Source organism: Trichosurus vulpecula, chromosome 4 (assembly GCF_011100635.1).
Source record: "Trichosurus vulpecula isolate mTriVul1 chromosome 4, mTriVul1.pri, whole genome shotgun sequence".
Classification (NCBI taxonomy): domain Eukaryota; kingdom Metazoa; phylum Chordata; class Mammalia; order Diprotodontia; family Phalangeridae; genus Trichosurus; species Trichosurus vulpecula.
In genome coordinates this window covers 109207249-109279337 of record NC_050576.1, presented here as the reverse complement: position 1 = coordinate 109279337, position 72089 = coordinate 109207249, and the positions used below count along the sequence as shown (strand labels likewise).

General features: G+C 38.2%; 1 protein-coding gene across 2 annotated transcripts; it reads right to left on the bottom strand.

Annotated features, from left to right (window-relative positions):
- Window positions 1-24016: 24016 nt before the first annotated feature.
- Window positions 24017-70186, bottom strand: C4BPA (complement component 4 binding protein alpha). 2 transcript variants are annotated; one of them, XM_036753859.1, is made up of 13 exons: window positions 69961-70186; window positions 69537-69619; window positions 63651-63790; window positions 61053-61244; window positions 57043-57142; window positions 54769-54854; window positions 50117-50311; window positions 44990-45172; window positions 43235-43426; window positions 32715-32894; window positions 27638-27811; window positions 26680-26855; window positions 24017-24415 (listed from the first exon to the last, which is right to left on the bottom strand). In XM_036753859.1, the coding sequence occupies exons 3-13, from the start codon at window positions 63736-63738 to the stop codon at window positions 24191-24193; spliced, it is 1791 nt and encodes a 596-aa protein (XP_036609754.1). In that variant the 5' UTR covers window positions 63739-63790; window positions 69537-69619; window positions 69961-70186; the 3' UTR covers window positions 24017-24190. The 2 variants fall into 2 exon arrangements, with proteins under 2 accessions (XP_036609754.1, XP_036609753.1); XM_036753858.1 differs by lacking the exon at window positions 69537-69619.
- Window positions 70187-72089: the final 1903 nt, after the last annotated feature.

The following is a 72089-nucleotide window of genomic DNA, read 5'->3' as shown; positions in this document are numbered from 1 at the left end:
AGTATTTCTCTAGGATCAAATATAAATTCTTCTATTTGGTACTTAAAGACCTTAATAATCTGGATCCAACCTAATTTTCCAGGATTATTATACATTTCTCTCCTTCAGGTACTCTAAATATCTAGTTAAACTGACCCACTTTCTGTTCCTGAGATAACATTTTAATTTTTGTATCTGTAACTTTAAACAGGCCCTTCCTCTCTTTTCCCTTATGCCTGGGATGTACCATTCCATCCTTAAAGTCCTTAGATGCCTTCAAAGCTTAATTCAAATGCCACCTCCTTTCTGTGGATTTCCTTGATCCCCTCAGTGACTGATGCCCCTTACACTCAAATTATTGTATTTATTTTGTATATAATTATATATGTACCTGTTGCCTCCTCTTTTAGAATGTAAGCCCAATGAAGGCAGGGACAATTTCATTTTCACCTTTGTATCCCCAGAACCTAGCACAGGGCCTGGTGCGTAATTCATATTTGTTGAATGATTAATTGATTCATTTATTCATTGTTCTCTAGATCTAGTATAAACTCTAAAGTAGTTACTTAAATCTGAAAAGACAAAATGTTGACCTTATCGTATAAGTCATGATCAAGCAACTATGTGAACATTCTTTTAAACATTTCAAAATATTTTTACTTGCCCTAAGAGAAAAAACAAGATATAATTCAAATACACCATGACATACTGATTAAGAAGGTCATTTTGAACATTATTTATCAAATGGTTGAGAGTCACAATTGTATTAGCTAATCCAAAGAGCTTAACCAGATAGTCAGTGTCCAAACACTGACTAAAAGGCAATCTTCCATTCAACCTCACTTAATTCTAAGGTTATTTGTTCTTTTCAGTTTCAACTTTCTATACAGCAGGGAGTTTTAACTTTTTTGTGTCATAGACTCCTTTGGCAGTCTGGTGAAGAGTATAGACCCCTTCTTATAAAAAGGTTTTTAAGTGCATAAAACAAAATGCAAAGGATCAGAAAGGAAACCATATTAAAACAAATATGTGATTTTCCCCCATTCAGTTTCACAGACCTCTTGAGATCTTTCCCCAACTGAGGATCTATAGATTCAAGGTTAAGAAGTTCTACTATCAAGCAATCTAGGTTCCATGAACTGTCTCTAAATCATGTAAGATCTATAGGAATAAGTAGCATTCTTGAAAAAAAAATAGAGATTTAACAAACACCAAATAAAGTGAACGCATTTCCACATTCAAAGTAGAACAGAAAAAACAGTATACATAAAATCACACATCTCTCTTATGTACAGCTTTCTTTTCCTTTTAAGTATATAATAAATTCAGCATATGCAATTTTCAAAGCTGCCTATCTGTTTTTCCTTTTGTTCTCCTCCCCCGCTTTGGTTCTTTTCTGTGCACAAAAAAAAGCTTTAATGATCTTTTTTCTCTCTTTCTTTCTTTCTTTCTTTCTTTCTTTCTTCCTTTTTGGCAAATTTATTGCTAGTTTTCCTCTCTTGAATTTTCCCCACACTCCACTTTTTTTTATGTGAAAAAAGTCTTGTAACAAATATGCATGGTAAAGAAACAAATTCAGAGTTTGGCTCTGTCCAGAAATGTATGTTTCATTCTGTACCTTGAGTACCTCATCTCTTTGTCAGGTGGGTAGCATGATTCATGACTGGTTGTCAGGATTTCTGGTCAAGTGTTTTCAAAATTGTTTTGCTTTACAATGTTGTTTTCACTGTATGAATTGTTCTTTGGGTTCTGCTAACTTCATTCTACATCAGTTCATATTGGTCTTCCCAGGTTTTTTTCAGAAACCAGCCCCATTGTAATATTACATTATACTGTATATACCAGAGTATTTTCAGCCATTCCTCAACTGATAATTTCCAGTTCTTTTTTACAACAAGAAGAGGTCATACGAACATTCCTTACTGGGTTCCTTTCTTCTCTCTGATCTTTTTTGGGGTATAGGCCTAGTTGTAGTATTACTGGGTCAAAGGGTATGCAGTTTAATGACTTTGGGGTCATAGTTCCAAATTGCTTTCTAGCATAGTTGGACCAGTTCAGAACTATATCAACAATGCTTCAGTGTGCCTGTTTTCCCAAAGCCCCTCCAACAATTGTAATTCTCCTTTTTTTTGCCAGCTTTGCTAATCTGTTGGGTATGATGTGGAATCTCAGAGTTATTTCAATTTGCATCTTTCTAATTATTAGTGATTTGGAACATTTTTGGATATAGCAATTTATACCTTTTATTACTTTGAGAACGGTCTATTCACATCCTTTTACCATTTATCTGTGGTGGAAGAGATCTTGCTTTCATATATTTCAATAAATTCCCTTTAAGTACTGAATAACAGACTATAGAGAATAGAGAAACTTGCTGCAAACAATTTCTTTCCCAGTTAACCATTCTCCTTTCATTTTAACTGCATTGGTTTCATTTGTGCAAAACCTTTCTAATTTCAGGTAATTGAAATTGTCCATTTTATTATCTATGATCTCCTTGATTACTTGTTTAGTATGAATTCCTTCCATGCCTGTAGTTGTAAGATATATTTCCTTCCTTACTCTCCAATTTGCTTCTTATGAAACATTTTGTATTTAAGTTGTGTAACTATTTGGATCGTTTTGGGGTGTAGTGTATGGTTTGAGATGTTGATTGAAACCTAATTTATGCCAGACAACTTTCCAGTTTTCCCAGTAGTTTTTTTTTGTCAAATAGTAAACACTTTCTAACCCAGTAATTGGTAACATTTGTTTGTAACATGTTACAAAAAATTTTGTAACTTTAAGTTACTATGTTCATAGGCTCCTGTATGTTATATACCTAATCTGTTCCACTGATTGACTTTTGTTTTTTTAACCAGTACCAAATATTTTGATGAACACTACTTTGTAGTATGATTTGAGATCTAGTAGTACTAGCTCCCCTTCCTTCCCATTTTTTCCATTATTCTCTTTGAGATTCTTGACCTTTTGTGCCTCCAGTTGAATTTGGTTATTTAGTAATTTAGTAATTTTAATAATTTAGTAATCTTTTAGTAATTTGAGTGATATCATTACTGAACAAGCAAGTTAATTTAGCTATTATTGTCATAGTTTTATATTGACATGTCCCAACCATGAGCAATTAATATCCTTCTAATTATTTAGATCTGTCTTTGTGGTTGTGGTTTGTCTTTTGTTTTCAAAGAGGACCATGACATTAGGGAGATGATAACATGACTTGCAATTGACTTTGATTTGAGTGAAGGAGGGCTGTGCAAAGTCACCAGCCTCACTTTTTCCTCCAGAGCCATCTGGGCCTAGTGGCCAGATATCCATCAGGATGACTGGAGATGGCCCAGGATGCAATGGAAGACCTTGGCCCTTTTAAGCTAAGGTCTTTTCAGGTTCTCATTTTGAGTGAGGCAATGCCCATTCAGTGAATAGGCCTCTTTAAGAAGTAAGTCAAGGGATGGCCCCTTTAATTTAAAAAAAAAATCAAAATGGGAGGGGGAAGACCCTCAGAGTTGTTGGCCAAAAGAGAAATAGACTATTGATTGACATTCACTCTGAGCCAAGAAAGCCCCAATAGCCGTTAAGTGGGTCTTGGGCAAGGACCTATTGTCCAATCCATGAGATCCAGAGTGAATTGGGTTTAAGGCCTGGTCTTTGAGAAAGAAATGTAGCCAGTAAATCCCAAGTTAACTAGGCAGCTTTGGGCCATCAAAATTTACCTTCCTTTGGGCAGAACACCCTCAGGTAAGGGGAGAGGAGAGGGGAGGGGAGGAGAGGATCTGTCTTTATTTCCATAAAGAGTGCTCATATAGTTCTTATGTGTACCTTGATAGAGAGCCTACCAAATACTTTCTATATTTTGTAGTTATTTTGAATGGGATGTCTTTCTATTTCTTCCTGCTGGGTTTCATAGGTAACACATAGAAAAACTGATGATTTATATGGGTTTATATTATATCCTGTAACTTTGCTTAATTGTTTCAATTAACTTTAATGGACTCTTTAGGATTCTCCAGGTAGATCACCATATCATCAGCAAAGAGTAATAATAGTGTTTCCTCTTTGTCTGTGATTATTTCCTCAATTTATTTTTCTTGTCTTATTTCCATGGCTAGAAGTTCTAGTTCTATATTAAATAGTTATGGTGATAACAGATGGCTTCACTTTAACCCTGATCTTATTGGAAACATCTTTAGTACTTCACCATTACATAAGATATACATATCTTGGTTTTGGGCATTATTTACCATGTTAAATAAAAGTCTACATATGCATTGGCTTTTAGTATTTTTATATAAATGGGGGGCTTTATTTTGTCAAAAGCAGTTTTATTTTTATCATTTATTGATACAATCATATGATTTTGATTGCTGTTATTGCATGTTCTGTTATGTTCACCTTTTTCCTAATATTGAACAAATATTGTATTCCTAGTATAAATCCAATTTGTTCATAATGTACAATCCTTTTGAGATGTTGTTGTAGTTTTTTCCTAATATTTTATTTATAATTTTTCAATATCATTAGGGCTATTGATTCATTACATTCTTCTATGTTTTGTCTTAAACTGGTATAAGTATCAAGAATATATTTGTATCAAGAAATGAATTTAGTAAGCTATCTTCTTTTCCTGTTATTGCAAATAGTTTATACCAGTGGTATAACTTCACTAAGACTTTTGGGACATGTATAAACTTCCTTCTCAGGATTACTTTAGCTACATTCAGAAGTTTTCTTATGTTATCTCATTGTTATCATTTTCTCTTGCAAAATTCTCTATTGTTTCTATGATTTGGTTTTTGGACAATAATTCTTTAAGATTATGTTATTTAGTCAACTATTAATTTTTAGTAATATCTTCAAACTCTCATTGTTGAATATAACTTTTATTTCCTTATGAACATTAAAGGAGGTTATTTAATATTTTTGATTTTTAATCATATGTTTGAAATTATTTTATGTTCTGATGCAAATTTATATAAAGGTGCCATATACAACTTATATACATACATATAGAGACACACACACATATTTTATTTCCATTCAATAATCATTAGGTAACTGTCATATCCAACTTTTAAAATCTCCTTTTTAGGCACTTAAGTTCTCACTTGTTTGTCTTTTTGTTAGATTTGTCTAGGTCTAAGAGAGATACATTGAAGTATACAACTTATTAGAGTTTTACTATTTCTCACTAGAAATCTAATTTTCCTTTAAGTATTTAGATATGATTCTATTAGATGCATATATTAGGTACTAATATTAATTTGTTATATTTGGTGCCCTTAAACATAACATAGTTTCCATATTTATCTCTTTTAATTATGTCTATTTTTAATGTTACCTTGTCTGAGATCATGATTGTTACTCCTGCTTTTAAAAAATTCATTGAAGCATAATATGTTTTGTTTCACCTTGTTTTTTAACTTTTTTCTATTTCAGGGGTGTTTATTATAAACAGCATATTGTTAGATTATGCTTTCTTATCCATTCTGCTGTACTCTTGTGCTTTATGGATGAATCCACCTAATGCATATTTATAGTTATGAGTGTTGTGTATTCCCTCGAATTCTCTTATTGTTTTTCTACTCTTTGCCTCCAGAAGACATTGATTTGAGACATTAGAAGTCAAAATCCAACCCCTTCGTTCTACAGATAAGTAAATGGAGGCACAGAAAAGCCAAGTGGAGGGAAGAATGTGCTCCATAGATCTATGTACATGAAGACCCCAGACTTACTCTGCCAGACCCCCAGTCACACTGAAAGGGCAGGTAGTTAATTGGGTATTTTATTTGTTCTCTCAGGGCATTAGAGGCAGTCCTGAGAGGTTGAGGAATATTTTCCTAATGCTTTGGTTCACTAGCCCTGACTGGTATGCTTCTGTCCATGATTATCAATTGATATCAATTAGTCATCCAGACTTAATTAGCTTTTAGAAAGAGTATTTATTAAGGTGATATAGTAAGAACAATTGATACCAAACACCCCCTTGCCCCAAATCAGTGGCAAACTTTCCCATAAGTACATATAGAAACCAGGGGAAAGTGGGCTCTAGCCTGGATTGCACATATGGCAAAGGGGGGTAATTCAGAGCTTCTAGAAGCCATTTGTTCAATTTGTCAAATATTCATGAATATCTAAGGCATGATATGTGGCTTTTCTGCCAGGCACCTTGTATAGTCCTGAAGCTGTCTTTTTCAGTGTATCTAGTTTGCTCATGGCCTGCCACTGCTGTCTCCAGGATGCTGCTGCGATGATGATGAGACGTCTGAGTCCTCTGATCCCCTGAACTTCATAAAGGACTCCTCTGACCAAAGGAGAGATGCCCTCCCTCCACCCTAAGCTATTTTTTCTCAGGGGTTTGTCTGGAGACTTACATCATTAAGTTGTTAAATGCTCAAATGGTAAATTCCAAACTAGCTTACTGCTTTATACAAGTCCCACAGGTGTGACTGATTCCTTGCATGACCAAACCCAACTTACTTCTTGTGCAGTGTCAGTCAAATAGGCCTTTGTTAAACACTACCTATCTGCTAGGCACTGGAAATACAAAGAAAGGCAAAAATATGGCCCCCTAGCTTCAAGTTGTTCATGACCAAATGGAGGACAACATACAACTATGTCCATATAAGATATAAACAGAGTAGATGGAAAGTAGGCAGCTGTTGGTGCCCTAGTGCATGAAGGCTGGGCCTGGAGTCAAGAAGAGTCATCTGAGTTCAAATTTGGCTTGCTATCTGTGTGACCCTAGGCAAGTCACTAAACCCTGTTTGCCTCAGTTTCTCATCTGTAAAATGATCTAGAGAAGGAAATGGCAGACTACTCCAGTATCTTTGCCAAGAAAACCCCAAATGGGGAAATGAAAAGTAGGATATGACTGAATAAAAGATGGATGGTCTGTGGGATGAAAGACCCTCACCAATTAAATTTATAATAAGGAGCCATCTCAGGGTGGGAACAGAAATAAATTTTATTCAGTTCTCAAGAATAGGTCATCCTCTGCCAGAACAGATCTAGCAAGGGAGGCGCTTTACCTAACACAAGGGAATTCCTGCCTACCTCTGACCCTTCTCACCATTCGCTGGGAGGCGGGCTTACAATCTGAGCATGAAAGCTAGACAAAGAACAGGGAAATCGAGGCACAGAAACTCCAATTCCCATTCCCTTAGTTAATGATTACAACTGAGGTGACATCTATAAATCTAAAGAAGGAGAATAGGATAAGGGGAGGGGGAGACCCTCTCTGTTCTTTTACAGTATTTTTACAGTAAAGGAAAGCAGGTCACGGTGACCCTATTCTTACCGAGCAAATCTTTAAACCAGAACCATAAGAAAGAACAAAAAGTTTCAGCGTAAACTTTCCCAGAGGCTGAGCCATCAGACTCTCACAGCCTCAGAATTTTTCCACTTCCCTATTTCCCTATTTCTTGATTTTTAAACATTTCTTAGTATAGATATAGATATATATTTATACATATCTTCCCTGTGAAGTCTTCACATTTTATTTACTTCACACAGATGGTAATCTCAGAGAGAAGGCACTAGCATGGGGTGAGGGGAAAGTGAGCAGGAGGAAGGGAAGAAAGGCAAAAAGGCTTCTTGCATTTGTAGAAGGTGGTATTTAAACTGAGTCTTGAACGAAGTAGGGAGAGAGGGGAAAGTATTCCAAGCATTAGGGACAGTCAGTGAAGAGGCATAGAGTTGGGAGATGAATTGTCCTGGGGAAGGACCAGCAAGAATGCCAAGAATGCCAGTGTCATTGGATCATAGATATGTGGAGGGGAGAAAAGTATAAGGAGACTGGAAAAAGTAGGAAGGAGCCAAGTCACGAAGGGCTTTAAATGCTGAATGGGAAATATTTTCTATTTGATCTTGTAGATAATAGGGAGTTGCTGCAATTTCTTGAGCAGGGAGTGACATGGTCAGATCCATGGTCAGACTAGTCAGGTGGCTATTGCAATAGTCTAGGTGTGAAGTGATGAGACCTTGCTAGGGTGGTAGCTACTTGAATGGAGAGAAGAGGATATATATACAAGGGATATAGTGAAGATAGAAATGAAAAGACTTGACAATAGATTATATATGGAGTGAGTGTGAGAGAGCCAGTGAGTGGTTTTGAAAGACCTTTAAATTAATCAAGGACTTTTTCCACATTTGGTCTAAAGCCTATAATTGCTTGACTGAATAAAGAAGTATTCTCATCCGGTTAAGGTGTCAGACCATAGCATCTTGATACCTCAAGCGGAATGGGCTGATTTGCTTCATTAACTCAGTCAATCCTTACATATAACTGATGAGTTTTACTTTGGCTCCACTGACCCTTTTATTTCCCCTTCACCCAGTTGCCAATCACAGGTTCTCTTACTCTTTCATCATTCCTTTTATTCCCTGCTGCCCTTTAAAACTGGAGTTTGCTTTTCATATGATTAATCACTCCCTGAAACCACTCTCTTTTTTAATCCTACCTATTTCCTTGTTGAGAGTAACATATTTTTACACCAAACACTATGTGTGTGTTAAACTTTCCTTTGTCCAGTTCGGATGAAAGTGAGGTTCATGCATACCTCATTTCCCCCCTTCTTCCACGACTGTAGTCTTCTCATGAAACCTGATTAGTGAGAGATTCACCCCTTATTGCTTTCTTTTTCATTACCTTTTCTATCAAAGATCACCAAAGTATAAGAAAACTACCCCTATGCTCTCTGTCTTATTTATTTTCTATAACTTGAGGTCATTGGCTTCTGAGGGTTTTGTTTCTTCTTCAACTATTACAATGTAAACACTTCAAAATAGTACAGTTAAATCCAACTGCTTAGTTTTGAATGTTTCTCTTTACTTTTGTGTTTTCATTTCAAAGTATCTACTCAGGTCTGTTCTGTTCATAAGGAATGCTTAGAAATTCTCTAGTTCATTTAAGATCCATTTTGTCCCCTACAGGATTTTTTTTTGCCTTCTGAAATAGTATATTGTAAGCTCCCCTCTCATCTATAGTGACAGCTGCCTTATTTTGTGTGATCTTAACTATGGCTCCTTGGTAGTTGAACCCTTTCTTTCTGGTTCCTTGAAGTACTTTTTTTGTTTTGGCTTGGGAGGTCTGGATTTTGACTATGATGTTCCTGAGAGTTTTCATTTGGGCTTCTCCTTTGTGGATGAATGGTGGATTCTTTGTATTCTTACTTTGTGCTCTAGTTTTAAGAGGTATAGGTGGTTTTCATTCATGATTTCTTGAAATATGATATCTAGTGAATTTTTTTGGTTGTAATTTTCAGGTAGACCAGTAATTCCTGTATTATTTCTCCTTGAACTGTTTTCTAGGCCTATTATATATTCTCACAATTTTCTAATACTTCTTATCTCATTGATTTCTGTTTGACACAGTCTAATTATCACAGAATCTGTTACTTGGGTAAAGATTGTACCTTTTGAGCTTAGCTCTTTATTCTCCTTCTAATACTTCCCTCTACAGCTTTCATTTCTTTTCTTGTTCTTTCTTCAGTTGTTCTCATTTCATTTATAATATCATTTCAAAAGTATTACTTCATTTCTTCCAGGAACTTAGAGCATATAGCAAAGCAACAGTTTCACATTAAGATTTTGCCTTCAGGTGTTGGGGAGTTTTTGCTTATGGGTTGATGTCTTGGATATCTGTGGCTATTCCTTTTTTGATAGTATTTTCTTCTGTTTACTCATTCTTCAAGCCTTATTTCCTGAGTTAGGATTTTGTCTCAGGGTAAAGCCCTGTGTACTTCTAGGAAGAATGGTGTTCCTGATTGTTTTGACTAGAATCAAGCAGTCTTGCCACTGCTTCTCCTTGGTACTGATTGCTGTTTCTTCAAGGTCCTCAAGGAAGGCTCAGGCCATCAAACTGTTCTACTTTTAATATTCTGCAGTCATCATTCAAGCTATTTTTTCTTGATTGCTCAATCATCCTGAAGAGCAGCTAGCATTTACAAATGGTTATTTTGTTTAGGCTTTAGCAATCAATCTAGGGATATAGATCACATTCTTTAATTAGAATTAATTAAAAAAATGACCCTGCTAGTGATTGGGAAGACTAGATTACACACACACACACACACACACACACACACACACACACGGACATATAGTCTATTTCTTATATTATTTGTTATATATAATACTCTGTATATTTTACTATATATATAAAATTTTACTATATATTTACTATGCATGTGTGTATATATGCATACACACATATATCAACAATGACAATAATAGCTAACATCTATATAGGGCTTACTATGAACCAGGCACTATGCTAAGTATTTTACAATTATTATCTCATTTGCTCCTCCCAACAACTCTGGTGTGCTATTATGCTCATTTTACAAATAAGAAAACTGGGGCAAACAGAGGGTTAAGTAACTTTCCCAGGGTCAAACAGCTAGGAAATGTCTGAGGCCATATTTGAATTCAGATCTTCCTGACTCCAGGCCCAGTGCTCTATCCACTGTGCCACCTACCTGCCCATATACTTATAGGGCCTATATCTTTCACAGAATTAATGTGTAAATTCATCTCTATAGAGGGTACACTACATAGGATGTCTATGAAACAATCATCATTACAATATAGTGGCAATTGACCACTGTTCTAAGTTAAAGAAAGTCTTGAAAGTCTAGGTATTCTTGAGGTATACTTTTTACTCACCTGAAGAATGGTGGTGATCATAGATGAGATAGAAGACTTAAAGACATTGTAGGTATGCACAGGAGGTCTACCCTTGGTCAAGCCCCATGATGGCTGGGACTCCATTCAATGATAAAATTATATTGCCTAAGCCATTCAACTACTCCAAGACCTACCTGTCCCATGTGAGCTATACATCATGGCAGGATAATGGGCTCAAAGCATGTCAACCCCTCTCCCAATAGTTCACCTTCTATTATAACTACTCTCTCTTGTACCAGCTTTCATCACTCCCCATTTCTTCACCTGTAGTGGAGACATAGAAATACCCCATATCCCTAGAATGGATCAGCAGTTCATACCAACATCATGGCTAGGGGTACTATGGAATGGGTAATTGCTAACTAAGTTCCACGACTAGGAAAATAGGCTCAACTATATTGTGACATCATTTAAGGAGGAAAAATGACCATTGTCACTGGTATTTATTATACTGTCTGACATCATGGAAACTTTCTGTATATTCAGTTGTTCATGGAAGGTGAGTCATATCCAGGTAATCCTCTGGGGTGTGACAAGGAATGACTGTTTGCTTAGTGTTTTTTTCTATCTCTCCTATGCATATTTTCCTCCCCTCCAATGTATTTGTATACCATGGCTATGCTCAGTACCTCTCTGGTAGCTAGATGATTAGTCTTCCAGTTTCTAGGAATTTGCAACTGTAGCAATTAATTAATATCTGTGATTAGAAAACCTTTCTGAGACTGTTTAGTGAGTATCTTTAAAAATGAGAACTATAAGAAATTCAGACCTCATCAATCTTGGGGCATATTTGAGAGCTCCAGACCTATACCTTGGGTCCTTACTTGGACCCAAGCTATCTTAACCTGAAGTGATTGTGGTAGATAACTTCTTTTAATCCCACTTCTGTTCTGATACTTGGTAGGCTGTATTCCCCTAAATGGAAGTTCCCATCTCAACCTTTGCTTCTCAATATTTTAAAAGGAAATCCCATCTGGGAGGTGTCTTAGCTATATCTTTATGTTAGAGGCCCCCACAACAGAGGCAAAGACTCCAATGATTCTCTAGTCTAGGACACTAGATATATGTCCTAAAGATACATAGAGTCAGGACTCTGATGGTCCCTCAGATACTTCTTCTTTAGGCTTCTGAACCTGAGTTTACCCCTTTCTCTTCTCAGTTACTGACCTATTCAAACTCAGACTCTTACTAGCTGTATGACTCTGAGCAAGTCACTTAACTTCTATCTATCTCAGTTTCCTCATTTGTAAAATGGTGATAATAATAGCACTTACCTCCCAGAGTTTTTTTGAGGAAAAATGAGATAATATTTGTTAAGCATTTTGTACACCTTAAAGCACTATAGAAATATTATTATTATAATTATGCCAGTCAGATCTGCAAGGACCCAAAACTCACTAATAGTTTAATTTCTCACTTAAACTTTTCCTGAACGTTTCAACCAATACTCTCTCTTCCCAATCCCAAATGGCTCTTAATTGTGAAAGTGTATTAAATATATGTTCTTAGTGACCAGCATAGGTTATTCCCAACACTATGGTTATTGCTTCATGCTTCTGATAGAGATACCGGTGCATTGCTAATCAAACAAACAAATGACAAACTTTTATTTGTTAAGCGCAATTAGATGCCATGTACCGTGTTAAGTGCTGAAGACACAAAGGTAAAAATAAAACAATCCCTGCCCTCGAGGAGCTTAAATTCTATCAGGAGAGATTACACACACACACACACACACGTATACATACATACTCACATATACACACATGTATATACATATACACACACATATATGTATACATACACAAGTTATATGCAAACCAAGAATTTCAGCTGTTTATAATCTCCCAGCAATCAGCTCCTTTCTTTTAACTGGGAAACAAACTGCCTAATCAAATAGTTCCTCCTAATCTTTTTACTACAAATATCCTTCCTCCCCCATTCTCTTCCCGAACTATAGTGAAACTGTGAGGAGGCTATGTTTTCAATACAAGCTTTAAGTGATCAAGAAAGAGTAGTGATCAAGAGAGAGCTGTGGGAACCAGCGTGCTGCTTTTAAAATATGGGCAGGGATGCAACAGTAGGAGGCAGGAGTGGAGTGCCTACAGCTCATTGCTGTAACCTAACCTCGCTGCCTGAAACTCATGCAGCTGTTCCCTGAGCTGCAGCAATATTAATCAAACCTTCCAGAGTGACAGAAGGAAGTATTTTTCATCATGCCAGTGAAATGTTTATGGCCAGAACTCTTAAATAAGCCCTTAGGGTGAGTAGTCAGAGGTGAAGAAAGTTAGAAAGTTAGCCATATTAGAAATACAGACTGGACTGCATCTGAAAAGCTTTATCATCACAGATTCATTTTTCAAAATAAATTAACCCCCCACCAAATGTAGTTCTAACAAACAAGATAAATTAAGGGAACAAGATGCAGGCACAACAATCTTGCTGTCCCAGTTGGTGGCTCATGGATTGTGGTAACAAAGATTTTGCACAGAAAAATATCCATGTAAATGCAGCAGGAGTTATATAAAATTCTCTCCCTGGTGTGCAGTCAGTGACAAGAGGAATCCACTCTTTCCATTTTCTAGGTGCTTTTGGAAAAAAGCCCAGGTTATTTGAATACTTCATCCCTTCTCCAGCTGCTGAAGGAGAACCAAGTAGGTTGAGTGGAGAGACAGAGATAGAGAGCATGAGAATATGTGCTCCTCCTGATCCAATAGGAAGTACTAATATGAGCAGGAGTCATATTTCCCAGTGGTGGGTGAAAGATGAAATGACTAAGGGAACAAAGGTTCGAGCTTCCAAGCATATCGATCTATTAAGAAACACGCCTATTGTACAACAAATTTGTTCCAGGCTCCTCAGCTTTGGTTTCTCAGAATTGCAGGGCTGGGTTCAAAGAATATAATAAAGTTTTCCTACAGTTTCCCCCTCTTTGGGGCTCAAAGTCCAATACTTCTAAACTAGTAGAAACACAATTGTAGAAGCAGATAGCTAGGTTAAGGTTTAAAATAAAATGATTCAGTGGAGGTATCTCCTTCTTGACTCATGTTATCAAGAGCTTGATGGAATCCTTTTTTTAGAATTCTTTTTTAAGAAGGGACCTTTTCCAAGCATCTCATAATCAGTGATTTAAAACTAAGTGTCCATTCATGGGGGGCAGAGGCAAGATGGTGGCTGGAAAGCATGGACTTCCATGAGCTCCCCCACCCAGGTCCTCCAAACACCTATAAAATGGCTCTGAGCAAATTCTAGAACTTCAGAACCCACAAAATAGCAGAGGGAAGCAGGGCTCCAGTCCAGGACAGCCTGGATGGTCACTGGGTAAGGTCTATCGCATGGAGCTGGGAGTGGAGCTGTGCCTGGACCAACCAGACTGGGAGCCAGGTGGAACAGGCCCTAGCTCCTTGAATCAGTGAGCTGTGGCAGTTACCAGACTTCTCAACCCACAAACACCAAAGACAACAGAAAAAGTTAGTGGGAAAAACTGCAGGGGACAGAGTGAAAGGAGTTATGGTTCGGCCACTGCCCAGGGGACAGCGGAGAAGGTGCAGCTACAGAACTACTGCTGCAGTTGCTTCTGGCCCCAGGCCCACCAGGTGGGAGGAATTAAGTGGCAGATCTGAGTGGGAGTGCAGAGCCAGCTTAGATCTGAGTCTGGTTTGGGTTGGTGGTTCTTGGGGGAGGAGTAGTGCTGGTGTGGCAGAGCTTGCTGTGTAGAAAAAGCTCTGAAAACAACAGCACAACCCCTCAAGCTTGGGACAAAGTACTCTATACTCTACAAGCAGTCATATCCCAATGAAAAACTCAAGGGTCAAGTAAGTTGGCTGGGAACATGGCCAGGCAGCAAAAACGGACTCAGATTCAGACTCAGACTTTGGAATCTTTCTTTGGTGACAAAGAAGATCAAAACATATAGCCAGAAGTCAACAAAGTCAAAGAGGCTACATCAAAAGCCTCCAAGAAAAACATGAACTGGTCTCAGGCCATAGAAGAGCTCAAAAAGGATTTGGAAAAGCAAGTTAGAGAAGTAGAGGAAAAATTGGGAAGAGAAATGAGAGTGATGCAAGAAAACCATGAAAAACAAGTCAATGACTTCCTAAAGGAGACCCAAAAAATACTGGAGAAAATAACACCTTAAAAAATAGACTAACTCAAATGGCAAAAGAGCTCCAAAAAGCCAATGAAGAGAAGAATTCCTTGAAAGGCAGAATTAGCCAAATGGAAAAGGAGGTCCAAAAGACCACTGAAGAAAATACTACCTTAAAAATTAGATTGGAGCAAGTAGAAGCTAGTGACTTGGTGAGAAATCAAGATATTATAAAACAGAACCAAAGGAATGAAAAAGTGGAAGACGATGTGAAATATCTCATTGGAAAAACCACTGACCTGGAAAATAGATCCAGGAGAGATAATTTAAAACTTATTGGACTACCTGAAAGCCATGATCAAAAAAAGAGCCTAGATATCATCTTTCAATAAATTATCAAGGAGAACTGCCCTGATATTCTAGAGGCAGAGGATCAAATAGAAATTGAAAGAATCCATCGATCGCCTCCTCAAATAGATCCCAAAAAGAAAACTCCTAGGAATATTGTTGCCAAATTCCAGAGCTCCGTGATCAAGGAGAAAATACTGCACACAGCCAGAAAGAAACAATTTGAGTATTGTGGAAACACAATCAGGATAATACAAGATCTATCAGCTTATACATTAAGGGATCAAAGGGCTCAGAATATGATATTCTGAAGGTCAATGGAGCTAGGATTAAAACCAAGAATCACCTACCCAGAAAAACTGAGTATGATGCTCCAAGGCAAAATATGGATTTTCAATAAAATAGAGGACTTTCAACCTTTCTCAGTGAAAAGACCAGAGCTGAATAGAAATCAAGAAAGAGAAATCACAAGTGACTTATTAAAGTTGAACTGTTTCGTTTACATTCCTACATGGAAAGATGATGTCAATAATTCATGAGACCTCAGTATTAGGGTAGCTGAAGGGAATACATATATATATATATGTATATATATATATATATATATATATATACATATATACATATTGACAGAAGGCACAGGGAGAGTTGAATATGAAGGGATGATATCTAAAAAAATAAGATCAATTAAGGAATGTGAGAGGAATATATTGAGAGAGGGAGAAAGGGAGAAATAGAATGCGGTAAATTATCTCACATAAAAGTGGCAAGAAAAAGCAGTTCTGTAGGAAGGGAAGAGGAGGCAGGTGAGGGGGAGTGAGTGAATCTTGCTCTCATCAGATTTGACCTGAGGAGGGAATAATATACACACTCAATTGGATATCTTACCCCACTGGAAAGAAGGAGAAAGGAGATAAAAAGGGGGGAAGATAGAAGGGAGGGCAGAAAAGGGGGAGGAGGTAATCAAAAGCAAACACTTTCAAAAAGAGTCAGGGTCAAGGGAGAAAATTGAATAAAGGGGGATAGGATAGGAAGGAGCAAAATATAGTTAGTCTTTCACAACATGAGTATTGTGGAAGGGTTTTACATAACGATACATACGTGGCCTAGATTGCATTACTTGCCTTTCTTAGGGAGGGTGGGTAGGGAGGGAAGAGGAGAAAGAATTTGGAACTTGAAGTTTTAAAAAACAGGTGTTCAAAAAAAAGTTTTTGCATGCAACTAGGAAATAAGATATACAGGCAATGAGGCATAGAAATCTATCTTGCCCTATAAGAAAGTAAGGGAAAAGGGGATGGGGGGAGTGGGGTGACAGAAGGGAGGGCTGACTGGGGAATGGAGCAACCAGAATATATGCCATCTTGAAGTGGGGGGGAGGGTAAAAATGGGGAGAAAATTCGTAATTCTAACTCTTGTGAAAATCAATGCTGAAAACTAAAAATATTAAATAAATAAATAAATAATCTAAAACTAAGTGTCAGGGACTGTAAGTCAAGAGGCTTACACTTGCACCAGAAAACAAGTGTACTACACAATACAGGGAGATTTCCCAAACATTGAAAGAATATGTCTGGCCACAAATACCACAAAAAGTTAAAAAAAAAAAGATAATCCCATTCCTTCAGTGTCATAAAAGTTGAACAGACTTAGTTAAATGAAGTCATAATCTCCTAAGGAAATGCCCCCTAAAGAAACGAATCTAGATCAACAGACTCTATAGGCAAAAAGTCAGGTTACAGATTAAAACACATTTAATCAATTTATTTTATCTTGGATGTTAGTTGACCCATGTAGTTCTCTAATCCTTGGAAATGTTCCCTTGGAAATTCTGGAATAGGCCTCATTCCCAAGGCAGATGTGGAAAGATATTCCTCTTAAATTTGCTTTTCCAGTAACTAGTTCAGATGGTGCAAACCAATTGAAACCTTACGGAAAAACTTCATACTTGTCCTTTTGTGATTGTTCTTCTTAGAAATATTTGAATTCACACATATATTCAAATATATATGTATTTGTGTAAGTGTGTGTTTTTAGAGAAAGCAATCTAACAAGTTGCTTTCATAGTTATGTATACTCCTCAATTAAAATGAAAAATTTTACATTTTTGCCACAACACATTTTTTGTCCTAATTTTCCTATTCCCCAAGAAAGAATGAGACACTTTAAAACCTAATCTTATACATGAATATGTAACCATTAGTGACCTCAAATTCAGAATAGTAAAATTAAAAACAGTAAGATCTTCCATACTTGCATCCTATTAGAGTAACTCAGAAATGTTGACTACTGCAACAACAGGATTCATCATATTTACAAACTTTTGCATTTCATCTGCCCTTGTTATAGAAATTTGCTATGAAAAGAAAAAGGAAGGACGTGGTTATAACAATATCAAGCCTGTCCCTTAAAGGACATAGACTAACCTAACATAAGCATAACAGGATAAAGCTTCCTTAAGATTGATTCCAGATAAGAGTCACAGTATTTTGGAACAGCCAATCACACAGCATAGTTATACATTATTCGTAGGGTACTACAACTACATCCATAATTAGCCAGATAGGAAAATTTCCTTTTCGGAAGGAATGAAGAAGATACTGTGTGAAGAGGATTCCACCATCACATTTGCAATTTCATCATCCCAACCTTCCCAGGCACCCACATTCACTTATAGCAGTCCTCAGATCATGCTCCCTTTGAGCAGCAGATAGAATTTCCCTTAAATGATGTATTATTGGCTTAAAGATAATTCAGACAATCATACCTGAAATCAAAACTCAGAACAGTACCAAATCAACAGTCCCAAGGGATTTTTTTTCTCAGATCTTAGTGCTAGGTATAGCTATTATTCTTAGGTTGTTTCACTAATAGTTAACAATAAACACATATAAACCTTATCTTATTCATCCTTTTTAATTCAAATTCATCTTGAAGCAGAAATGACTCCCTAGAAATTAAGAAAATAATTCTATTCTGTGATTACCCAAATACAGTGAATACATGATAGTTCACTCAAAACCCAGAAAAACACACTGGCCAATGTAAGCCTTGAGGCTGACACATATCCATATCTGAAGGTACTGAATGTTAATCCCTAAAGCTAAAATAAAATCTTTAAATCTGGGATCTGTCAATACTAAGTTGGCAACAGTACATACTATCCCAGGTGATATTTGATAATTTTCACAAGCAATGGTCAAACAATCCATTAGATAAAAACCACTCTTTATAAAATAAACTTGTAAGTCCTTTTACATCAGCTATGAGAGAGCCTGGTTTTTCATTAAAGCATTTCATTATTCTAGAACTTCACAACATTCTTTCAGCAACTTCTTTCACAGAGTTAATGAGATTTATGACCTTACTAAGGTTGAAGATCCAGGGGACTGAAAATCTCACCTTTCTGAAAGAACTTTATAGATATTTGCAAAGTCTGTAGTACTTTCCCAAACTCTAAGTAATTCCTATGATTCATTTTAAGCAAAAAATGCAATTAAGTACTTGAAAGCTTTTAAAAACCATAATGACAATAGTCTCAATAAAAAGAGAAATTAATTTTCCTATGATACAATTGTAACACCTCTGGATATCAATTTTCAAATTGTAGCATTTCTTATACAATGATTTCCCCAAAATCATAATATAAGAAAAATTAGAAGCCTAGCAATAACGCAAACGATATTACGGATTTTAAAACATATCACAAAACTTTTTGCCAGTCATGTAACATCAATTCAGTTGAACGCTTGGCCAAATCATCTTACACATTAAATCACTTCATCAATCTATCAATTTGTCATTCAAAAGACCAGTATAGGGTAATTACACTTTTAATTTTTATTCATCCTGTTTCTAAGTATATCACTTCAATGCCAAATATTAAGTATATTTTCCATTAAAATCTGATCTCCCTGTACAGGGTCAAACATCACAACTATTAGGAGAATATATCTTTCTTTAAATGGGGCCACATTATAATTTACTTTCAGGACAAAATCAAATCAAATTTGAATTTATAATCACAAATGTTATTAGTAAAAAATCTCAATTTTCTCAAGGGTCATTAGCTTCTAGGACCTCAAATTATAAATCCTACTGCTCTCACTTAGTTCACCTCCAAGGATTCACGATGGCAATCTCATGTCCTCATTTTCTCTTAAAATGTTCTAGTATCTACAAAAATCTTCACACCATAATTTGGAAATTTATAGCAAAGATATTACATTTCAGTTGCAAATTTAAACTCTCGGTTTATAATGCCATAAATTTCTATAAACTAAGAAAAAGTTTGTTTTTCTTTGCTTATCTGTTGTCTATCTCTGCAGCCCCAACCTGACCAGGGTTGAAATAACAGAGAGAAAGTTCTTGTAGTTTTTTTCTTTTTCCTAAAACCTTTCTCTTACTGAAAGTCTGAAGTGGAAGTAAATCCCTCTTATTGGGATGGAGAGTTTATCATCAGATTACATAAAGCTGGGAAAACTGTTTCAAGTATAAAACTTCATTTATCTTCCCAAGCATTCTCACTCCCTTTCTGTAGGTTTTTACATAACAGTCTTTATGGCTGGCTGTGTTTTTCCCCTTAGAAATCTTCCAAGGTGGCAGAAGCTACAAACAACACTAGACATGACACAAGATTTAGGTTTTCCTTAGAAGCTCATAGGAGGGGCGGGGGTTTGGGCTGGGAGGGAGAGAGAGGGAGAGAGAGAGAGAGTTAGAGGGAGGGAGGGGGAGAGAGAGAGAGAGGGAGGGAGGGGGAGAGAGAGAGAAAGGTTCTTTATCGTTGGAGTAAAAGCATTCAGCCTACAAATGCTCAACCCTGAACAATATATTTTTTTGACTGGTACACATAGAAGCTTGAAGGCAGGCATGTTTTTTCATCATTGAACCTGAGCAGCCTAGTACAGTGCCTTAAATATATAATGAGTATATAGTTATATATAGAAGGTGTTCCCATTATATGGCAGGGATGGTCATTGTCATTGGTCCTCCCCTTTTCTTCCTCTTTTTCCTACAGGGGCACTGCAGATTGTGCCCATCATACACACTCTAGGCAGGTCTATGAATGAGCGATTGTTAAGAGTTAGTTGAATTCAAGTCAAGTAGAAGATAGAAAACCCAAGCTCTCAAGGGACTGGTATCCCTAGAACTGAGGGACAAGATTTGTAGACTCTCATATTTCCTTATCACCCCTCCTACCTGTGTTGTGGGCAAAACAACTTTCACTTTATGGGCAGCTGCTCTGACCTATTCTGATCCCTAGCAGTAAATAATGAGGTTCTATGCATATGTAAGTGATTGCTATTAGTAACTTGGGAAATGTAGGCACTTTTTTCTATTACAACTATCGTAGGACTTTTTAAAGATAGGCCCATGAAATAAACTCAGAAAGAAACAGCACCATTATCTTACTCCCTGAACCTAAACCACCCCCCGCCCCTGCCACCAAAAAAAACCGTCTACCTTCTATTAGGTGAGTTCTTTACAATAAAAATACATAGAACATAGGGATTGGACTGATGGGAAACTCCAGAGGGGAAAAACTCTTTATGCCAGAGGTCAGTGACCAAATAAAGCCAGACTTGTGCTTTTGTGTGGCCCTGGGAGCTATCTTTATTGGTTTAATTTTTTTTATTTTTTAAATATTTATTTATTTAAATATAAAATATATATAAAATATAAAACCACTCCTAGCTCAGTGCTGCATTTGGCCCATAGGCTATAGTTTGCTAACACCTACTCTATACCAATTTGAATTGGCACCTTCTCTTCAAATTACTGTCTTAGGGAACACTAAGGGATGGGTTATTTGCTCAAGGACACACAGCAGTATGTGTCAGAAGCAGTGTTTGAACTCAAATCCTCCTGATTTTGAGGATGGTTCCCTATCCTTTATACCACACTGACTCTCTGAAAATAAATAAATGAATAAACGAAAATAAGAATCTTTGCAAAAATTAAATTAATTTCCTGGTCAGGCTTTAAACACAAGTATGTCTGCCTGAATTATCCCAGGAATTTCCTTAATTGTCCAGATTATTCCTTGGTTACCCTGTTTTGATTTCCCTGAGAAGCCCTAGAAAAAAAGCAAAGCGGAAAAACAATACCATGCAGTATTTTTGCATTTAGAAGTGTAAAGAAGTATATGCTTTGCCACAACATGCCCCCTAGTGAGAATAACAGGTATAGAACATATTCCTAGTACAGCTATCCTATGTGGTTGGATGTGTAGGACAACCTACAGAGCTCAGCCATAAGTATATATCTCTTGGGCAGGCATTGTAAATGGACAGTAAGCTGATCCTGGAATGGATCAAGAGAAAGAGAGTGAATTGAATTACCTTTGGAAAGTTACAAAATTCTTTTAATAATACCAAATTTCTCCCTGTAGCAATAGCCTGTTCACCTCTTACTCCCATCATCGTCTGGTGATGCCATGCAGTTTTAAGTCATATAACACTATAGTTGCTGAACAATAGAAAATAAGGATTGCCCGAAGTGTAATGGAGAGGTGCAAAAAGTCTTCAGCACATTCCACACAAGGAATTATGAGCAGGAGAATTATGTAAAGGATGTCATCAAGGAAATGTATGCTTGATAAAGGATGGTCACATAGTAAGAGCAATGAATAACTAATTGACAGTCCATATACTCCATTAATAACTTTGAAATGTCATGAGAGTTTGAGGAAGGCTCTGGCAAAATGCTTTTAAAATATGATTTCATTTTGTCCTCCCAATAACCCTGAGATCTAAGTAGTATTAGTATCCATATTTTATAGCTAAGGGAACTAAGGAAGACATAGGTTAAGTGACTTGTCGAGGATCACAAGGCTACAATTTGAACACAGGTGTTTTTGACTCCAGATCCAGCATTCTATCCACTATATCTAGCATTCCATATTGTCTTGTATATATTTTCTATATTCTTATATCAGTCAAATGCCTTTCTCTAAGACCATCTTCTTAGTCAGCTACTCACTTCCTAAATCTGAAGCCCTTTCTTCTGAAGCCCTTTCCATTGGTCAGCAGGAATAAAAACACCACCTTTCCTTCTCAGGTCTTCAGTTGCTTGTCTAAGACTTCATAATCCTTAGTAATGCTTTCTGGATTTCTTCCAGGAATATCATCTGTTACCATGTGAATAACTAGAAGTAGCTAGTCATCCAATGCAACAAGACCTGGGGAATGTTTGTCATGTTCTAGAAAAATGTTTATGGATGCAGCACGCCTCTTTATTGTTATGGAGGCTGGTGGCACAGTAGGCAGAGTGCTGGGCCTGGAGTTAGGAGGATCTGAGCTCAGATCTGGTCTCAAACAGTCATTATCTGCATGACCCTGGGCAAGCCATTTAACCTCAGTCTGCCTCAGTTTTCTCAACTGTAAAATGGGGATGATGATAATACCTTGAAGGGTTGTTGTGAACATAAAATGAGATATTTGTAAAGATTGCTTAACACAGTTCCTGGAACATAGTAGGCACCATATAAATGCCCTGCCCTTCCATTTCAGTGGTTGCCTCCGTAGTACTCACCTGGGAGTCACTAATCAGTACTACTCATCTCTTCTTCTTTCACCTGAAGGTACGTGTGAAATCACACCATCTAAGCCTTTCACAATAAGCCTATCTTTCCAGGCTTATTATACATATAGTGCCTTATAGTGCCTGTCATCCAAAATTAATCAGTCAATAAGCATTTATTAATTTCCTACTATGTTCTAGACACTGCACTATGTACATATTTACATGTTGTTTTCCCCAATATAATGGAAGCTCCTTGAGGACAGGACTTGTTTCAATGTTGTATTTGTATCATCTAGCACATAGTAGGTACTTAATAAATACTTATTCATTGATTGGAGGGCAGGCAGCTGCTTCCTCCTCCTTAGCTCCAAGTGTTAAGTGGATCTTCTCCCTTTTTTCCTCTACATGACATTCTTCCACCTGCCAGCCTCCTAACATATCAGGATTCCTCTCTAATTCTTGGAATTCTTTCTCTTCTTTATTTTTACATGGAAGTCCTTCTTTGTTAAGGATTGAATTCTAGTGAGTAAAGGGGGGAGAGACACTTCAAGCCCCTTTGTCTTTTTGGCAGAACTGTATTTGGACCAGAAATAAAAATTACATGACCATGGCAGAAAAGACAAACATCAAGCATTCTCTGCAGAATACTGCGAAATCCTACCCACTTTTCATACTTCCTGCAAGTATGGAAGCACGATCATCAGCCTTTTGTTGTTCTCTCTTTAAAAAGTTTAAAAAAGTTTTTTTATTAATTTAAAAAATTAATTAAATTTTTAAATTTATGGAATAAAACAATATAGTACAATAATAACATAGTACAATAAAAAAGATGATTGCACATGAAACTGCAAATCCACTATGAACAACTTGCTATTCCTTTTAAATACACAACAAAGTTATCACGTAAATTTCCTTCCCCCCCCTTTTTTTTCTTCTTGTTCTTCTTACTAGTATTTCTTGTGGCCAACTCCCTTATCCAAGAGTTCTTTCAGAAAACCCTGGATAGGCTCAAATTGCTTACCTACAATTGGAAGCCTAAAGCAGTATTTAGCAGCAGAGTGAAATTCTAAGTGACTTTCTCTAGCCTACCTCTTCCTTAGTATAGGATGAACAAGAGCCAGTTATGTCAGTATATCTTGTCACTTCTAGAGCCACACAGCCCTTGTGATTTTACCAATGTAATGAACCCAAATGAGGAGACTAGCCCAGGGTCACAAAGTCAGTATTCTGAAGCAGGATTTGAATCCAGGTCTTCCTAGTTTCATAGCCAGCATTCTATGTACTATGTTATACTATACCCTCTAAATGACTTTGAAGAACAGGCTCATTTCCCTGGGGTTTGAGGAGGGTCCTTCCATCCTACAATAGAGGAGAGTTTAATGACAGTAAATGCAATCTGATTTTCTAATGGTTTTATTTTTAGTAGCCAGCTATGCTGATCAGTCTACGAGACTGGAGTATTACAGGTCAAATTATCATCAATTTCTCATTTTCAACAGCATAAAATACATTAGCAAACTCTCCTAGTACAGCCATTTATCCCTATGAATGAGTACCTACAGAACACCTTCAATCATCAGTGTGGGTCTGTGGATCTTTTTCTATTTTGTGGAGAACATGATGGTGGTGATGGCTCTGATAAGTATCCCTTTTTTTGCTGATCTCTAGTTCCAACATCTCAATCTCCAGGGATAGTTTATGTATCTCTAGGGCCAGTTTCACATCCTGGGCATTTGGGAGGCACTGCATAAGCTTGTAACCCGCTGAAACTTTCTCACACCCTTCAGGGAATTCCTAAAAAACAGAAACAAATAGATGGTTTCAGAAAGGCTTCCACTTGGGGGAAAGGGTGAGACTCTTTTAAGGTCTGTGCCAAGACTTTGCCTGTCCCGAAGAGCAGGAAAGACCAGGAGTTACTTTGGATCCAAGTAGCATTTCTTTTGAGGACTAAACCAAGACACATCAATAGATAGTCATAACTGAAGAATATATTGGCAAGACTGAAAGCTGGATCTAAGGACAAGAGTGAGGGGAGAGAAGGGGAAAGGGAAAACTGGTGCTAGTAGTCCAACTGACCAAAATTGAGGCAGAGGCCACTCCACCTCTTAGAGAGAAGCACATGAAGCTTGGAGTCAGGACCAGCTAGGTCATTCTTTCTGAGATCTGAGTTTTCAATTTTGTATATTGTAAGAGGAGTGCTGAGATTTGAGCTAGCAGGTTCATAGCACAAAAATCATCAGCATGATAAAACCAGGAATTCAAATTTAGTCTGCTTCACCTAGTTTTTGTTTGATTTTAAAAGTTCTTTTACTAGCATTAATTCTCTCCCTCCCAGTCCCCCCACAAAAAAACCTGAACAATTAAAAAGAATAAGAAAATGCTTGTAACAAATATTCATGGTCCAGCAAAACATATTCCTACTTTGGCTCCAAATGTATGCCTCATTATTCATTTTACTTCTATCACCTCTTTGGCAGGAGGTAGGTCATATGCTTCATTTGTGGTCCTGTAGAAGCATGGTTTTCCATTGCATTGATAAGCATTCTGAAGTCTTTCATGTTGTTTTTATTTATAATGTCATTATAAAATCAGTCTCTTAGTTCTGCTCACTTCACTCTGCATCAGTTCATAAAGGTCTTCCAGTTTCCTCTGAAGCTCTCCATTTTGTCATTTTTTATACCAAATATAAAATTTCATTACCTTCGTATACCATGATTTGTTTAATCCATTCCTCAATAACAGGGCAACCCCTTAGTTCCAGTTTGGGGTTATTAAGAAAAAGCTGCCATTAATATTTTTGTACATATGGGTCTTTTCCCTCTTTCTTTGATTTTTGGGGGTATAAGCCTAGTGGTGGTATTCTAGCTTTTATTCTTGCCCCAACTTCACTTGCATGATAATAAGAAAGGATTTTCAGAGCAGGTTGATCTTTAGCCTCTCCTTCTAAATAGCTCCCAAGAGAGTGGCGTTCCAGAATACCTCAAATGGGTTTTGGGGATTGTAGTAGCAATTTAGATTTGGAGATCTTACGTCACAGGAAGCCTAAGTTACATGTGGTGGGAGAGCAGTTATGGCTGCTAATGGCCACCCTCATGATGGTTAGAAGCCTAAGTCACATGTGGTGGGAGGAGCTTCCTGACAGGAAAAGAAAGTTATGTCATAGGAAATGCTGAGAGAGAGAGAGAGAGAGAGAGAGAGAGAGAGAGAGAGCAGTTATGGCTGCTAATGACCGTTGTGATAGTTAGAGCTGAACAAGCTGACTTAGCCGTACTGTGAGTTTGTGTTTGGGAAGACCCCAACGGGGGTCAGAGAGGTTTTGGGATGGTGAGGCTCCATTCTGTGATGTGGTGTTTTAAGTTCCTTGCTGTTATGGTGAAGTGGGTTAACTGGCTGTGGGAGCTGAACATTTGGTTATGGGATATGGTTTTCTGGTGTTTGAATAAATGTTACACTTCTTTTACTTTCTATATGGAGAGTCTCTCATACTTTGCAATACAGAACTACATAGGCATATTCATGATTATTGTTGATGTTGTGTTTATTGCCTTACTCATACAGGGACACAGTTTACAACCAGGAATTTAGCAAGAGTTAATAAGGAATTTTCTAAGCCCCCAAGATGGGTAGTTGTCTGGACCACAATAGACCCTGAGCTAACACAAAACAAAAGGAATCAGAAGAATAGATTTAGTCTTAGTTTAGGGTATTATAAAGGCTTTTGTTGTCTCATGGACTGGTTGTGGTGAAGTATCATTGGGCTCTGGGAAAGGCTTTCTAGCCACCACATTAAAAAAAAAACAAACCAAAAAACTTTACCCGTTCCCAGCTCAATAAGATGCTTCAAAGATGAAAAAAGTAATTCCTATGACTTCAAACATCTCAGAAATTAATGTCAATAGATATATCACTTTTTAGTTAAAATTGATATACCTTCCTTGGTATGGGTTTTATATTGCTACTTCTCCTGGGGGCATTTCACACTTTAGACCTTGCCCATTGTCCTATATTTCACTGAGGGGTCATATGGGCAAAAAGTTAACCACACAGGTATTGCTTACCCATTCACACTTGGGCACCTCTGGGATCCAGGATTTGTTCTCTGAGCAAGTGATGATTTGAGGGCCAACCAAATAATAGCCAGGGGAACACTGGACTTCGGCATTTTCATTGCCACGGTACTGAATTTTCTCTGAAGATAGTTTTCCATTTGATATCTCAGGTTTTGGACAAAGAGCTATAACAAAAACGCCATCATTGAGTAGTTTATAGTGCTCAGATGGAAAGAATGATAAGGAAAAGCAATGAAAGTGAAAAGAAATATGATGCTTAAAGTATCTTTGAAGACTAGGGGTTTTCCTATCTCACCTCGCTTCATCAGCTTGACTTTTAAACCACCTTTGGCAACTTTCTTCCCTGTCCTTTCTCTTATTTTCCTCTCATTAAATGGGAACTAACCTACCTACTAGATAGGGTTCTCTGATTACAACTAACAAAAACAAATAAAGATATGTGTGTGTATATATGCATACACATGTAGTTTTATAGTTATATTTAATATATCATGTAATATATATTATAATATATTAAATATATTATATGTTATGTGCAAACCCTATGCAGCATCTGAACCTCCCTTGGCTCTATACTTTGCAGAATAGTTTTGGCCCAAATGGCCGCTCTTAAATTTAACCTGGAAACATTTATTATCTTTTACTACCTAATAAAGGAAGAAGCCTAAAAAAGTAATATGTATTACACATGATATTATATATCATATCATATAGTAGTGGCCCTCCATGTGACTTTGAGGCAAATATCTGATACTTCTTGGAAATTGGATATTAAACCAGAAGTTCCCTTGTCCACCTGCTCCTGCCAGTACCTTTACCAATCCTGTCCCATCCCTGAAGAACACTGGGAGAGGCAAAGTGCTAAGGGTAATCACTTGGAGGTGAAGAAACTTTGTTAGAAGATCCTTCTTGGTTTTTCCTTCCCATTAAACAAGGCTGGAGTTACCTTGACACTGAGGGAAAGGATGTGACCACTTTGAATTCTTGCAGGTAATTTTTGCCTTCCCAATCAGGACATATCCATCATTGCACGTATAATCCACATGAACCTCATTATTATACCATGCAGAATATGTTTTTGTATAGTTCCCATTTGCAATGGCTTTAGGTGAAGTGCAAACTAGGATGACAAGAAAGTGAGAAGAGGAGGACTGAGATTAATGATCAATTAAGAAAACTTATGGATTTTTCTACTCATCACTGACAAGAATAAGAACTGGAGGATGTAGGAAAGGTCTTCATCCTTTCCATCCAGAGAGCTCTCCAATAGGATCGCTTGGCGTGACTCCTTATTGCAGTGGCATACTCCTATGTCAGTCCCAGATTAAGGCTGCAGAAGGATTAGGATTCATTAGAGAAGTCTTTCTGGATTCCCTCAGATGTTAGTATTCTCTTCTTCCTTGGTTTACATGTATTCTCCCAGTGGAATATAAACTCTTTGAAGGCAGGGCTGTTCATTATTGCTGCTACAATACCACAGTGCCCTGAACATTGGTGGAGAGGTGGGAGGGGACTAGGAAGCCTATATGACCCTGTGGTTTCTGTTGTGGAAACTCCTACCCATCAGCAACTCATCTGTAACTTAGGGTCTTAGTTGCCTGGCACACCAGAAGATTAAGTAACTTGCCTGTGGTCATACTACTAGTATGTACCATGGGTGGGACTTTAACCCAGGCCCTTCTGGCTCTATCCACAATGCCAGTAATTCCCATTTAGGGGTCTATAAATCCCTTGGGAGTTTGTGACAATGATCCGAAGGATTTGAACTAAAATTCTTCAATGGCGCTTTAAGAATATTATGAGTATATTTAAGTATATTAAAAGTATCTTTAAATATATTAAAAGTATATTTAAGTATATTAAATTAGTACATTAAATTAATATAATAAATATAAGAATTATATAAGAATAAATATAATAATTTAACATAGTTAATAAATATAAAAATTGCAAATTAAAAATATAAAAATCACACACATCAAAAACCCCTGCACCAAACCATAGTGCCTCTTATCTTGCACATAATAGGTCCATCATAAATACTTGCATACACTCTTCCTTTTTTGCTCACCCCAATGACTTTTGTAACACTTGTTTTTAAACTTCATAAGGTCACTGAAACCTTTCTACTTTCCAGCAAGGCACAGGACTTTAGGATGCCTAAGCTTAAAAGGCCTGAAATCTTAAGATTTTCATTTAGAAGAAGGGTTAAATCTGTTCTGCTTGTCCCCTAAACGTAGAATCAAAGCAAAGGGTGGGAGTTACTGATGGGAAAATTTAGGCTTGATGCCAGCAAAACGTTCCCAAAATTCAAGTAGCCCAAGGGTGGAATTAGATGTCTCAAAAGGGGGTGGGATACTGGGGCAGCTAGGTGGCGCAGTGAGTAGAGCACCGACCCAGGAGTCAGGAGGACCTGAGTTCAAATCCAGCCTCAGACACTTGACACATGTACTAGCTGTGTGACCTTGGGCAAGTCACTTAACCCCAATTGCCCTGCCAAAAAAAGACAAAAACAAAAGGGGGTGGGATGCCCCTCCTAGGAGGTCTTCATGTGAGGCTGGGTGATCACTTGTCAGCTGTTTTGTAATGGGTATTCCCTTCGGGGATGGGATAGATTGGATGCTGCTCTGCTCCCTTCCAGTTCTTAAAATGTCATTCTTTGATGCTGAGTGACAAACGATAGAAACATATTTCTAGAGCTGGAAAGGACTTTAGAGGCTCTTTGTCTACCTATCCCCACGTTGCAGATGAGGAAATTGAAGCCCAGAGAAGTTCAGTGACTTTCCCACAGTCGCACAAGTACTATCAGGCACGGGACTGTGATGCTACACAGCACTTAACCTTGGTAGACATTAATATTGAACCTAAGAACATTTAAGAAGACTTTGAGTAAATTTGAACATACACATACATTCTAGGCACACATTCATATCCTACAAGAATGCATTTGTACCTTAATTCTTTGGAATGGAGCTCTTGGGAAAAAATACTGATGCAAACCAATGGTTTACATGCCCAATTAAACAACATTATATGTGTGTGGCTGGTATGTGAGTGGGGTGGTGGTATGGGGTAAAAACATCACATAGCCTTACATGAGGTATTTTAGTAACATTGGGGCTAGATAATTGTAGCATCTTTAATACCAAGTGAAATGCTAAAGATTTCTTCCTCGGTTCTGTGGGAAAGACTTCCCTAAATCATAAATGTAGTGGAAATCAAAGACATTTAAAGCCCTCAGCAATCCAGAACCATTTCCATTGGCCTGTCTCTGATTCAGTCAAATTAGTAGCAGAATAGCAGGCCTGAAGGTCAGAAGATCTGGGTTTGAATTCCACCACTACCACTTCCTAGATAAGATGACCCTCCATTGAAGCTTAGCGTGCATTTTATTTATATACCTCTCATATCTACCTGCATACATGTGACTGTTGCCTCTCCTAATAGAATGCTAGCTCCTTGAGGGCACGGACTGTTGAGCTTTTGTATTTTTATTCCTGATGCCTAGCACAGTACCAATTAAGAAGTGGTTGCAATCGTCTGTATGAGGGGCAATGAAAGCCTGAAGTAAGCTGTGTAAATATAAACTAGATGAATGGAGAAAAGTGATAGATACAAAAAATGTTGTGAAGGGAAAAATCACAAGGTTTGGCAGATGACTGGATATGCTGATTGAGGGAGAGTGAGGCATACAGAATGACATCAAACTACATGGCACAGTCAATAGCACACTGGACCTGGAGTCAGGAAGACCTGAGTCCAAATCTAGCCTCAGACACTTACTTTCTGTGTGACTGGGACAAGCCACTTAACCTCTGTCTCAGTTTCCTCAATGGTAAAAGAGGGATAATAATAGCATCCACCCCTCCCAGGATTGTTATGAGGATCAAATGAGATAAGATTTGGAAAGTGCTTAGCACATAATAGGTGCTTAATAATTCATTATTTCCTTCCTTTCTGTTACAAACCTGGGAGATTGGAAAAAACCTTCAATAGAAATAGGGACATTAGGAAGAGGGGTGAGTTTGGTGAAAAGATAATGAGTTCTGTTTTGAATATATAAAGTTTAAAATGTCTCCAAGATTTGAAATGAATAATAGGGAATTAGTTTTGCATAACTATACATATTTATTATAAGCTTCCCCCCCCCCTTTTTTCCAGTGTGTTTGGAAAGGAGTAGGGATGTGAGGGAGGGCAGTGCAGAGGAAAGAAATGCTTATTGATTAGAAAAATATAGGATTTAACTAAACATTTATTATAATGTTCAATAGTCAATTGGTAATGAGGGACTGAAGCTCAGGGGAATGATTGTAATTGGATATATGAATGGTAATCAACAGCATAGAGATGGCGATTAACCCATGGGATCTGATGATGTTACCAAAAGAAAAGATGTAGAGAGAGACTAGAAGGTCTAGGTCAGAGCCTTGGGAACAGCCAGTTAGAGCATATGATCTGGATGAAGAACCAGAAAGAAGACTGAGAAAGAGTGGTCAGGCAGATAAGGGACCCAAGGGAGAAAGTAGGTCAGGAAAGCCTAGAGAAGAGAGAGTATCCAGGAGGAGAGGGTGGCCAGCTGTCCCAAATGCAGCAGATAGGTCAATAAGGATGAGGACTGAAAAGAGACAATCAGATTTGTTTACTAAGAAATCAATGGTAACTTTGAAGAGAGCAATTTCAGTTGGCTAAAGTAGGCAGAAACGAGATTGCAGGAGTTGTGAAGTGAAGGAAAAGGAAGTGAAGGCAGGAAGTGTAGATAACCTAGTGGTCTGAGAAGTGGAGGAAAGATATAGAATGATAGGTATTTTTTTAAGGGAATAAGGAATCTTGTGCATTTTGAAGGCATTAGGAAAGGAACCAGTAGATTAGGAAAGGTTGAAGATTACAAAGTGGGGTAGGCAGGAATGTTGAGGCTGTGTTCTTCTGGAGAAGGTGAGAGGGAATGGAATCAAGGAAACATGCATCAGGGTTGGCTTGGCAAGAAGAAAGGCCACCTCATTGTCAAAGACTGGGGTGGAGGAGGATAGAGTTGAGGATTATGTAAAGGGGTTTTGAATTGAAAATGGAAGAAGAGAGAGGTCACACTGAATATTCTTAATTTTCTTGGTAAAGTGACAAGGTCTTCAACTGAGAAAAAGCAGAAGTAGCAGCCTGAAGAAAGAAGATTGAGGCAGGTTTCTGTAAGGAGGGAGATATGAATCAAAAGATTGCCTGGCTACAGCATGAGCCCAGTTGAAATTGGACAACATGAGTTTATAATTTATCCAGTCAGCACAGGAGTGTGACTTTCTCTAACTTTGTTCAGCTAGCACATGAGGTGTGGAGGAGTCAGACAATGGGAATAACTCAGGGTTGAAGTTTGGCAAGGAATGAATGGCAATAGGATAAATGGTCAAGTGATTCAAGAATGGAGGACGATGTAGTGTTGAATTGGCCAACTATAGAGTGAAGGTTGGAGAGGGAGGAAAGCAAAATCAGAACAAGGGTAATGCCTGAAAAAATACTGAGAGGTAGAGGGATTGAAGGTCTCAGGGATGACAAAGAATGGCTGTAGGAGAGACAGAATTATAGAAGGTTATGCTAAGATAGAAGATAATAAGTGATCTGAAGACCTTCAATGATGGAGAACACATTACCTCCCAAAACAGCTCATCACAGTTTTGGACATTTAAATTGTTAGGAAGTTTTTCTTCATATCCAGCCAAAATCTGCCTTTCAGAAAATCCACCCATTGCTCCTGTTTCTGCCAAGAGGAATAAACCCAGTTCTTCCATGCAACAAACATTTCTTCAAATACTTGAAAGCAATCCCTGAAATCTTTTCTTTTCCAGTATAAAGACTCACTCCCAACCTTTAATAAGTGTTCTGTGTCAAGCAAACTCTTTTCCTTATCAAGAAGCATTTCCTCTTTTCCTATGTAGAAAAAGTGTTCCAATGTTACCCTGACCATGAGGAAATTAATAAAATCTAAAAATGTGACTGAGCTAGCAATGCCTTGTGACTTAGAAATCAATTGTGGTTACCATCTTTTTCTTCCTTTTCACATGAGGATATTTCAGGTCTCCATGTGCCATTTTCTTGGCATTTACTCTCTCTTCGGGAACTTTTACAATAATATGAAATAGAGCTCCCTGCTAGATATCGGCAGTCATTGTTGAACCGTAGGATTTTTCCATCTATCACTGGTGTTGGGCAACAAATTTCTGAGAAAGAAAAAGATTTGTCAAAATTAAGAAGGCAACTAAATTTAAATTAGAAAGTAATGAAATTGTTGTAAGGATAGTCCAAGGGCTGAGGGTCTGGTTTCCACTTTACAAAAGAAAAAACAAACAAACCAAAAAAACCCCACCACCTAAATTTCCAAGAGATTGAAGGCTGGGGAATTAAGTGCTATAACATTTGGATTCTTTTCCAAGTCTGCCTTTGATTTGCTGGAGGATTCTAAGGCAAGCATGCCCATCTATTTTCACTTTTTATTGGAAGTCCCAGTAACAAAGTGCTATATTAAATGTGTGTCAGAGTTGAAATCATTTTATTCATTAGCCAAATTAGCCAAAAAAGATAGCTTTGATTTCATCTGCCTCTTTGTAGGTGCTGTAAAGACTAAATCATTACAAAGTCATATTTCTCCTGCTTGTTTGTGTGACCTGAGTTTCCAGCCAAGGATGGAGCATTTTACATAAGACCCTGAATTGGTGGGGAGGAATGATGACTTGTTCCTGTGTGCCTTTCTGAAGTTGATGTGAAAATTTCAGAGGCTTTCTTCATTCCAGCTTTGAAAGGACATGTGTGGTTCCAGAGTCTCTTGGAGACTGACTTAAGACATTTGTAGAGAGGCAGACTTTGGAAGGCCTACATGTAGGCAAAGACTTCTACACGTCCCTGATTTCAATCTTACCTTCCTAAAGACTTCAAGGAATTTCCCCTTAGGTGAAATCAGGATCTCTCTCTCTGTCTCTCTGTCTCTTTATCTCTGTGTCTTGTGTCTGTCTCTCTCTGTGTCGCTCTGTCTCTGTCTCTGTCTCTCTGTCTCCCTCCTTCCCTCCCCAACACACCTCAGCTGAATGACAGCTAAGTTTATTTCCATCTAAAGAGCTTATTCACTCATGTATTTTCTTAAATATTTTAAATCGTATAATTTTTCTGATTTCTGTTTGTCATGTGCTTGTATGAGTGAATTTATTTGCTTTTCACATTTTCTGATGATCTTTTTCTGTAACTACCATTTGGAAAGTAGGGATCAAACTGGTGTGGGTAAGCTTGGGGTCCTCTTTCTCTCTAAGACATAGTAGCCAGGAAAGCAAAATTTTCAACCTAAAAAAGCTATGCTTCTAGATCAGTAATATTGGGTTGGAGGGGAGGGGCAGAGGAAGGCAGATAGGATATAATTTTTCTCTCTCAGAGAATAGAGTTCCATGACCTATTGTGTTGAAATTGCATATTGTTCTGGTCCCTTGGACTAACCTCCCCCCCCCCAAGTTATTATAGCAGTTAAGGTTATAAGTAGCTAGTGTAAAGTCACAATAGTAGAAAGTATGATCGCAAAGGGGAACTTAGATGGCATTTACAAACTGTCCCAGAAATTAAGGAACATAACAATTACAAGCAGAGTACTATCTTTATAGAGGAAGAGGTGGAAAAATCATAATTTGAAAAAAAAATTAGAGACAAATGGAGAAAAATACAAACCTAACTCTCACAACTCTAAATGTTAATGGATTAAACTATCCAACAGAACCAACAAAGAGTGACAGGTTGAAAAAGAAATCAAAACACCATAATTTATTGCTTACATGAAATGCATATAAAAACTGATATTAGTTAAAAAAATAGGGTGTTAGGTCAATGGAAGAGACTATACAAGGGAGAATCAGAAACAATGGAATTCAATTATCCAGTGTTTGAGAAACTGGAAAAGATAAATTACTAATAAAGTGCTACTTGATAAATAATTGGAGAAATATTGTCTATAATTGGATCATGTGTATATAATAAATATGATATAATAAAAAGTCTAATTTATTAACATACTTAGTAATGTACTAGTCAAAATGCCAAAAAATTGCTATATTTACCTAGAATAAAACAATAGCAAAAATCATCTGAAGGAACAAAAAATCAAGAATCTGAAGAGGAATAATGAAAAAAATAGGAAGATGTTTAGTAGTCCCAGATTTCAAACTATGCTAAAAATCAGTAATTATCAAAACCATTTGGTACAAGTTAAAAAATAAATTAAAAAAAGTCTATCAGTAGAAAGGATTAGGTACAAAATATCCACAAGCAAAGGAACATAGTAATATAGTGTTAAATTTAAAGACTAGGGCAAGGCCTTATGATGTGGCAAGAACTGTCAGGAAAATGGAATGCATTGTAGCAGAAATTATATTTAGATCAATCTTTCATATTATATACCACAACAAGCACCAAATGAATAGATTTTTAAGAGCAAGGAAGAAAATGTCTTTTACAACTATGAACAGGGGAAGAATTCATTACCAAACAAGGGGTAGGGAAAATCACAAAAGAAAATGACCAATTAAAGCTTATAGAAAATTTAAAAGTTTTGATTCAAACAGAACCAGTGTACTTAAAAAGAAAAAGGAAAGAGTTAACTGAGAAAATGTCTTTGTTGCAAGCTTCTCTGATAAAGGTCTGGTAAGACAAGATGAAAAAGGAAATCATTTCAATATATGTAAGACCAGAGCTGTTTTCTTGATATAATCAGACAGTTCTCATAAAAAGAAACCAAATGACTGAGTTATATTTGAATATATATACATATATGTGTATGTAAATATATATGTATGAGAGAGAGAGTACTAAACCAGTGATAGAGAAATGCAAATTAAAATAACTCTGAGATTTTACTTTGTATCTATCAGATTGGTAAATATGATTAAAAAATGACAGTTGTTGGAGGGGCAATGGGAGGATAAGCATGCTACTATTTCACTTTTAATGGAGCTATGAATTAATTGGTCTAGCCATTCTGGAAAGAAATTTGGAAATACCTTGGGAAAAACCATTCTCTTTGATTCAGCAATGTCACTATTGTGTGTGTATATACCAAAAGATATCAAATAAAGAGAAAAAGTATCCATCTTTACAAAAATATTTACTGCAGCACTTTTTTGTTGTGTTGTGCAAACAATTGAAATGAACAGGCACCCACCAAAAAGGGAATGGCTGAAAAAAAATTTGGTATATGAGAAATAATGAAGGTGAAAGGAAAAGTCTTGCATATAAGTGATGTTTTCTTCTTTCAGCTTACTTTCATACATTCTCTATATAACTTATGTATATATTTAGGTATTTTCAGGTTTCTCCCCCTTATTCTCCCCTTGAGAGCAGAGACTGTGAAAAGGTACCCACTACCTGACACAGAGTTGGGAGACTTGAGGTAAAGATTGAAATACACATTTTAAGATCACCAATTTGTGTCTTTTTTTCTGTTTGACTAGAATTATTTGTTACAAGGGTTGGTTTTTTTTTTAGATTTGTGGCAGAATTAGGGAGGGAAAAGGGCATGTCATAGAGATCCTTCAGGAGGATCATTGTAATGTTTTTTAAAGTGTAATTAAAAAAGATAAATAATATATGCCAAGAAGCATGTTATCTTGCAGCCAACTTGGTGACAAGACTTTTTCAGCTTAGCAAGGATAAGGCTTGCACAGCAGACAAAAATCACTATGCCCAAATAGAAATGGAAAAGATTTGCCCCTCCCCTTCTGAAAGAGATCCAAAAATTGAAAACTCCTGATAATATTATAGATAAATTCCATTTATCTGTGCATCTCTCTGTTCCTTTACTGTGGGAGCTGCCAAATTTCGTATGATCATGACTGTGTCTCTATGGTATTTGAATGGTTTCTTTCTGGATGCTTGCAAGCAGTTAGGTATAGAAATCTATTTTGCCCAACAGGGAAGTAAGAGAGGAAGGGGCCAAGAGAAAGGAAGGGGTGATAAGAGGGAGGGTAGATTGAAGGAAGCAGTGGTTAGAAGCAAAACAGACTTTTGAGAAAGTATAGGGTAAAAAGAGAGAGATAGGGATCAAGGAAAGGTGAACAGAAGGAAATAAGATAGAGGGAAATACACAGTAATCACAACTGTGAATGTGAATGGGCAAGTAGATGCTAATACCTCAATGAGACTTCAAGAAACAATAAAACAAAGTCAAAAGAATGAAAAAATAGAAGAAAATATAAAATACCTCATTGGAAAAACAATTGACCTGGAAAGGAGATCAAGGAAAGACAATTTAAGAATTATTGGACTATCCAAAAGCCATGACCAAAAAAAGACCCTAAACATCACATTTTAAGAAGTTATCAAGAAAAACTGCCCTGATATCTTACATTCAGAGGGCAAAATAGAAATGGAAAGAATGTATCAATCACTTCTTGAAAGAGATCCCAAAATAAAAATTCCCAGGAATATTATAACCAAATTGCAGAGCTTCCAGGTCAAAGGGAAAAATATTGCAAATGGCCAGGAAAAAAAAAAATTTAAATATCAAATATCAGCTTTTACAGTAAAGGAGTGGAGGACTTGGAATATGATATTCTGAAGAGCAAAGTAGTTAGAATTTCAACCAAGAATAACCTACCCAGCAAAACTGAATAAAATCCTTGGGAGGGGGGCAAGTAGAGATTTAGTGAAATAAAAGACTTCCAAGCATTCCTGATGAAAAGATCAGAGCTGAACAGAAAATTTGACATTCAAACAGAAAACTCCAGAGAAATCTAGAAAGGTAAACATGAAAAAGTACTGTTTAATTACCATATGGGAAGATGATACATGTAACTCCTAAAAGCTTTATTATTATCAGGGGAGTTGGAAGGGGTCTGCATAGACAGAAACCATAGATGTGAGTTGATTATGGTAGTACAATTGTCAAAAAAAAAGGATATAGAGATGAGAAAAAGGGATACACTGGGAGAAGGGGGGAGGGAGAGATAGAATGGGGGAAATTTTCTCACATGAAAGAGGTATACAAAGAAGAGTTTTTACATCAGAGGGGGAAATCAGAGTGGTGGTAGGCAATGCTTGAACCTCACTCTTATCAGAATTGGTTCAAAGAGGGAAGAATACATACTCAGAGATAGGAGAAGGAGATAAAAGATATAGGGGAGGGGACAATAAAAAAGAGGGTGAATTGGGAGAAATAGTAATCAGAAGAAAGATAGACTTTTGAGGAAGGCCAGGATAAAAAGAGAGAGAAAGATAAACAAAGGAAAATGGGATAGAGAGAAATGCACAGTTAATAAGCATAACTGTGAATATAAATGAGATGAACTAACCCATAGAATAAAAGTAGATAGCAGATTGGATTAGAAACCAGGATCCAATTGCATGTTGTGCGCAAGAGACACACTTGGGATAGAAAGATGTACATAGAGTTGAAATGAAGGGCCAGAGCAGAGTTTATTATGCTTCAGCTGAAGTGAAGAGGGCAGAGGTGTCAATCATGATCTCAGACAAACCGGAGCAAAAACAGACTTAATTGAAAAAAGATAAATGTTAGATAGATGGAAAAAGATAATCAGGGAAACTATCAAATTTGCCATAACAACAAAGAAAAATCCAAAACCTTTTATAGCAAAGTTCTCTGATAAAGGCTTCATTTCTCAAATATATAGGGAACTGAGTCAAATTTATGAAAATAAGAGCCATTGTCCAACTGACAAATGGTCAAAGGATACAAACAGGAAGTTTTCGGAAGAAGAAATCAAAGCTATCTATAGTCATGTGAAAATATGCTTTAAATCACTATTAATTAAAGAAAGGCAAATTAAAACTCTGAGGTATCACTTCACACCTATCAGAAATTGCAAATGCTGCAGGGAATGAAGGAAAATAGGTACATTAATGATCTGTTGGTAGAGTTGTGAACTAGCCCAATGATTCTGGAGAACAATCTGTAACTGTGTCCAAAGGCCTGTAAAACTATGCATATGCTTTGATCCAGCAATACCACTACTAGGTCTGCATCCCAAAGAGATCAAAGATAAAGGAAAAGGACTTATATGTACAAAAAATACTTGTAGCCACTATTTCTGTGGCAGCAAAGAATTGGAAATTGAGGAGATGCTTATCAATTAGGGAACAGCTGAACAAGTTTTGGCATATGATTGTGATGGAGTATTATGGTGCTATAAGAAGGGAGTGCTGTCAGAAAAAAAACCATGGCAAAACCTATATGAACTGATGCAAAGTGAAGTGAGAAGAACCAGAACATCATTGTGCACAGTAACAGCAACATTGTAATGATGATCAATGGAAAGATTTCACTATTCTGATCAATACACTGATCCGAGACAATTCCAAAGGACTCATGATGGAAAAATGCTATCCACCTCCAGAGAGAGAGCTGATGAACAATAAGTGCAAATTGAAGTATAATTTTCTTGCTTTTTTTTTGTTTTTTGTACGCTATGGCTAATATGGAAACAGGTTTTGCATGATTTCACATGTATAACTAATATAACATTATTTGTTTTCTCAGTGGGTGAGAAAGTGATGAGAGAGAAGAAGAGAATCTGGAACTCAAAAATTAAAAAGGAAAGAATTTTTTTAAAAAAGAGATAAATAGAATTTTAGAAAAAAGCTAGATATGCTAGATCTCCAGAGATACTTGAATGGGACTAGAAAGGAGCATACCCTTTCCTCAGCAGTACAGAGATACAGAAATTCCATTTAAAATAAATGGGAACAGGGACTTTCAGGGGGGCAGAGCCAAGATGGCGGCTGGAAAGCAGGGACTAGCATAAGCTCCCCACCGAGTCCCTCCAAAAACCTATAAAAAATGGCTCTGAACCAATTCTAGAACTGCAGAAGCCACAAAACAGCAGAGGGAAGCAGGGCTCCAGCCCAGGACAGCCTGGATGGTCTCTGGGTGAGGTCTATCCCACACAGAGCTGGGAGCTGGGAGCTGGGGGTGGAGCGGAGCAGAGCCCAGCATGAGCGGCGCGGACCAACCAGACCAGGAGCTGGGCGGAGTGGGCCCTAGCGCCCTGAATCAGTGAGCTGCGGCAATTACCAGACTTCTCAACCCACAAACACCAAAGACAGCAGAGAAGGTTAGTGGGAAAAGCTGCGGGAGTGGACAGAGTTCGAGGTTTGGCCACTGCCCCTGGGGCAGCTACAGCTGCAGTTGCTTCCGGCCCCAGGCCCACCTGGTGGGAGTAATTAAGTGGCACATCAGAGCAGGAGTGCACAGCCTGCTGAAGATCTAAGCCCAATCTGGGTTGGGGGTTCTTGGGGAAGGAGGAGTGCTGGTGTGGCAGAGCTGGTGCATCCCCCCAAACGTGGAACATAGAACTCTTTAGTCTACAAAACTCAAGGGTCAAGTTAGTTGGTTGGGAATATAGCCAGGCAGCGAAAACTCACCCAGATTCAGTCTCAGACTTTGGATTCTTTCTTTGGTGACAGAAGACCAAAACATACAGACAGAAGAAGTCAACAAAGTGCAAGAGCCTACACCAAAAGCCTCCAAGAAAAACATGAACTGGTCCCAGGCCATGGAAGAGCTCAAAAAGGATTTGGAAAAGCAAGTTAGAGAAGTAGAGGAAAAATTGGGAGGAGAAATGAGAAGGATGTGAGAAAACCATGAAAGACAAGTCAATGACTTGCTAAAGGAGACCCAAAAAATACTGAAAAATACACTGAAGAAAACAACACCTTAAAAATAGACTAACTCAAATGGCAAAAGAGCTCCAAAAAGCCAATGAGGAGAAGAATGCCTTGAAAGGCAGAATTAGCCAAACAAAATAACTGGGAACAGTATAAAATACTTATGAATCTATCTGCCAAGACAAACCCAGGAACTAAATGAACACAGTTACAAAACACTGTACACAAAAGATGGACCTAAACAATTGGAGAAATATTAACTGCTCATGAGTAGGCTGAGTGAAAATAATAAAAATGACAATTCTACCTAAGTTAATTTATTCAGTGCCATATCAATCAAACTATCTAGGAATTATTTTATACAGCTAGATAAAGTAATTTTTAAAATTCATCTGGAAGAACAACAATGTCAAGGGAATCAATGAAAAAACATGAAGGAAGGCAGCCTAGTAGTACCAGGTTTCAAAATATTACAAATAGTAATCATCAAAACAATCTTGTCTGAATAAGAAACTGAGTAGTAGATCACTGGAATAGATTGTGTATGCACTAAGTAGTAGTAAATGACTATCGTAATCTAGTATTTGATAAACTAAAGATCCAGCTTTGGTGACAAGAGCTTACTATTTGACAAAAACTGCTAGCAAAACTGGGAAGCAGTCTGGCAGAAACTAGGCATAAACCAACATCTCATACTACACACCAAGATAAGGTTAAAATGACTATGTGATTTGGACATAAAAGGTAATATTAAAAGCAAATCAGGGGGGCATGAAAATTTTTACCTGTTAGATATATGGATAAGGGAAGAGTTGGCGACTAAACAAGAGATAGACAGAATTACAAGAAGTAAAATGGATAATTTTGATTACATGAAATTAAAAAGATTTTGCTTAAACAAAACCAATGCAGCTAAAATTAGAAGGAAAGCAGGAAACTGAGAAAAAAATTAGAGCAGGATTCTCTGACAAAGGCGTCATTTCCCAAATATATTGGAAACTAAGCCAATTTTATGAAAATAAGATCCATTACCCAATTGATAAATGGTGAAAGGTTACAGAGGCAGTTCTCAGAATCAAAGCTATAGTTAATCATTTCTAAAATGTCTAAATCACTAATAATTAGAGAAATTAAAATTAAAACAACTCTGCGGTACCACCTTACTCCTATTAGATTGGATAACATGGCAGAAAAGGAAAATGATAAATGCTGGAGGGGATGTGGAAAAACTGGTACATTAATACATTGTTGGTAGATTTGTGAATTGGCCCAACCATTCTGAAGAAAAATTTGCAATTATGTCCAAAGGGCTAAAATACTGCGCATATTCTTTGATCCAGCAATATCACAACTAGTATTCCAAAGAAATCAAAGGAAAAGGAAAAGGGCTTTTATGCACAAAAATATTTATAGCAGCTTTTTTTGTGGTGGCAAGGAATTGGAAATTGAGGGAATGCCACCAATTGAGGAGCAAATTGTGGTATATGATTGTGAAGGAATATTGTGCTACAAGAAATGATAAACAGGATGGTTTCAGAAAAACCTGGGAAGATCTATTTGAACTGAAGTAAAGTGAAGTGAGCAGAACCAAGGGAACATTGCACATAGTAACAGCAATATTATAATGATTATTGACTATGAAAGACTGAACAATACAATGATCCATGACAGTTCCAAAGGACTCATGATGAAAAATGCTATCCACCTCCACAGAGAGAACTGATCAACTTTGAGGGCAGATTGTTGTTTTTTTACATCTCTTGCTTTTTTTGGTGCAGTATGGTTAATATAGAATTATGGTTTGCATGAAAAAAGAGAGAGAAGTTAGGGCTGGACAATTATATCTGAGAGTCATTTGAATAGAGATGATAATTTTAACCATGTGAGCTGGTGAAATCACCAAGGGAAATAGTATAAAGGAAGAAGAGAAGAGAGCTCAGAGTAGAGTCCTGGAGGGCAAGTATGTTATATTTAAATGTAACTAACTTCCTTTATAAAAAACAAACAAACAGATCAAAGTCCAACCCAGACACTTGCTTACTGAGTGATTATGGGGAAGTAACTTAAAAGTTTTTTGAGTCAGTTTCCTCATATGTAAAATATAGATAATATCACCTAATTCATAGAGCTGTTGTGAAGGTCAAATGAAATAAAATACATAAAGCATTTCAAAAATCTTTTAAAAAATCACCTTGCCCAAACTTGAAGTCCTTTCAGTTTCATAGAAGCTAAGACTGTGATGGACTATCAAAAAAGAATTTGAGTTCCTTAAAGTACTGAAACTATTTCTTTAATTCTTAACAAAATTGTAATTCAGACTTCACATTAACAAAACAATGGCTTTTTTGAAGTTATTCTGAATTAGTAAAATTTAATTATATTTACTATTGAAAAACTGACTTCTCAATGGGCTAGTGAGGACCACCCTTTTGCTAAGAAAATACCTCTATTTATATAGAAAGATGTTTTCAAAGCCCATTCATTGGAGTCTGCACCTCTGTTTTCTTGTGTACAAAAGTAGAAGATTGGGCTATATAATAGGATCATATAGCTAGAGCTGGAAGGGACTGGAGAGGATATCTAGTCTGACCCTGTTATTTTACAGATGATAAAACTTTCATCCTGGAAGGTGACACAGGCCAGTCAGAGATGGGATTTGAATTAGATCCTCTAACTTCAGGGGCAATGCTCTTTCCCTTGTACCATGCTGCCTTCTTCTAACAGCTCTTTCAGATGACCTCTAACATTCCTTCTAACTTGAACATTCTAAGACTCTAAAAAATTAATGCAATTCTAAAAAAAGAGTATTCCCAAATATACTTTTGGTAGAGTTAGTTACATCTTTGATGAACTTGTTTCCTAAATGCTGGGTTTCACAGACGAAAATGTAGATAGGAAAGATACTTACTTTCACAAAATCCTTCATTCATATGCCAGCTAAAATCTTCCTGGCAGGTAGCAGTAAGTAGTGCATCTGGAATGGCTTTGTATCCACGCTTACATGCAAATGTTAATACACTGCCAACTGGGAACACACTCTCACCTCGAGTACGGGTTACAAGGTAAGCATTTTCAATGAGTGGTCGTTCAATGCAAGCATCTGAAAAGCATTGGAAACAGCTGTTACTGAGGCCATCCATGACCACATAGCAGCCTGTCATTTTGAGGGATGACATGGTGGAAACCAACTTAGGCGATGACCTAAGACACCACAGAAATTATCAGAAATTCTCTTCGAGGTCATTGGGAAAGGAAAAATTGGACACAGGGAACTATCGAGGGACTGAAAGATGTCTCTGTGGGATAAAATGTGCCCTCATCAAAACCTGCATACACACATATGGCAATGCTACATGGTGTGCACAGCTATTGGCAGAATGTTCAGATTGAAAAGAAGAATGGTTTCTGGTCATTGAAAGAACTAGACAGGAGAGCCTAGCTTTCCTTTTAAGCTAGAGGGTATAGTACACAAAGCACTCTACATACTTGGAGTCAGGAAGACCTGAGTTCAAATCCTGACTCATACACTCACTATGTGACCCTGGGCAAGTCACTTGATCTTTTTGTGCCTCAGTTTCCTCATTGGTGAAACAGATATAATAACAGCACCTACCTCCCAGGATTGTTGTGAAAATCAAATGAGATAACATATGTAAAGGGCTTGTAAACAATTAAGTGTTATATAAATACTAGCTGTTATTACTGTGTTATTGTATTCTTAACAACAACAATAATAAATCCATCTAAAATAACTTATCTTTGAATGACCTAATATTCAAGTGGAGGGACTTGACCTACCAATTACCCTGCAGTAAAGAATACTGGTAAAAGTTTCTGGGTATATGAGATTAACTTTGGAGTGCTTCCTAATTAGATGGTGAGAGTGGACAAACAGTGTCTGCCTAGTCACCAACCATGATTGCCACTAGTAACTTCATCTTTTACCCTTCAGATAAAGTTACTTGGCAAAAACAAAATACCCTTTGATCATTTGCAATTGAAACTTTGGTTTTCAGTTTCTTTTGCCTTTCCTGATGATGTCATGTTTGTATAACGAATAACTGCAAGCACTATGTCCACATCACTGAAATCATCATTTCCAAAATATAACTATTGAGATCCAGCTTCCTACATTTTGAATGGCAGGCTCTTTGGTTGGATTGGGGGCAAAAAATGATATAAAGCAAAATAAAAGGGTCTACTAAATGGTTACAGTGGATAGAATGTTGGAAGTGGAGCCAGAAAGTCCTGAGTTCCAATCCAGTGTCAGACATTTGCTAGTTGCATGACTCTGGGCAAATTACTTAACCTTTCTCAGCCTTAGTTTCCTCATCTATAAAATGGGGGTCATAAAAGCACCTGCCTTTTAGGGTAGCTGTGAAGATCAAAGGTGTGTAAAACTTAAAGCACTATTAAGTGCTAATAAGAATAATAATAATTTGCTATGTTTGCAGCTCCTTGCCCTAAGCCACTCTATATAAACAGAGCTAATTTGTTTCTTTTACAGCAGGGGGAAATGGAGCTCTTTAAGAATCAGCCATCTAGTCTTCTGATGATTGGAATAAAACAAAACCGTACTGTGACAAAGTATACGTTAATGCCAACTCCTTTATTGTTCCCATGCCTGCATTTCTGGGTAGGCTTAGAATGTGTCCATACTCACTGATCACACAAGTGGGTATATCAGGATGCCATTGATTGTCAGCTTCACAGTGAATCACATTGGTGCCATTTAGAATGTAACCCTCATTGCACTCAAGCAAAATAGTGTTTTTGTATGTGTAGGTGGGTCCAAAACCAGAGGTGAATTTCCCATTAGGAAATTGTGGCTGCTTACAGGTAACCACTAAAGAAAGAAAACAAGAGACATGTTCAACTCAAATTACCTGGTAAAACAACACAAAAGTATTAGCAAAGACATAATTGGAAGTCCCTAATGTTTTAGGCAGATACACCTTAAAAAGTTTCCTACTTGGTACAATGGGGGTGTTGAACTAGAGCAGAGGTTCTTAAACATTTTTGTGTCATGGACCCCTCTGGCAATCTAGTTAAGCTTATGGACTCCTAAAATGATATTTTGAAATGCATAAAATAAAATACACAGGAATACAAAGGAAGGCAATTCTATTGAAATATAGTTATTGAAATATATTTTAAAAAAATAAATTCATTGCTCCAGGTTAGGAACCTCCGAAGTTTATTATTTCTAAGGTCCTTTCCAACTTTACAATTCCACGTTTCATGAGTAAAATGTTTTATGACTTCAGATATTTGCCTAGTACCAAGCTCCAAGAAACTCAGAACAAAAGAATAAGTACACTTGCTCCGTCATTCTGAACATAGTGCCAGAACAGTCATACTTGGTCAAGATTCTTTCTGATTCTTACATAAAAGACGCCAGAAAAAGCTTTTACAGTGGAGGGGAAAGGGAGGGGAGGTGACAGGGAATTTTACTCTCATCGGATTTGGCTTAAGGAAGGTATAACATACCCACTGAATTGGGTGTGGAAATCTGTCTTACCATACAGAAAAGTAGGGGGGGGAAGGGAAAAGGGGGGGATGATAGAAGGGAGGGCAGATTGGGGGATGGGGTAATAAGAAGCAATCTTTTTTTGAGGAGGGACAGGGTCAAAAAAGAGAATAGAATAAATGGGGGTGGGGTGGGGAGCCGTTTAGGATAGTTTAGTCTTTCACAACATGACTATTATGGAAGTATTTTGCATGACTATGATGGGGTACAGTCTCTAGGAACCCCTCAAACCCACCTTGAATCTTGCCACTTGATTTGCCTTTTCATGCCTAAATAACCTAGACAAGCCCTCCCTGGTCCAATTACCTCTTGGCTTGCCTCTGGCTGCTTCCCACCCTTGATCCTCTCAAAATATCTATACCCAAATCTGTTACTTTTAACCTAGCCTAGCTCTCCATTGTCTGTCATCTCCTATTTAACACCCTTAATCCCATTCCTGGAGTCTAACCTCACCCTAGTCCCCCAATCACCCCAGTGCCATCAAGATCCTCCCTAAACCCTTCCTTCCATTACCCCAAGACTACTTGGATGACCCTAGATCTCTCCTACAATCTTTCTGTGTATAAGATCCATCTTGCCTCCATGAAGGCACTCAGATTCAATCCAGCTCAGCTTTTTCAGTCTAGTCCACTGGCATTAGAGTCACAAATACTCATATTCCTTAAGAGTCTCACTAATGAATGGGGGGGAGGGTAGAAATGGGGCAAAAATTTATAACTCAAAATCTTGTGGAAATCAATGTTGAAAACTAAAAAATTAAATAAAAATGATAAAATTTAAAAAAAAAAGAGTGTAGCTAATGGTGAGATTTCTTAAGAGTCTGGCCAATAAAGCAAATCTTTAATAAACTTTGTTTTTTTCTTTGGCTGTAAGAAGGCTTGGGTGGAATTCATTTTGCAGGATCTGGAGTGTTGGTATTTTGGGGTCCTGAGCACCCCTAAACCCCCAAACCTAACCTCAACAACTACACGTGCATAACCTATATTGAATTGCTTGCTTTCTCAATGAGGGTGGGTGGGGAGAGAGGGAGAAAATTTGCAACTCAAAGTTTTAAAAAGGAATGTTAAAAATGGTTTTTACGTGCAACTGGGAAATAAGATATACAGGCAATGGGGTATAGAAATCTATCTTAACCTACAGGAAAATAGAAGTGGAAGGGAATTAGAGAAGGGGGGGCAGGTAATAGAAGGGAAGGCAGATTGGGGGAAAGGGTAATCAGAATGCCTGCCTCCTGGGGTTGGGGGAGGGGAGAGATGGGGAGAAAATTTGGAACTCAAAATCTTGTGGAAGTGAATGTTAAAATTAAGAATAAATTAATTTTTTAAAATAAAAAAAAGATTATTTTTAATTATAAATGAGAAAATCGAGGTGGAGCAGGGGAGGAAATGACCATGTCTCGTAGAATCCAAAAGAGTGATTTTGTGGTAGTTAACAGCTAAAAAGGGAATAATCTTCTAGACTAGCAAGAATATGTAATCTAGACTTCAAAAAAGGTTGAAGGTCATAAGGGCCAAAAACAAAGACTTGTAAAGGGGAAAAACCTTTCAGATGTAAGGAAATGCTCCATCTCTTGCTTAGAGGGGGTCAAAAGCTCGAATAGCCCATTGCAAATGAAGAGGCCAGTGAGACCATGAACTTGTACCAGGATGGAGACCTTTTGTTACGTTTGTCCTCAGCCAGTCTTCTACCCATGACCCAATAGGCATCTAGAAATTGCAACTTAACTGAAGTAAAAGTGGGGTCCACAACACAGTAATGCCACCTCTGAACCAGAAAGAAGGGTTAAACAGTAAAGGCTAGACCTCTATCTCCTCTTGCCTTGAGGTGACAAACCTCAGAGTCTTTCTCTGAGGGAGTGTAAGAAAAGTTTCTGTCCATCATAGCCTAAGAGGTGTTGCCTTTGCTAAAAAGAGCATTGTAACACTCAGCTATGCCAGACAAGAGCTACCCATCTGAGTCCAGAGAATTCAGAGTATCAATCTGTCTAGAAGACATACTAAGCTCTTGAAAGAGCCCTGTGATGAAGTGATCTTCTTGGCACAGTCTGGAAGCAGCTACAAAATAACCTGCCTGGCCCAGTCCAGAAACAGCAGCCCAGTAACAGCCCAGCTCTATAAGGAACTAGCTTTACAACTGAGTGAGCTTCTTACACCAGCCTAGCACCAGGTCAACTGCCGAGTGGAGAGATGTTATACCCTATGAGAACAGAAGCCAGACCAGCTGAGTAGTGGAACCACCCATCCATCTCTGATACCCTTCAGCAGATTTGTGAGAACCTGCCAGAGAATGAAAGGGCATCAAGGCACTGCAGGTCCAGAATAGTGAATTACCTTAGGCCTTTGGCTTCTCTGTATGAGTGACTTAGTATCACTGCACTATAAATTCATACCCAGTCTTGATGGGGTGCTTGGGTGCTTGTGCTTGGACCTTAATTCTAACATTTCTCCTTAGCCTCTGCTTGGGTGCCTGTGCCTGGACCCCAGTTCCAAAATCATATCCTGTTCTAAAATCACATCTCTCCCTATCTTCAAAACATTGGTCCTAGCAGTTCCTCTCCAGTTCAAGGGCAGCATGTCTTAGCAGAACACTTATCTCTCCTCCTTATACTGTGGCCAGCTGCACATATAGAATTTATTGGTCCAACTCCCTGTGTACATGCTAGTTGGTTGTGCAATGGGACATAACAATATTTACTACTCACTGACCTTCCTGATATGTATCCTAGACATAGTCAAATGTATACTCCCTTACATTCATCTTGTCTAACAAGACATTTGATGAGAGCCACCTGGATATTTCCAGTCAGCCCTGACCGTTAGTTGACTTAGTGACGTTTCACAGTCAAAACCACACCTCCAGGTTGCCCCCCTTTGGTCTATTTCCCAGTGAACTCTGGGTAAGATACCTATGCAGTAGATACAGAACATGCATGTTCCTTTAAGAACTGGCCACCCATTAACCACTCCCTAATACCACCCCAAAACACCTAATTGACATCTTTTATCCCTAGATCTCTTATAAAAATTTTTCTGCACCTCTATAAGGTTGCAGGTTCCTTAAGAACTCTTGCCCGCTGTAAAGCATAGTAAATCTTTGCCACCTTGACTTAAAGAATGCTCCCCCTCAATGACCCTGTCTGGGAACTCCAGTCTTGGGGTTCCTGGACCTTGTCTCCCTCAACCCTCAACAGTCTTGCCCAACATGGACTTTATGTGTAGTTGTGGGAGAGTATGTCCCAATTTTGAGGGGAAACGCTATGAAACACTGTTCTTGCTATAGCATTTGGGGCATATATCTTTACTAAAAACTAACTGATCTGCTGGTTGATAACGACAATCCTTTCAGATTATTTGAACCCCAATAAGATCCAAAGCCTGAACTAATCATCCAAACTGCTTTGCTCTATTCTAAAAATGCCCCTTTCTGTGTCAGCAACTTCAAAGACCAGATAAGATTGACAAGGAGTATCTTTCCTGTTGGTGACAGGATGTCTGCAACCAGAACAGTGGGATTTCTCGTATCTTGATATTCTAGGGACATTTGCATTTTGGGATCATAATCTCTAAATGACACTACCTTGTCAACTGTCTTGTTCAACTAAGAAACTTCCTTTCTTATGATATGGAGATCATAAAATTGAGTAACACAGACATGCTGAGTTGGGACTAAAAATGTATTTAAACCTTCTCATTCCTTTCTTCAGACATTCAGAACTTATGCTCTGGCTCCTTGTATGTACGAGTAAGCTAGCTTTGCTAGCTTTAAGGGAATAAACATTATGAATTTATATATCACCTAGCCTGTTTGCCTCCTTTAACCAAACTTTCAGGTCAACAATAGTTACAAGGAATGTCAGCAAGGAGACACTCATGAGCTCTAACATTAGGTTACCCAGCCATATGATTACCCCAGGATCCTCAGATGATTCAACATACCAGTGCCAGTGCACACTGTGGTCATGAGCCCAGAGAGAGTGCTACACAGATACTAGTGGCACAATGTATGCCAGCCCTCTTATGGATCCCTTCAGCCTTTAAGCTTCTTGAAGGCAGGGAAACTTTTATTTCTCACTTTATGCCACTGACCCCCTTAGGTCTTGGTCTAGTATTAGGCAACCTGCTGATGCTCAATTAATATTAAATGGCTACAAAATTACTACATTGAAGTGAATTGCTGGTATCCACTCTTCAAACTTCTCTCCTCCATTTAAAAAAATAAAACTTTAAACATATTGCTCTTCCTTTAGGCTTGATCACTTACTTTTGCATGTAGGGGGCTGCGGACTCCACACACCAATGGTCCCATTGACCACAGTACAGGAAAGAGAGGCCTCGCCTATGAGTGAGAAGGGAGTGTTGCATCTGTAGGTCACAGAAGAGCCAAAGTTGTAGGTGTCGTCTTCTCTGCTGCTGTGCTTCCCATTGCTGATGTGTGGTGGCGGCGAACAGACAACAACTGGACACAAGCAGGGAGGAAGACAGAGTCAGGGAAGGCATTTATTGTTACCTCTGCACCCCACTTCCTCCACTTCTCAGCTGGCTCTCAGGACTGCTCCATCTTCCCACCTGCTGTCTTGAGCCCCTTAGGATAACTCTACCCTTAGGCTTGCTGTAATGATGAGTCTCTGGGATTGCCCTTTTTTAATGGGGCTATTGAATGGGAGGACAACAGGGTGGTGCAGTGGATAGAGGGCAAGGCCTAAAGTCAGGAAGACTCATCTTCCTGAGTTCAAATCTGGCCTCAGACGCTTACTGGCTGTGTGACCCCAGGGAAAGTCACTTAGCCCTGTTTGCCTCAGTTTCCTCTTCAGTCAAATGAGCTGGAGAAGGCAATGGCAAACTTCTCCAGTGTCTCTGCCTAGAAAACCCCAAATGGCATCACGAAGACTTGGATGTGACTGAAATGACTTAACAACAACAACAAACAACAACAAAATTGAACGAGATGGAAGATGGCGGCTGGTAAGCACGGACTAGAGTGAGCTGCGTACCCGAGTCCCTCCAAAAACCTATAAAAATGGCTCTGAACCAATTCTAGAATGGCAGAACCCACAGAACAGCAGAGGGAAGCAGGGCTCCAGCCCAGGACAGCCCGGATGGTCTCTGGGCGAGCTCTATTCCACACGGAGCTGGGAGCTGGGAACGGAGTGGAGCAGAGCCCAGCCTGAGCGGCATGGACGATCCAGACCAGAAGCCGGGCGGAGGGGGCCCTAGCGCCCTGATTCAGTGAGGTGTGGCAGTTACCAGACCCCTCGACCCACAAACACCAAAGACTGCTGAGAAGGTTAGTGGGAAAAGCTGCGGGAGTGGAAGGAGTTCGTGGTTCGGCTTCCAGCCCCGGGGGCAGCGGAGGTGGGGCAGCTACGGCTGCTGCTGCTTCCGGCTCCAGGCCCACCTGGTGGGAGGAATTAAGTGGCGGATCATAGCAGGAGTGCAACAGCCTGCTGAAGATCTAAGCCCAGTCTGGACTGGGGGTCCTTGGGGAAGGAGGAGTGAGGCTCTGACAGAGCTGGCACCTCCCCCCCAAACGTAGAACATAGAACTCGTTAGTCTACAAGCAGTCATACCCCACTGAAAAACTCAAGGGTCAAGTTAGTTGGTTGGGAATATGGCCAGGCAGCGAAAACACGCCCAGATTCAGTCTCAGACTTTGGATTCTTTCTTTGGTGACAAAGAAGACCAAAACATACAGCCTAAAGAAGACAACAAAGTCATAGAGCCTACAACCAAAGCCTCCAAGAAAAACATGAACTGGCCCCAGGCCATAGAAGAACTCAAAAAGGATTTGGAAAAGCAAGTTAGAGAAGTAGAGGAAAAATTGGGAAGAGAAATGAGAAGGATGCGAGAAAACCATGAAAAACAAGTCAATGACTTGCTAAAGGAGACCCAAAAAAATACTGAAAAATACACTGAAGAAAACAACACCTTAAAAAACAGACTAACTCAAATGGCAAAAGAGCTCCAAAAAGCCAATGAGGAGAAGAATGCCTTGAAAGGCAGAATTAGCCAAATGGAAAAGGAGGTCCAAAAGACCACTGAAGAAAATACTACTTTAAAAATTAGATTGGAGCAAGTGGAAGCTAGTGACTTTATGAGAAATCAGGATATTATAAAACAGAACCAAAGGAATGAAAAAATGGAAGACAATGTGAAATATCTCCTTGGAAAAACCACTGACCTGGAAAATAGATCCAGGAGAGATAATTTAAAAATTATTGGACTACCTGAAAGCCATGATCAAAAAAAGAGCCTAGATACCATCTTTCAGGAAATTATCAAGGAGAACTGCCCTGATATTCTACAGCCACAGGGCAAAATAGAAATTGAAAGAATCCATCGGTCGCCTCCTCAAATAGATCCCAAAAAGAAATCTCCTAGGAATATTGTTGCCAAATTCCAGAGCTCCCAGATGAAGGAGAAAATACTGCAAGCAGCCAGAAAGAAACAATTTGAGTATTGTGGAAACCCAATCAGAATAACCCAAGATCTGGCAGCTTCTACATTAAGAGATCGAAGGGCTTGGAATGCGATATTCCGGAGGTCAATGGAGCTAGGATTAAAACCTAGAATCACCTACCCAGCAAAACTGAGTATCATGTTCCAAGGCAAAATATGGAGTTTCAATAAAATAGAGGACTTTCAAGCTTTCTCAGTGAAAAGACCAGAACTGAATAGAAAATTTGACTTTCAAACACAAGAATCAAGAGAAGCATGAAAAGGTAATCAAGAAACGGAAATTGCAAGGGACTTACTAAAGTTGAACTGTTTTGTTTACAATCCTACATGGAAAGATGATGTATATGATTCATGAGACCTCAGTATTAGGGTAGTTGAAGGGAATATGCATATATATGTGTATGTATGTATGTATATATATATATATATATGTTTATGTATATATATATAAGTGAATATGTATGTATGTATATATCTATGTGTATATGTGTGTATGTGTATGTATGTGTATATATATATATGTGTTTATATATATATATGTAAAAGAGAGAGAGCAGACACAGGGTGAGTTGAAGATGAAGGGAAGATATCTAAAAGAAATAAAATGAAATTAAGGGATGAGAGAGTAACATACTGAGAGAGGGAGATAGGGAGAGATAGAATGGGGTGGATTATCTCGCATAAAGGTGGCAAGAGGAAGCAGTTCTATGGGAGGAGGGGAGAGGGCAGGTGAGGGGGGAATGAGTGAACCTTGCTCTCATCAGATTTGGCCGGAGGGGGAATACCATACATACTCAGTTGGGTATCTTACCCCACAGGAAAGAAGAGGGAGGAAGATAAAAACAAAAAAATAAAAGGCAGGGGAATGATGGAGGGGAGGGCAGATGGGGGTGGAGGTAATCAAAACAAACACTTTGGAAAGGGGACAGGGTCAAGGGAGAAAATTCAATAAAGCGGGATGGGATGGGAAGGAGCAAAATGTAGTTAGCCTTTCACAACATGAGTATTGTGGAAGGGTTACACATAATAATACATGTGTGGCCTAGGTTGAATTGCTCAACTTCTTAGGGAGGGTGGGTGGGAAGGGAAGAGGGAAGAGAATTTGGAACTCAAAGTTTTAAAATCAGATGTTCAAAAACAAAAAAAGTTTTTGTATGCAACTAAAAAATAAGATACACAGGCAATGGGGCATAGAAATTTATCTTGCCCTACAAGAAAGGAAGGGAAAAGGGGATGAGAGGGGCGGGGGGTGATAGAGGGGAGGGCTGACTGGGGAACAGGGCAACCAGAATATAAGCCATCTTGGAGTGGGGGGGAGGGTAGAAATGGGGAGAAAATTTGTAATTCATAATGTTGTGAAAATCAATGCTGAAAACCAAATATGTTAAATAAATAAATTGCATTTAAAATACAAAAAAAAAATTGAACGAGATGATATTTGTAAAGCACGAAGCACAGCGTCTGGCACATAGGCACTTATGTTTCCTCCCTTCTTCTCTTCAGCCATGCTGCTCCCTTCACTCCCAGTTCAGTTCACTCTCTAGATTGTCCTACTTCCTCAGCAGCCGACTCATTTCTCTTCAATGAATGAGTGATCCTCTCTTCCCCATGGAATCCTCTCCATCCCCCTTTCCAGCTCCCCTTATACCTTTGTCTTTTGCTATTAGAACATAAACTCCTTGAGAGCAGTCATCATCATTTAAAAAAATTGCATACCCAGTGCTTAATAAATGTTATATCTATCTATCATCTATCTATCTATCTATCTATCTATCATCTAACATTTATCTGTGTTTATCTATTATTTATGTGTATCTATCATTTATCTCTATATATTTATCTATATTTATCCATCATCTATCTATCATCTATTCATATGTCTTTATCTGTATCTATCTCATCTCATCTATCCATCTATCTCTTTTATCTAATCTATGTCTATCCATCCATCTATGTATATCTATTTGTCTATCATCTGTCTATCTGTCTAAAATCTAACTATTCATATATCTATCTAATCTATCTCTGATTCCTATTAACTAGGTCTAGAAAGATGGGTTAGATTCAGATTGTGAAGGGCTTTAAATGCCAAAGAAAGGAATTTGTATTTGATCTTAGAGTCAACAGAGAACCACTGAAGCTTCTTGAAAAGAATGATGTGGTCACGTCTGAGCCTTAAGAATGTCCTTTTGGCTTCTGTGCGGATAGAGGGGAGAGATCAAACAGGAAGCTATTGCAATTACTTGAGCAGTGAGAGCTTGGATGAGGGTGGTAACTATCCAAATAGAGAAAAGGGAATTGGTGTGAGACAGGCTGTGGAGAAACAATTGAGAAGACCTGGCAACCAATTGGAAATGTGGAGTGAGGGGAAGGGAAGAGTTGGGAAAGACTCATGAAAATACAAGGTCTTTTACGGCAAGAAGGTTCATGAGCCAGTTAGGAAAGAGCTTGACTTACTTTCACATTCTGGGAGAGGATCACTCCAGTCAACTCCTGAATCAAAAATCTCACACCGACTTGTCGATGATCCAACTAACTTGTATCTGAATGAGTAGAGTCAAAAGCATCAGTGAAACCCTTCCTGCCATAAGCACAATTTAGCCATAAGAGGTACCTTAGCCACTTCTCTTTGGCACATTGCCCCACTATGGACTAGCAGCAACTTTGCCTGACTTGACTGTAGTTCATCAGTGCAAATGAGATAGGTTCCTTGCAGGGCTTCCTAAACTGTGGGTCGAGATCCCATATGGGGTCTAGAGAAACGGCTCCTTCCTGAACAAAGGAGGACCATGCTTGTAGCTGTGGTTCCCTCCATCCTTTCCTTAGCTCCTCACTCTCCTATAACCTGACATCACTTCCTACTTAGTATAAAAAGAAGCAGATGGTAAATAGGATCTTTCCATCCTTGGGATCAGGCCAATTCAGGAGTGTCAGACTAGTGACTGTTGTTCCTTTGAATGAGCTCATATGCTGAATATTTTGCTGCTGCTTATCTTTGAATGCTGATATTTGCTTATTTCCCCTCTCAACTTGAAGACTTCCTGGATTCTAGATCTCCAGTTTGCTTTGAACTGTGCTTAAACATTTACTCCTGCCACCTGCCTTGACTTCTTGGTTGCTACCCATCTCATAATTAGACATTCATATCCACTGGGTCATTCTTCCATCTCAGAGCTCCATACCACCAGCCTAGTCCTTCTATCACCATTTTCCCTGGAATAAACATTGTTAGTGTAACTAGCAATCATGATATCATCAAGATTAGTATTGTTTGTTTATAATTTATATCTGATCTGCTTCCAAAAAGGATTTGGGGTTGTGTGTGAAGTTAAAATGCAACAAAAGATGACAACGGTCAATGAAAGGAGCAGAGTAGTAGATGTACTTGGTCCCAGAGAGCTTTTAGGGTTTTGTTACCAATAACAGAATTTATAACTGAAAGGCATCTTAGAAATCATATCATTCAGCCTCCTCATTTTACAGATGAGGAAATTGAGGCTCAGAGAGTCATTGAAGCTTTTTGGGAAGTGACACTGTCATATATGAGAAAGATGAAGTGACTTTCTAAGAATTGTCCAAGTAATAAATTGTAAAATCAGAATTTGAAGCCACTTCTTCTGACCAATATGTATTACCTCTGAGTTTTCTGATACCAGGGACACAAAGGGAAAAGTTAAATTTTCTGCTTCTACTTCACTGAGTTTTCTACTTCTCAATGTGTAATAAAAGAAAAAATACAGAATTATAGAATTTGAGATTTGGAAGGGACCACAGCTGGCCACCTGAAACACACCAGAATGAGACCACTAGATGAAAATGCAATTGGGAACAAGATAAATAAAAATACAACACAACATAGATAATGTTAATTTGTGGTTTTCCAAGACAAAATTCAATTCCATTTGAGTTTCACACCACTGACAAGGACAACTTATTTCTCACATTATAGATGAGAAACTGAGGCCCAACGAGGTAAAGTCTGTTGTCCAAGGTCACACCAGCAAGAAATAGCAGAGCTGGGATTCAAATCCATGTCCTTTGACTCCAAATCCAGTGCTCTTTCCACTTCCCCCATAACCTCCCTTGTCTGTATTTGGTAAATTTCCATAGTACACAAAACAAAATCAAAATGTAAAGCTAATAAATATAGGTTTTTGGTGAGAATGAAAATGAAAAGTTCCATGTCCCCACCTGCAACTCTTGCATATACTGTCTCCCTGTGCTCAAAATACATTGTCTCCTCACCTTTGATTCTTGGAACTCTGCTACCTTCAAGACTAACTTAGCTATCACCTCTTTCAAAACATCTTTCTCAATTTCTCTAATTTAGTGCTCTTCTCCCCCCAATCACTGAGTATTTATTTTGTACATATCTTATTTACTCATCTGCGAATGTGTCTGTCCTTAGTAGAATGTAAGACCCTTGAGGACAGGCACTGTGCCACTTTTGTATTTGCATCCTTAGCACCAAGTCCAGTGCAATTGGTACAAAATAGTGGCTTAATAAATGCTTACTGACTGATTAACAAATTATACCTTCACATTCAAACTGCTACAATGGTTCCAGTATGATGTTCCTAGGTGTTCCTAAGTCTACATGTTAAGCCCTACTTTTTAATGGAAGAATTTTTTTCTGGAAATTAAACTGAAGTTGAATTCGTCTTTTTAAGCTTGGAGCTCTGTTCTATAGACCGAAGAAAGGTGTTGGATTTCAGGGTACCTGACACTCACCCATCCAAGCAGCTAAATTCTATTTTGGAACCAAATTCAAGATTTGTCTTAACAATCACTCTCCCATTGTTCAGTTCTCCTGGGTGACGGCATCGTTTCTCTAGGAGGAAAATAAAGCAGGAGTTAAAGTTTTTAATTGCTGCAAACATATTACAGTTTATTTTTTTAAAAAAAAGCATCAGGGAAGAAGTCAAGACCTTATCTTCAAATTCTGCTTTCAGAAAGACCTAGAGGAGCAAAAGCTTCAAATGAACTCTCAATTCTTCTACTCATTGTCTCTGTAGTTTCTTCTTTGGGAAAAACAAAAGGAAAAAAACTTTGATCCAAAATAGCAACAGACTTCTGAAATTGCTGCTAGTTGTTGAATCATATAATTTCTTCAAGTCTTAAGATCACTGGCCCAAGTTATATCCATGAATAAAGCTGGCTAGTTCAGTTAGTGTTCCCAGCTGGTGAAGTCAAAGTCATGGTCTGAAGATCTTTCTGTGGTGGCAAAGAACTGGAAATGGAGAGAATGCCCATCAATTGGGGAATGGCTGAATAGGTTGTGGTATATGATTGTGATGGAATACTACTGGGCTGTAAGAAACAATAAGCTGGTTGATTTTAGAAAAACATGAAAAGATATACATGCAATAATGCAGCACAAAATGAACAGAACCAAGAGAACACTCTTCATATTAACAACAATATTGTTGGAAAAGTAACTGTGAATGACTAAGCTCTTCTAAGCAATACGAACATTCAAATTGACTATAATGGATTTATGAAGAGAAATGCTATCCACCTTCAAAGAAAGAACTGATATGTGGAAGTATGTATTGTATGCTTCCACATATATATCTATTTGAAAACTTGTTTTATTTAATGCAGGCTTGGGAAGGAGGGAGACAACTCAAAATGTAACAAAAGGATAAGTAAAATAAATATTTTTTTAAAAACCACATTATTCTGAGAAGGGGCCTATAAGCTTTACCAGACTTCCAGGTTGGTCCATGACACCAAAAAGAAAAGATTTAAAAGGCTTATAAAAATTCTTTACATTCAGGTCAGCTCAATTCAATTAAACTATAATACTCCAATAAAAAAAGTCATAGATTAGAGTCCTACATGAGACAGCTGGTTTTACTCTGTTCCATAATATAATGATAACCATTCATATAACATCTTAGGGTACGAAAAGAACTTTACACACATCATGTCATTTGAGCATCACAACCAACTTGTAATATAGCTACTATTACAAAATCCATTTTATAAGTGAGGTCAGAGATAGGTTTTGAACCCAGGGCTTTCTGATTCCATATCCAACTCTGTATCCAATGCTACTTCGTGCTGTTCCATTTACATACACAACATCCCTAACCCAAGACAGACCCATTCAGTCATATCCTTGTTTACCAAGGAATCTGGGAGAAATAGTGTAGAGGGATCAGGATAAAGATATCGCTATTCCTGGGAAACACCAACCCAATGTAAGGCCTATTGACAGAGAGTCAACATCATTATCTTTGTACAAAGACGACGTATTATCAGTGAGTCACCCTTGAAAGGTGCCTGACTATCTTCTGGTTACTAGACTTCTCTTTAATACAATATAGGCATCGGCTATATCAGATCTCAAACTGTATTACAAAGCAATAATCATCAAAACAATCTGGTACTGGTTAAGAAATAGAATGATGAATTGTGGAATAGATTAGGTACGCAATGCACAGTGGTAAATGACCATAGTAATCTAGTGTTTAATAAACCCAAAGATCCAAAATTTTGATACAAGAACTCACCGTTTGACAGAAACTGCTGGAAAAACTAGGAAGCAGTTTGGCATAAATTAGGTTTAAACTGACATTTCACACCATATACCAAGACAAAGTCAAAATAGGTACATGATTTAGATGTACAGGGTGATACCATAAGCAAATCAAAGGAGCATGGAATAATTTGTCTGTCAGATCTATGGATGAGAGAAGAATTTATGACCAAACAAGAGATAGAGAGCATTTGGAGATGCAAAATGGATATTTTTGATTACACGAAATTAAAAAGGTTTTGCACAAACAAAACCAATAAAGCCAATATTAGAAGTAAGCGGAAAATTGGGGGAAAATTTTTATAGCAAACTTCTCTGATAAAGGCCTTATTTCTCAAATATATGGATAACTGAGTCAAATTTATAACACAAATCATTCCCCAATTGATAAATGGTGACTATAGTCATACAAAAAGTGCTCCAAATCACTGTTGATTAGAGAAATGCAAATGAAAACAACTCTGAGGCACCCACTCATACCTATCACATTGTCTAACTTGACAGAAAAATAAAGAGATAAATGTTGGAGGGGATGTGGCAAAATTGGGTTACTAATGCATTGTTGGTGGGGTTTTGAACTGATACAACCATTTGGGAAAACAATTTGGAACTATGACCGAAAGGCTACAAAACTGTGCATATCTTTTGACCTAGCAATACCACTACTAGGTCTGAATCCCAAAGAGATTTTTTAAAAAGGAAAAAGACCTACATGTACAAAAATGTTTATAACAGCTCTTTTTGTGGTGGCAAAAAATTAGAAATTGAAGGGATGCCCATCAATTGGGGAATGGCTGAACAAGTTGTGGTATATGATTGTGATGGAATATTATTATGCTAAAAGAAATTATGAGGAGAGTGCTTTCAAAAAAACCTGGAAAGATTTACATGAACTGATACAAAGTGAAATGAGCAGAACTAGAAGAACATCATACACAGAAGTATTGTAATAATGATCAACTGTGAATGATTTAGCTATTCTCAGCAATGCAGTGATCTAAGACAACTCTGACATACCTATGATGAAAAATGCTATCCTCCTCCAGAGAAAGGACTGATGGAATCTGAACACAGATAGAGGCATGCTGGTTTTTTTACTTCATTTTTCTTGGGTTTTTTGTCTGTGTTTTCTTTCACAACACAACTAATATGGAAATATTTCTTGCACGACTGTACATGTACATGCTTGCCTTCTCAAGAATGGGGAAAAGGGAGGGTGGAAGAGAATTTTGAACTCAAAATTGTTCAACAAAAATAAAGTTAAAATTGTTTTTACATGTAATTGGGAAAAAATAAAATATTAAAATTCAAAAAAGAAAAAAGAACAACCATAAGTTTTTTAATAAAAAGAAAAACTACTTGAAAAAAATAAAATACCAGCATATCTCACCTTAATTATAGATTCATAGAGCTTTGTTATTATTATGGGACCTTAGAGATCATCTAATCTGATCTCTTCAATTTATGGAGGGGGAAATATGAACCCAGAAAGATGAAGGGATGTGTACAATGTTACACAAATAACTAGGTCAGAGATTGGAGTAGAGTACAAGTCCTACAACTTATGGAATTTTAGAGATGTTAGAGATTATCTAATTGAAACCCCTGCTGGATGTTGGAATTCCCTGCAACATCCTCAACTAGGAATCACATAATGTCTGCTTACATGGTTTCAATAATGCAAACTCACTAACTCAAAAAGCAGTTTATTCCATGGTTGGACAGATGTAATATTGAGGAACTTCTTCCTCAATTTACCTCTTGGTCCCAGTTTTACCTCCTAAAAGGATGCAAAAATATCTGATCCTTTCATATGAAAGTCCTTCAAATATTTGGAGACAGCTGGCCATGCCCAATAGAGAGGGCCTTGAAAAATAAACCAAAATATGAATCAAAGAGTAACTTGAGTATTGAAATAAGTTATTAGTGAAATATTTTGTAGTTTAAAAAAACCACTTCTTTCACAATACAATTCATTTCCCCATGATTTTTCCATTTTGTATTTTCACATATTGACTTTTTCAGAAGTGGGATGCACCTGTACTTTGACACAATAACTGACTCAATAGTTCCCTAAGGATCCAAACATTCTCATAATTTTAAAAGTGCCTCACAGTCAAGGAGGCACACAGACATTCAGAAAATCTCTAAATAAGAACGAAGTACGGAAACCAAAAACCAAATGTTAGGTACTTACTGACACAGAATGGAGTGGTGGGATACCAGGAATTTTTTACACAGGTAAGTGTAGTCTTGGAGGCACTTCGGGTGTAGCCTGAGTGGCAGGTATATGTCACTTGTGCTCCCTCTGAGAAGGTAGTTTGGTTTACTATTTCCAAAGGCAATTCTGGGAAAGCATAGGTAAGTCTGGGTGGGGGCTCACAAAAACCTGGCCATCAAAACAAATGAGATACAGAGATTAAAACCTGGGTATGGCTCATTGTCCCAGGGGCTAAATAGCATATTATTCAAGGGCAGGGGTCATGTCTTTGTGTCCACTGATTCCCATAAAGCACAATACAGTGCTTTGAAAACAATGAACATAGTACAGACTGGAGAATAAAAAATGTGGGTTAATGATAAAAAGCACAAAAATCTCATTTCTGCTTTCCTGTTTATGTGACAACTTAATTTTAAAAATAAGGAAGATTAGACCTGAGTTTTAGTAACCCCTCATATTGCCTACCTTGCCAACATTGCTCAAGTTAACTAACACAACCAATTGTGTCTTCCTTATCTCGGTAGAGACAATTCACGGATTATAGAACCAGACCACAATCTTGCATTACTCCCATCAGATGCCTCCTTAGCTCCTATTCATATGCTGCTGAGAGGAGCCAGGGAAATCCTCAAAACCAGGCTAGCAAGGACCACTACAAATGTTGTCATCTACTGTAACTGAGCCTTCATTGTAACAAAGCAAATGTTCTACTCATCCCTGATTGATTTAATTTTTCAATTTCTATAGCTTTTCTTCTGAATCTTCTAATTTTCCCTCAAGCCTCCCAAGGAGCCATCTCTCCACCCTTTCAACTGAGGACTTTACTTCATATTTCACCAAAAAAAAATTGAGTCTATTTACTAATAACTTCCTCTTCCTCCTCCTAATCTCATCATTCAGGCATCTTTTCCTAGATATTTCCTTTTTCACTCTCATCTCAAATTTTAAAAAATCCTTTTTTCCTTGCCAAGGCAAACCTCTCTATGTTTACCCTTGGATCCTATTCCCTCTCATCTTCTTGAATGGATTGCCCCCACTGCATCCCTACTTTTTCTCTAAACTTCAGTCTCTCTCAATCTACTGACTTCTTGCCCACAGTCTTTTTAAAAAACAAACACTCTCTCTTGTCCTTAAAAAAAGCCTCCTTTGATTTGACCAGCTCTGTTAGCTGTGGTTCTATATCTCTCCTCCCCTTTGTGGCTAAACTACTTGAGGAGACTATCTACATTAAGCCGCTGCCTCTCCGCTTTCTCTTTTCTAAACACTGCAATCTAGCTTCCCACCTCATCTTTAAGCTGAAACTGCTTTCTTCGAAGTCATTATATTGAATGGAATTTTCTTGATCTTCATTCTTCTTAGCATCTCTGTAGCCCACTAATCTTGGGGATCACCCAAGCCTCTATGTTGGGTCTTCTTTTCTTCTCCGACCATACAATCTTGCTTAGTAATCTCATTAGCTCCCATAGGTTTACACAGATGACTTTCAGATCTATGTATCTTGAAGTTTAGTTTTTCATTGCAACTACCTTTTGAAATCTTGAATTGGATATCCCACATGTATCTAAGCTCAACATGTTGAAAAAAAGACTCATCGCATCTCTCTGACCCCAACTTTCTTAACAACTTTCCTGTTACTGGCAAGGGTACCATCATCCTCCCAGTCACTCAGTCATGTGAGTGCCCTCTCTTTTTCTCCTCTCTTTTAAAATATTAAGAAATTATCCTAGTCTAAAGCCTTTGGACTAATCTTAAAGAGAAATCTTCTCGCTCTTTCTTTTTAATGATCAATTCTGAAATAAAATGTTAACTGAACTTCACCTTTATAATTTTATCATGTAACTATGTTTTCTCTCATGAAATTTTTTCTATAGTTTAGGAATGATGCAACTGTAACTCTGAAATGTCAAGGGTTAGAGAAAGAGAGAGATTTTCAGAGTCATGGGGGAATTCTGTCCATCTTCAGTCTGCTCCGGTCTATAAGGAGAAATATTTAGGCTAAAATAATCAAAATTACCTCTTGGTTTTTCATATTTAAATATTTCCTTTGTTTTCTATTCACTCCCTGCTTCCCACCCTTTATGGGAATTTAGAGAGTACAGATGTTTCCATCCTGAGCTTCACTTCTGCTCCTCCTCTCTTTGGCATCATCTCCTTCCCCTCCAGCAATGGTGAGAGCCTCATCTAGGAAAACACTTCCTCACTATCAGTGACATACTCCTGATGAGCCCTATTCATCCCAACTTGCCCCAAGTACAAAAATTCCTAGTTAAATCCCTGATTTTAGTCCTGGATAACTCCAGGGATTAGATTGGTCCTGGGTACTCCCTGAGAGTTTAGGAAGAAGGGTATGGAAAAGAGTCATTTATAACACTAATGTAAATTTTCTTCAATCTGAGATACTCAAGTGTACTGTCCAACAAATCCCTTTGGCAATACTAGAGAGAGATTCTTGCAGATACCTGTTCCTCCTGTGATTATGATTATAATGGTGGTGGAGATGGGAAGTGGGTTGTACTGACACATGCAAATGAATGATGTTTATCTGACCTTCTCTTCCATTCCCCCATCACTTACCATGCACCCTGGTCAGCAGAGCAAAAGACAAGATGATTTGAAATAGAGTTGGACCATATCCTTTCCATTTCTCCCTCCTATATGCCATGTCCTTTATAACCCTTGGGAAGGCTGTGATCAAGTGTTTCTTCCAAGTTTTTCTGGTAAAGTAAATAGGAAATTGGCCTCTTAATACAGGCAAACAAAACAAAACAAACTAGATTAGTTATAGAAAAGAAAATAAATTTCTCATGCCATGTACCAGCCTTAAACATCAATTCATTTAAATAATTTGCAGTTTTGAAAATTTGCTTTCCTCTTTCTCATGATTCATTCCATTGGTCATAATTCTTCTCCACAACTTGACTAGTGTGTAAATTAATTCAATGAGAAGTCATACGTGGAAGTTATATGGGATTCCATGCCGTCTTGGGGAGGGAGGGGGGAAGGGAGGGAAGAAAATCTGGAACTCAAAGTTATGTAGAACTGTGTGTTGTAAACTAAAAATAAAAAAAGGAAAAAAATAAAATAAAATAAAAGAATTAAGCTGAGAAGGGGATGTGAAATATAGGGCAATGCTTATAATAATAAAAACTTATTTTATGGGAAAAAAAAGAAAATTCACTTTCCCCATAGAAATGGAAACAATGGCGTTTTCTTGGTAATATTTTGTTCCTGCTTCAGAACTTTTTCATGGACAGTAATTCTTCAAGGTATTTAAGGAAATTCCTTCTTTCAAGGAAATTCATCATAGGATAATTTTTAATCCCTAGGTGGAGAAAAGTATTCACAATATCCTAAGCAGAATGTATGGACAAAGAATAGAGTCTGTTACCTAAGGGATAGATATTTCATTAGACTTGGGTTTCCCACCTATCCCCTATGTTAGATAATAACGATAGCATCAGGACTAGACCTGGGATTTCGCTCATGCAGGAAACTTCTAGATGAATAAACTCTCACCACCAATGCATGCCTCTGCCACTTATACTCCTAGAGAGCTGCCTAGAGTACTGAGAGGTTAAGTGATTTGCCCAGAGTCACACAGCCAGTATGTGTCAGAGCAGGACTTGAACCCAGGTCTTCTTGAGTCTAAGCCCAGCTCTCTATCAACCACACCGTGCTGTCTTTCCAGATAGTAATGAGAGCTGACATTTTTCTAGAGTTGTGGGGGGTGGTGTTTCCAAATGCTTTACTTACATTACCTCATTTGGTCTTCACAACCATCCTAGGACATGGAGAGTGACTTTATTATTTCCCCTCATCATACAGATGAGGTAACTGAGACTTAGAGAGGTAAAATTACTTGTCCAAGGACACAAGGCTAATAAAAGTCAGAGCTAAAACCCAAACTCGGGTCTTCTGACTTCCAGTCCATGATGCCGACTAATAGAGCTAGATCTTAGGAAAGTGCTTCGTAACTACTAAAATGTTTTGCAAATGTGAGCTATAATCGACAACATAGTCATCATTTCCTATCCAATTTTATACCTATTTCCTGTTCAACCTTATACTTTATAACACTCCAGTTCAGATGGTCTCCTCACTGTCCCTTCCCATTAAAGTTGCATGCTCACTTCTGCCTCAGTGCCTTTGCCAATACAGTTTCCTTCCCCTAGACTGTACTTTTGCCTGCTATCTAAACCCTACCCATGTACACGCAGAATTTTAAAACAATTGCTATTACACATCCTTTGGCCCAGCTATACTGCTACAAGGCCTATTACCTAAAATATCAAAGAAAGAAGAAAAAACCCATATGTCCAAAAATATGTGTAACAGCTATATTGTCCCAATAAAAATAGGAAACTAAAGAGGCAACTATAAGTTTGGGAATGGCTGACAAAATTATGGTATATGAATGTACCTGAATATTATTGTCCCATAAGAAATGATGAAAGGGCTGGTTTCAGAAAAACCAGGGATAACTTGTAAAGTGAGCAGAATGTGGAGAACCCTTTATACAATAACAACATTGCAAAGTAAAACAACTTTGTAAGACTTGAGAATTTTATTCAATGGTTCAAGTCCCAATTCTGACTGTGAGACCACCACACTGGATGTTTGACCATAGGCAAGTTGCCCCAGGTAACTCTCGAAGACTTCTAAATTGAGAAGCAGATGATGCTCTGCATTAGTAGAGAGAGTTTTCTTACTGGGAGTTCCCTATACCAATGAAATCACAGGTTCAACCAAAAACAACCCAAAACACAGGTAAAACTAATTAGATTAGTTTGTCATGGCATTCCCCCTGAGGCTGGAAGTCCAGTGGGTGGTTCTTTGACATTTTGGTAGGTCATCTGGTGGTCACAATTGGAGTTTAGATGTGTTGTAGAACGTAGTACAAGGAAGGTTTGTGCTGCGAGTCCCAATCCTGACTCTTGGCTCTTAGCTCTAAATAGTACAGGCTATTTCTAGTGCCATTTTCCAAGGATTATCTCCAATTCACACTTCATTTATGAATCATTTTCTGACAGCTTAATCTGGAAAAAGAGAGTCTTAGAGATGTAATAGCTATTTTAAAGTATTTGAAAAGTTATGTAGAAATGGATTGCTAGGTGGTACGGTGGATCAAGTGCCAGGCCTAGAGTAAAGAAGACTCATTTTCCTGAGTTCAGGTCTGGCCTCAGATACTTACTAGCTGTGTGACCCTGAGTAAGTCACTTAACTCTGTTTGTCACAGTTACCTTATCTATAAAATGAGCTGGAGAAGGAAATGGCAAACCACTCCAGCATTCTGCCAAGAAAACCCCGAATGGGGTCATGAAGAGTAGGACACTACTGAAAACAATTAAATATGTAGAATTAAATTTATCTTGCAGGGCTCCATTGGGCATAACCATGCTGGGAATCTTGACCTTGGAGTCAAACCTGCCAAGATGTTTTCCTTGGAAAATTGGGACTATCATGGAAAGATTGAGATAGCTAGTCATTCCACTCAATTTCCTAAAAAACACTCCAGAAGCAACAGGAAAATTGACCAAGTTAGTACAGTTCTTTGTGTTGTCAACCCGACTAATCTAGTGTGGTGGGTAAAGTAAGTAGTGGTTCACATGGTATGACTTGATGATCATTGGCAAAGCTTCCCATTAGTCTATCACCCGGCTAGCAATAATTTATAATATATTCTGTGCCTGGCACCAGTTCTCAACTCTGGCAATATAAAGAAAAAGCAAAAATGGTCCTTTCCCTCAAGGATCTTACAATCTACTGGGGGAAATAATATACACCCAAATAGGCACAAACAAAATATATACAGAGTAGATGGAAGATAACCTTTAAGAGGAAGTCATTAGCACTTGGGGGGACTGGAAATGGCCACCCACAAAAGGTAGGGTTTGATCGAGTCTTGAAGAGTTGGAGATGAGAAGGGAGAGCATTTAGGGAGTGGATGCCAGCCAGTCCAAAGTTGAAATGAAAGGAGATGAAGAGCACTGTGTGAGAAATAGTAAGGGGACTAATATGACTAGACTGAAGTATACAGGGGGGAGTAATGGGATCATAGATTCAGAGCTGGATGGGACCTCAGAGTCCATCAGGTCTAGCTCCTTTATTTTACAGATGAGAAAGCTAAAGCACAAATGGGAGAATTAACCAGCTTAAGGTCTCAGGTAGCAAGTGGGAGAACTGGAATTGAACCCAGGTACCCTGATACCATCTTGCTCCAACAGACTCCCACTCTAAATTCCCTTCTTTTTGATGATATCACCAATTCTTTCAGTCATCTAAAGCATAAAAACTTTGACTCATATCTATCATTCACCTTCCATATCTGTCCATTCTTCCTTTGCAAATGTGTCTTAGATTTAGCCCTTCCTTTCACTTCCCACTTGGAACAACCTATGCCAAACTACCAACCCTTAAAATGTAGATGGCTGCACCAGCCTAACTAGCTTCACCAAATCCAGTCTTCTTTCTTTTCTAATCCTTCCAGCTCACTCTTGCTACATTTACCTTCCTAAAATACTGTTTTCATTTTGTCACTCCTCAGCTCAGAAACCTTTCACGGCTCCCTAAATTCTAAGACATGATGTCTAAATCCATCTGCCTGGGTTCAACAATATGATTCCATAACTTAGTCCCATTCTTACCTAGTGATCAGATTTCTCTCTACTCCCCAACATCTGCCCTCAGTCCCAATTAGACAGGATTCCTTATGATTCCCTGAGACAGTGTGATGTAGCAAAAAGAGCATTGTCATTGAAATAAGTGGCCGGGGTTCTAGTCTCCATTCTGTCAATAAATTACCTTGGATTAGTCACTTCCTCCATGAAACTTTCCATGACTACTCTAGACTTCACTGAGTCCTCTTTGCCCTGAAATACTAGAATATCAAATTAGCTTACACTTATATTATGCCTTAAAGATACAAATATTTTCCTCTCAACAACCCTGTGAGTACAAGCATTGTCTCGGTTTAATAGAGGAGAAGACAGCTTTAAAGAGATTAAGTGATTTACCTATCTAGTAAGTGTTAGAGCTAGGATTTGAACCTTGTTCTCTCCTGACTTTTGGTTCAATGCTCTTTTCACTGCTCCCACTCAGCACCTTACTTACCACTTTTATTACTCTATTATTATTACCATAGTAAGAATGTAAAACCCTTTTGCATTTGTATACTTCCTAACACATTGCCCGACTCATAGTAGGAGCTCAATAAATGCCTATTGATCTGATCAGCACAATGGCCAATCACTATTCCAGAGGACCCAAGATGAAGCATTCTATTCCACCTTCTTATAGAAGGGTGATAGACTCAGTGTGTTGCTTTAGATATGTTTTTGGACATGGTCAATAAATGTTTTTTGCTTGACTGTGCAAAGGTTTTTGTTTTTCTTTTTCTGGAGGAATATGGGAATGTTGAGGGTTGAGGGAGACGAGGTCCAGGAACCCCAAGACTGGAGTTCCCAGATGGGGTCATTGAGAGGGAGTGCCCCTCAAAGATCCAAGTACTGGAGAGGGTCAGGGCCGTCTGGAATGAATTCATGATCTCAATCATTCTTTAAGTCAAGGTGGCAAAGATTTACTACGCTTTACAGTAGGCAAGAGTTCTTAAGGAACCTGCAACCTTACAAGGGTGCAGGAATTTTTAAATATGAGATTTAGGGGTGAAACCTGTCAATTAGGTGTTTTGGGGTGGGATTAGGGAGTGGTTAAGAGGTGGTCAGTTCTTAAAGGAACATGCACTTTTTGTATCTACTGCATAGGTATCTTACCCAGAGTTCACTGGGAAATAGCCCAAGGTGGGTGGGGCTACCTGGGAGTGTGGTATTGACTGTGAAACATCACTAAGTCAACCAAAGGTCAGGGCTGGCTGGAGATATCCAGGTTGCTTCCAGCAAATGTCTTGTTAGACAAGATGAAAGTAAGGTAGGATACATATCAGGAAGGTCAGTAAGTGGTAAATATTGTTATGTCCCAATGCACAGCCAATTAGCAATACATAGGGAGTCCAAACTAATAAATTCTATATGTGCAGCTGGCCACAGTATCAGGAGGAGAGATAAGTGTTCTGCTAAGGCATGCTGCCCTTGAACTGGAGAGAAACTGCTAGGGCCAATGCTTTGAAGCTAGGGAGAGATGTGATTTTAGAACTGGGGTCCAGGCACAGGCACCCAAGCAGAGTCTAAGGAGAAATGTGATGTTAGAATTAGGGTCCAAGCACAAGGACCCCATCAGGAAGGAGAAAAAATAGATATATATTGACAGAAAAAAAAATAATTTTTAAAAGATAAATCTAAATAACTATTTCAATAAACAAACAAATAAATGCTTATTGATTGATTGCTACATGATATTTCATACAGGGCTGAAAAGCTCATAGGAGCTCAATAATTCCTTGTTGATTGATCAACAAATTAAGTTACCAGCACTATTATAGGAATTACCTTTTTCAAGTTATTTTACCTTGTGATGGGGGCCTTGGAAGCATGAGTGTACTGTTGCAGTGCTAATCTTATACCAATTATAGCAGGGCCCACTGGTATGGTCTAATAGGGAAAGAATGAACAAGGAAGAGTGGGGTCATCAACAACAAACTTCTCTAACTCTACATTTTTGCATGGAGTGGCTCCCCAAGAGCTAGTTTGATTTCCTAGCTTCCTGTATATCACAGGAGAGACTTTGGAAACTGGCCTTACCTTTTTGTGTTTCAGCCCCTCTCTGCATAAAATGGCAGAAAAATCAACCAGGAGACTCCCATTTCAACAGCACTTACTGGTCTCCTGCTGGCAACCTGACTTCTGCAGCTGTGATTTGCTCCTCCCTCCTCCCCAAACCCTTCTGCTCTCATCTCTTTCAGGGCATTTTTAATTCATAACAAACCACTAACCTGCAGTTAGCCAGTTGAGAGTCAGGAGCCTGAAGCAAGAGATCTTGGTTGTTCACTGTAGAGAGAAGTTTCTGTGATCTTTTCCAGTCCTTATAACTCTATAGGGTGGATTTCATAGGAATATCCACAAGTTGATATTATTCCTCCACTGCTGAGATCCAAGAAAGTGGAGAGAGGATGTTTGAGTGTGTGGGTGGGAAATCAAGGGCTGAATTGAGGGGAATATGGTATGTTCAAGCATCGTTGTCTCATAAATGATTAACAGCAGAAACAAAAAAAATGATTAACTGCAGAAACAAAGAAGCAACAGTTGCTAACTCCCCTTTTTCTCGAGCCAGCCAGCATCTTTGATAACAGATGTTGCAATTATTGGTTTTTCTCCTCTGCCAAGCCTTTCCCAAAAGTGAAAAGTAATTTGCCAGCACTTCATCCACCTTTAATAAACATAAGGGGTTTAGCAAGATGCAGTCCAGTGAACACGGGTACCTTAGATCCTCCAGTGTTTGAGCTAGCTCAGAAAAGTTAGACATACAAATTTCCATGATAGCTAGTCACTGCCGTTCCCTTCCTGATTCCACCGTAGACTACCCACGTAGAAGGTAAATGCCCTCTTGCCCACTAAAGGTCTAACATTAGTCACAGCTCAAAAGGCTGAAATGAATAATATGTGATCACTTCATACTTGGTTTCAAGGAAACTGTCAAGGGTTGCCTAGCCTTACCTTTTTCCATCAGGAATTGATACCTTTTAACTAAGGTATTATGTAATAAGGGATACAGTGTGGTGTAATGGAAAGAACACTGGTTTTGAAGTCGGAATAAAAATTATAGCTATCATTTATGACACTTTAAGATTTACATGTGTCATCTCATTTTTTCTCACAAAACTCTATGATACAGGTGCTATTATTATCCCTACTTTACAGGAGAAGAAAGTAAAGCTTAGTTCAATGACTTACCCAGGGTCACACAGCTAGCAAGTGTTTGAGACAGGTCTTTCTGATTTCAAGTCCAACAGTTCATCCACTGTGCCACTCAGTTACCTCAGGAAGATCTCTGTTTGAATCCTAACCCTGATTTATGATTGTATATGACTGTATATGATTTGGGATGAGTCACTTCCTTTCCTGCTTTATAAAATGAGGGTATTGGACTAGATGGACTAGCCCTTCCAGCTCTAAATGCTATGATCCCTTATTGAAATGCGACTCTCTCTAGCAGCCTTGGTCATTCTATTAGTGGAGTCACCAGTGCCTCTGGTACTCAGGCTTATAACCATAGTCAACTTTATTTCATCTGTCTCTTTATCTGCTATATTCACTCACTGATCCTGTCCATTCTTCCTTCAGAATATCTCTAGTATCAACTTCCTCCTGGTCATTGCCCTTGCCACCACGCTACCAAGCTCTCAGTACTTGGAAATACCAATTTGCTAGTCTTCTTGCCACCAGCCCCTTCACCTCCTAATTTATCCGGTAACATGGCTTTCATTATCAATTAATCAACAATCAATTTGCTTACTTTTACAGATCTGTGTTGTTATCAGTGTAGATATTTCCTTCAGAACCCCTTCTCAACCCCTTTATTTCATCCAATAAAAAAAATTCAGAAAACACACAAAGGATAATAGTAATCTATAAACAGATAAAACCCAACTCCTTTTCAGTGAGTCCCACCTCTTCCCTGACCCCTCTCCAAGGATTTATATAGTCTTCCAAATTCCTATGATTTGAACTCCAGCAGAAGGGAAACCAAATTTAGGATTGTGGGACCTGGCTATACCTTCCCATAAGTTCTGCACAGGACATTCACCCAGTCTTACAGGGTATTTTCTCTAGATCCTTTGATATTAGATGAATACCTTTGGAGCATTGGGACTTTCCATTGATCATCCCTTGATCTTGCTATGTGACCTGTTATACATCTCTCTATTGGTTTCCTGCATGCTATAAGGAAAGTCACTGAGACTCTCTGGGTCTCAGTTTGGTGTCACAGGACTTAAGAATAAGTACCAACTCTGCTACTCACCTGCCTGGTGATTCTGGGCAAGCCAAAGCCTCTGGTTCTCAGTTTCCTTATCTGAAAAATGAAGGGGTTGGAGTAGATAATTTCTTTTTTTATGTATTAGTG

Excerpts from the sequence above, each read along its gene's own strand:
- C4BPA (XM_036753859.1), bottom strand. The coding sequence starts at position 63,738 with ATGGCATATAGGAGGGAGAAATGGAAAGGATATGGTCCAACTCTATTT. Across the intron at positions 57,143-61,052 it reads CACCACTCCATTCTGTGTCA|AGAAACGATGCCGTCACCCA; the intron begins GTAAGTACCTAA and ends TTTTCCTCCTAG. Across the intron at positions 43,427-44,989 it reads TATACCCACTTGTGTGATCA|ATGCTTGCATTGAACGACCA; the intron begins GTGAGTATGGAC and ends AATGCTTTTCAG.